The 60,198-nt window shown below is 43.0% G+C and overlaps 2 protein-coding genes across 3 annotated transcripts; one reads left to right on the top strand and one right to left on the bottom strand.

The window, feature by feature from the left end:
- Positions 1-7,198: 7,198 nt before the first annotated feature.
- On the bottom strand, positions 7,199-41,056 carry LOC106538476 (C-Jun-amino-terminal kinase-interacting protein 4). Of its 2 annotated transcripts, XM_087713919.1 has the most exons (28): positions 40,329-41,056; positions 37,399-37,519; positions 35,954-36,024; positions 35,762-35,850; positions 33,329-33,407; positions 33,083-33,194; positions 31,835-31,855; positions 30,553-30,637; positions 28,559-28,665; positions 28,336-28,387; positions 28,012-28,164; positions 26,204-26,252; positions 25,781-25,911; positions 22,798-22,851; positions 21,913-22,062; positions 20,854-20,971; positions 18,885-18,968; positions 17,702-17,755; positions 16,618-16,780; positions 14,690-14,840; positions 13,647-13,727; positions 13,459-13,526; positions 12,852-13,000; positions 12,303-12,474; positions 11,063-11,173; positions 10,857-10,976; positions 8,350-8,466; positions 7,199-7,917 (listed from the first exon to the last, which is right to left on the bottom strand). In XM_087713919.1, exons 1-28 carry the CDS (start codon positions 40,626-40,628, stop codon positions 7,817-7,819), a joined length of 3,063 nt encoding a protein of 1,020 aa, XP_087570045.1. In that variant the 5' UTR covers positions 40,629-41,056; the 3' UTR covers positions 7,199-7,816. The 2 variants fall into 2 exon arrangements, with proteins under 2 accessions (XP_087570045.1, XP_087570046.1); XM_087713920.1 differs by lacking the exon at positions 31,835-31,855 and having other exon boundaries at positions 40,329-41,054.
- A 6,975-nt stretch (positions 41,057-48,031) lies between these two features.
- On the top strand, positions 48,032-56,401 carry TMEM238 (transmembrane protein 238). The gene is made up of 2 exons (XM_087713918.1): positions 48,032-48,612; positions 55,801-56,401. The coding sequence occupies exon 1, from the start codon at positions 48,254-48,256 to the stop codon at positions 48,608-48,610; it is 357 nt and encodes a 118-aa protein (XP_087570044.1). The 5' UTR covers positions 48,032-48,253; the 3' UTR covers positions 48,611-48,612; positions 55,801-56,401.
- Positions 56,402-60,198: the final 3,797 nt, after the last annotated feature.

Genomic DNA, 60,198 nt, shown 5'->3' with positions numbered 1-60,198 from the left:
ACAAAACCCAAAAAATCTAAAACTATCCTTTGCATCGTTTTTAGCAATGCATATTTAAGGAGAGGTTTTTCTTGGCATTTCAAAGCCCTCTAAAACAAACCAACAGCCTCAGAGGTTGGTTGCTCCCAGTTTGGCCCGGATCAGACGAACCGGTAGTAGTGGTGGCAAGAGACTCTGCCACCTGCCCAAATGCTTCTGTACAGAAGCGTCACATGCGTGTGTGAACGCACCTGAACCAGTATTTTAAAAATTGGCAACGCACTACTGAATAGCCCATAGGTTAGATCTGGCCAACCACCTAAAATTATCCCAAAAAGAAATACCATATCTTATTTCCTGCTTAATCAACATTAAGAAAACTAAGATCATAGCATCTGGCCCTCTAAATTCCTGGCAAGTAGATGGGGAAGAAATGGAGGTAGTGACAGATTTTATTTTCCTTGGCTCCAAGATCACCACAGATGGGGACTGCAGCCAAGAAATTAAAAGACACTTGTTCCTAGGGAGGAAAGCTATGGCAAATCTAGACAGCACACTAAAAAGCAGAGACATCACCCTGCCAACAAAAGTGTGTATAGTCAAGGCTATGGCTTTTCCAGTTGCAATGTATGGCTGTGAAAGTTGCACCATAAGAAAGGCTGAGCGCCAAAGAATTGAGAATGGTAGAGACAGGAAGGCCTGGAGGAACGTCGTCCATGGGGTCACGATGGGTTGGACACGACTTCATGACAACGACAATAATATCCTGCTTGCAGTGATTCTAAAAAAATAAAGTTTGCAATTCTGTCTTATACCTGATGTAGAACTGTTCCATTTTAATAAATTATTTGAATGATATGAGTCTACATTGTTTATAATACACCTTCAGTTACTGTGGTCTCTTCCTCCCTTGCTCCAGAAGCATTTCTTTCCCTTTACCACAAGGGGCGCTCCTGCATGCCCTCTTTTTCCTTTCAGTCTCACCACTCTTTTCCCCACTTAAGAAACAGGTCTCTATGGCTTGTCCCAATTGCCAGTATTTGCTCAAAAGTGAGTACGTCCTCACGTAACTACCACAACTGAGCCTGGAATTTCCATTGTAAGTCATTGTGGTCATTAAGTGGGTCACCACATGACCTGATTCAATTTTAAAACTGTTTTACAAGGGTTGTAAAGTGAATCACCATATAATTAAGTGAATGATGCATTTGTTAAGGAATCCATGTGGGCATTAAGGGAATCCATTCTTTTGAATGGGGGTTTTGTGCTGAAAACCAGCAACCAATATTGGAAAATGTAACTACCATAGTTGTAAAATGCAAGACAGTTAACAAATTCCCAAAGTGTAATCATGTGACTTGGGTGATGGTGGTGTGACAGTAGTAATTTCTAGGAGGGATTGTAATTGACTTTTGGGAGGATGGTCATAACTTTGAGTGGTCATTAAACAATCACTCATTCAGCAAGGATTTCCTCTTTGTGGAAGAAGGATGGTGACCTCTTGTCCTAGAAATTTAAATAGCGCTCAATTGAAATGTAAACAACAGAAGAGTCAAGTCTTCGCCAAATAAATTTCTTTTAATGCAGACACTATATACCCTAATAATAAGACCAGCAACTGCAAAATCAAGCACTTAAGCTCTCTATTTATAACAAATCCATGCTTGAAATCTGTATTTTTTTTTCTGCCCTTACATGATAAAAAAAAAAAAAAACCAAAACACTTTTCTTGGTTTTGGACAGGGTTTGGATGAGGGTCCTTTTCAGTGCTAAGTCAAGGTTATATGGTGCCCCCACGCTACATTGATGGTACCATCTTCTGCTGATGCAAATATGGCATTTTTAGAATGGTTTGGAAGGTCAGGTGACAAGAGCACCCCCAAACTTTGACACCCTAGACCAGCATTCCCCAATCATTCCGGCTTTGTGGACCAGTGTGTGTGTGTGGGGAAAGGTGACGGTTCTGTGTGAGTGGTGCATGCGTATGCATTATCACCCACCACTTGTGCAAATGGAGCTGTACACACGTGTGCTTGCCCGCTGCTTGTGCAAGTGGAATGCGCACATGTACTTGCCCACCACTGAACAGGCCACAGCCCGGTATTTGGCCATGGCCTGCGGGTTGGAGACCCCTGCCCTAGACCAGTGCTTGTTTAGCTTTAGTTTGTAGCTGGCCTCATCCCTGTCTGGCTTCAAGCTTCTTTGCTTCCAGCTTTGTGAACTTCAATCCTCATACAGTAGGTTTAAACAGACCTGATCATGAGAGATGTGCCAGGGGTTCACCACCAAAAGACTGACGAGATCGGCCTACCACGACCTTCTGGGCTGATGAGGGGCCACAGGAGAACATCTTCCCCTTTGGCATTTATTAGATCTTGCGAACTACTTGTGGAAGCAGAGGTAGAGGTGGGAAGACTTACAGTAGTCTGGGTGGCCATCTGCAGCGAAAGTTGTCTGTCCTCTCCGCCTGGGGAGAGTGGAAGCAGGAGAAGAAGCCAGGAAGCTGCATGTTCTCCTGGCTGGCAAACAGATCGACCATCGGAATTCCGAACCTCTGGGTCAGTTGGTGAAATAGGTCCAGATGCAGGCGCCACTCTGAATTGTCTATGGTGGTCCTGCTCAGCCAGTCCACTTGGGTGTTGTCCACTCCCGAGATGTGGTGCGCCCAAACTGACTGAAGATGTTGCTCCACCTACCTGCCCAAGGCCTCCGCCTCTACCATGAGGGAATGGGAGCACATTCCCCCATGACAATTGATATGGGCCTTGGTGACCACATTGTCCGTCATCAACAGGACGTAGTTCTGTTGAATGTCCTGGCTGAAATGCTGAAGGGCGAGTCTTGCTGCTCTCAGCTCCAGCCAGTTGATGTTGCGGGCTGATTCCTCACGAGACCACCTGCCCTGCCCTGCCCTGCGTGATCAGATTGTTGAGGTGAGTGCCCCAGCCGGACAGGCTCATGTCTGTAGTCACTACCAGTTGCTCCGGTTCCTTGAAAAAGAGGCCTCTTTCGATGGCCAGGGATAACCACCATTGCAGGGAGCACCTCACCTTCGGGAGGAGCTGAACTAATGCTGGGGAGCTGCTCCTGTTGGCTCTTTGGTGTGGTAACAAGAGCCACTGGAGTGCCCTTGCATGGAGTCTTGCCAAGGGAACCACGGATATGCAGGATATCACCTTGTCCAATAGTTGGGACAGACAAATGACTGGCACCTGCCATGCACCCTGCATCTTGAGAACAAGGGTCCTTAGGCTGTCTAACCTTTCGTGTGATAGATGAACCTTGCAAGCTAGGGTGTCTATCTCTGCCCCTAGGTGTAGATGCCTGGTGGTCAGCTCCAAAGGGCTCTTCTCCAGGTTTACGGAGAACCTGTGTGCCTGGAGGTTTCTCATGATGGCATGGAGGTCGTGGACCGCCTGTTCTCTGGATGACGATTGAACTAAAATGTCATCGAGGTAACAGACTAGTCTTACTGGCCTTCTCCTGAGGTCTGCTGCCACTACTGAAAGAATTTTGGTGAAGGCCCTGGGTGCTGACGACAGGCCGAAGGGTATGGCCCTGTACTGGTAATGTTGGCCTGCATAAAAGAACCTCAGGAACCTTCGATAATGAGGCCGAATTGGTATGTGTAGATATGCCTCCTTTAGATCTATCGATGTGAGTAGATCCCCGTCTTATCCCTGCAAGGATGGTTTACAGGGACTGCATTTTGAACCTCCTGTACGTTACATGGTAATTGAGGTTCTTCAGCTCTAATATTGCTCGCTACCACCTCGAGCTCTTCAGCACCAGGAGTAGGATGGAGTAAAATCCCCTCTGCTCCTGATCCTCTGGCACCAGCTCTATGACATTGATGTCCAGGAGATGCTGAATCTCCTTTTTCATGAGCTCCCTCTTGGTTGGGCAAGAGGAAGTGGGGCAGTGAATGAAGTTCCTTGGGGGAAGGGAAATGAACTTGAGGGCGAGGCCCTGCCTCACTATCTGTAGGATCCAAGAGTCTGACGTGGTGAGTTCCCATTGGTCAGCGAACTGCTGGAGTCACCCCCGATGGGAGACAGACCGTGCTGGTCACTTGATCTTCCGGAAAGGTCTCTGCGAGGCTCCTCCACAGTTAGACCTATGGTACGGGTACTGTTGTCTGCCTCCATCTTGAAAGGACTTCCTGCCCTGACACCTATCAGAAGGCTGGGAAGATGGCCTGTGGAATGCTGAGGCGTTGAAAGAGGAGTCAGATGCCTGAAATGACTGCCTCCTAAAATAAGGGTGGGACTTCCTTTCTGCTTTTTGCAATGGTGGGAAGAACCTTCTTATCTTTGAATTCAACCAAAACCGAATCTAAGGTTTCCCCAAACAGTTTGTCACCCTTAAAGGGGGCAGTGGCCAGCTTCCACTTTGACTTCATATCCACTTGCCAATGGCAGAGCCAAAGAAGGTGTCTAGATGTTACGTTAGACACCAGAGCCCTGGTAGCAAATTTACCCACATTTAATGAAGCATCAGCGGAATACTGGGACGCTACAATAATCTTGTTTACATCCTGATGTAGACATGAGTCCTCTGCAGGTAATTTAGCCAGCAGATCTTTCAGCCAAGGATGGAAGCCCCATTAAAAAAGGAGGCAGAAGTAGAGGCCTTAATGGCCCAAGCTGCTGCTTAGTGAGTTTTGTGGCAAGCCTTTTTCACTTTTCTATCCACTGACTTGAGGTCCTCCATGAGGTTAGCCGGAAGAACCGAAGTAGATATCAAGGAGGCCTCAGGAGGATCAACTGAGGGCATTTTAAGCACATTTTCCAAAGACTCCTCCACTGAATAAAGTTTCTTGTCCCATCTACTGGGAGCAACCAAGGAGCCTGGCTGGGCTCGTTGATATTGCACCACATCCAAAAATAGTTCAGGCACAGGAACCAGATCCTGAGCTGGAGCCTGCTTCTTGAACATGCTGTCCCTGGTATTAGGAGTGTCCACTCCAGGGACACCCTGACCAGTCTGAGGGGACAGGCCAAGTTGTGTGATGGCTTTTGCCTTATGCAATATGGACTTGAAGGTGGTGAGTTTGAATGAACCCGAGAAGGCAAGGATGTCGGGGGGGGGGGAGATTTTCATCCTGACAATTCTTGATCATCATGGTTCTGCTCATCCCCAATGAAAACTTCGCTGATGACAGAGGATTCAAAGGATGGATGCTTCACCCTGCGCGTGGAGGCCCCTGGTTCTTTCTTGCACCTTTCCAATTGGCTAGTCCTGCGCTGAAGGCCTTCAGATATGCCCTATGAAATTGTACATGCAATCACCTCCTGCATAGCAGAAGAAAGTACTAGCCCCCCCTCCTCCCTGGAGTGATGTCTATCCTGAAGAGGGGGGGAAGAAGGTTCTGGACCAGAAAGCCTGGGGGGGAGAATCAGGACAGAAGCCAGAGTCAGACTGGCAAGAACGGCCTGGGGAGCCGGGCCCCATCACTGAGTTATCAGAGGACAAGTCTAGGTCCCTGCCCTCCTCTTCTAACACCTGCAGGAGCTCAGATGGAATAATAGGGGGGGGGGGAGAATCCTCCTCCTGGAGCCCCGCAGATCTGCCTTTGCGTGGGGGCAAAGGAGGATGCTTCCATTGAGGCCTTGCTCTTGCCAGCCATCCTGCTCCTTCCCTTGGCCTTGCCCCTGGTGTTGGCCCCAGGTGGGCCCAAGCTACCGTGTCCTGAAGGCCCTGGCAGATCTGATGGGATGGTAGGTATTCCTGCAGGTTCTGCCAGTTGGAGCCTTTCAGCAGTCAAAATAGGAGGAAAGAGACATTATCGCTGGGGAAAACAGTCCAAGCACGCCTATAGAGCCCAGCTGTGTGGTCTCTGAGCCTCTGTAGCCACGTGGTTTCGTTTCCAACACTTCAGGAAGCTGAAGCTGCGCAGCAGATGCGGTGAAGGGGTGGAGGATCCGGAGAATGACCACATGGTGGCCAAAACAATGCGGCCGCCCGAATCAGCCTTAAGGGCTTTGGATGGTAGCAGCGCTGCCGGCGACAACGGCCACACACCACCTGGTGACAATCCTCCTGGAGCCGAGCTGGTCAGACTGACGGCGCCCAAAAAGCGTGCCAAGCGGAGGCTTGTAGGGTGCTGCGAGCCGAAAGAGTGTATGTGTGTGTGATTCAAGATGGCAGCTGCCTCAGCAATCGCCGCAAAAAAAACCTCTCCTGAGCCGGCACTTTAAATCCAAGCCCAGGGAAGCGGTTCCAGGCGCTTTTGCCCCCAAAGCGGGTCAATCAAGTGCCCAGCCTCCAGTCCTAGCGACACGGAAGGCCAGCACTCCCCACCCCAGCTCGCTCCCCACTCTCTCACCTTGGAGTTAATTGCAGAAAAAGAAACAAAGAAATCACTCCAACAATCCTCAAAAGAAAAAAAGGAACACATGAAAAAAAAAAACCAAAATAGGAAAAACTTGTGTATAATTTGGAGACTCCAAGCCGAGTTAATTAAAGCAAACAGCTGGAGCATAGTAAAATTAGTCCTGACTGGGCCAGACTGAGTTAAAAATCTGGCCTTAAGGAGGATCAGGAGGCGTGGCCAAAGAATTTGAACTCAGTCCTTGGGTAACCAGACTAATTTAACCCATGCTTGGACTCTCCAAGCAGCGCACAGGAAAAAAATGGACTTCCTTGTTTTTATTTGAAGACGTGAAGCTGAAGAAGCTTCTTGGATGAGAAGTGAAACCTCTTCAAAGAGAAACAAGGGAGTCCAGTTGCCTCTTGAAAAAGCACCTTTCGGACAAGCCTCCTGCTGTCTTTTGTGAGGAATTTTATCTTCTGCCATGGGTAAAGCCTCTAAATGCAATCCCTAAGCAAGGAGAGGATCAGAACAGTAGTAGCACCATAATACCAGCCACAGCAGGAATAAGAATAACAATAGCTTTATTGTGAAACCAACCCACAAAGAGAGATGCTCCTTTAAAGACTCAATTCCTGGAGAGTTAAATAAGCCCTGAGAAATTAAACAGTGTGTGTGTCTGTCTGTCTGTCCATCTGTCTATTTCTCTCTGTGTGTGTATCTGTCTGTTTTGAAGCAAATGCATTTTTCCAGAGTTCTGGCCAGGATTTGGTTAACTCCAAGGGGCAAAGGGGGAGGAGAAGGACCAATCCCTGTAGTAATCCCAGAGCAAGGACAAGGAAGCTTCCTCTTGATGTCTCTTTGAGTAATACAGCAGCTTATATCAACAGGTTTCACCAGTTCTAGTCCTGAAGATCCACATTTACTAAAGTAGAAAAGCATTGGTTTCAATCACAGTCAAGTCGGGGAGGCGGAAAGGAAGGAGAGGATCTTAACTTTAACCAATGCGGGTGCTGCTTGTCTTCCAGATTTATTTCCCAGTTTTTGGCAGTTTAGACTCCCAATTGTTTGGAAGCTCTGCCTTCAAACCCCATCAGTACTAGACAATTTGTGGCTATCAACTTCCAAGCACCTGGCCAGCAAGAGGTACCCTGTTATTCTTTGTAAACAGAGGGTGTCGTGAGCAATAAAAGCAGGATTTGAAGGGGTTCAGTCTATAATGCAAGCTGCCTATCCTCCTGTATGAAAGAATGGAAAGAATGATATAAAGTGAAGGGAGGATCCAAGGATGCACCAGATGTTCTCTTCACCAAGCCCGTTCAACAAACAGATTCCAGAGTTCCAGTGGCTTTTCCCCATCACCAGTCTCAAAAGGTAAAAAAGTTTTGATCTCAATTCTGCGAAACCACCTGAGTGAGGGAAGAGAGCAGGAAACATCAAGGGGAAGACAATGCCACTATCTGGCAGCTGTGTCATTCCCTCCCAGGCAGAAACATTGTGTCCCAAGTGTCCACAATTGTGACCTCAGTCCTGCACCTGCCAGACAATGAGATGGCTCCTCTCGGCTCGACGGAGGCGTGGGTTCGGGTGTAGTAGGTCACCGTAGTGCTTATCAGAGTTGTCTCCTAGACATGGAGGAAAACAGTGGCCACATGAAAAGACATCGGGTCTACTGCAAGCATACCAAAGGACTATCAACAAACCACCAAAAACACTCCCACTAACACCGACAGGGAAAACCACTAATATATAAACAGAAAGCAAATCCCACTTCCTTCTAGAGCTGATGATGTTACTTAGTTGGATAATGAAACATCTGTAAGAAAACCACCCTCAGAGAGCACCAAAGATCCCTTATTTCAACCCTGAGCTACAAATATTCTCTTATGTTGGTATCAAGGAGGATTTTTCTTTATAAAGAAATCCCAATCCTGTTTTCCCCCAAGATGTGTTAATTTTTGGATTACAGCACCCCACCATCTCTTGCCATTGGCCAAGGGACCGGAACTGAAACTGACTCAGCCCTGGACCACAGTAGTTTCTCCATCCTTGCTTACCTATCCGGAGATTAATATACCCTTCCCCTCCACTTAGCACCAAGCTGCAAGGTTTGCTTGGTTTCTCTTGACTGTGCGAATCCTTGAGGTTTTCTTCAGCAGATGGAGCCACATATCCTAGAAGAATGAAAAGCAGTCAGAGCTATTTGAATCCTAAAGGCACCAAAACTGAAATGATAATAATGATTTCCAAACCCATCCTGGATAGAAATAGCATCCTTTCAGGGCACGGCTAAGGGAGGACACCTTTATCCCTCAGTCACATGTGGTGCTTAGAATAAATCTCATCAACAAACATTTTGATTAGCCTCAATTTGAAATCAATTTTTTTGAGAGATCAATTCAGCACCCCAAAAGGCACAAAATTCTGCCCCATAGTACAGGTAGTCCTTAACATACAACAGTTCATTTAGTGACCCTTCAAAGTTGAAAAAAGTGACTTATGACTGCTTTTCACCCTTATAATCATTGGGCTCAATTGTAGTCTTAAGTCAAGGACTACCTACAGCTACAAGTAGAAGAAGAGGAGATTCGAAAAGAATGGCTTCTGATCTTGTTATTGCTGTTTTGGTCATATATAAGAGCAAAGTTATAATAAATGATAACAGCCACAAGGTTACTTTAAGCACAGAGATGAAAGGATTCACATATACAGTATCTATAATGGAAGAATAGATGGTGAAATTAATGGAGTTGGCGGAGAGGGAAAAATTGACTGGGCTGATTAAAGAAAATACTTCATTCTGGTTTCATTTCTGTTTGGAAAACACTCTTGGATATTTTGCTTGAAACTGAAAGAAACAGAATTTTAACTTTGGGATGTGATGACGAGGACCTGTTTACAACTAGGGAAGTACAGTGCGCTATGGTTTACCCTACTTCAAAAGGTCATTGTATTTCATATTTGTATCTACAAAAGAAAGTCAGAAGTTATGTTTTTCTATAACTTTCTATAGAAAGGCTTTCTATTCTGTCCCCACTTTTGTGTGTATTGCCAAAATTGCTTTCTCACTATCTTTCCCTCTTCCTTTTAAATTATTTTTTCTATGTCTTTTTGTAGTTTATAACTTTTTAAAATTTACCTTAAGTTCTAGGTATTCCTGCTAGATTAGTCCAGTGTTTTTCAATCTTTAAGATGTATGGAGTTCAACTCCCAGAAAATGCTGGCTGGAGAATTCTGGAAATTGAAGTTTATCTTAAATTCTCTAACAGTGACAAACATTGGATTGGACTCATCCACATATGCCCTCTCTTTCCTATTCTCCTTTCTCTTCCAGTCATTTTTACTATTTATCTGATGTTTTCTCTGTTTATATGATCTATGGTACCTGCATCTTTCTTTTATTAAAAATGTCTTCTTGCTGTATGATAGGATAGATGGTCTTTTGGTCTATGACCCAATAAATAAATAACACACCCACTTAACTTGTATTTTAGAGCTCTGGCTAACTTGGGTTTTTTAATGTATTTTAATGAGTTGCATTTTAGGCAATGAGAGGAACTAAAACTTAAACAGAAAATGAACTGCTTCATTCTACTTCTTCTAATTGTTATTTAGTTTAGGTGTTTTATTGATTTTTTAGCTCTTTTAGTGTGTTTTTTTAACTTGTATTGTGAATAACCCTGGAATAAAAGCTAATGAAGGTAGTATATCAAAACTGTTTGGTAAATAAGGCCATTAAACATTATTAGCCAGAAAAAATACAGTATTAGCTTGCACTTTTATAGGGCCACAGGGGAGGGCAACCTTCTCTGCAACCAATGTGGAAATCCACGCTATTCACCATGAGGCAGGTTAGATTTCTTCCAAACAGAAGGCAAAGAAAAGATTAATTTGCCTATAAATTAAATAATATGGACTTTCTAGTTGCCTCTGCCAATCTGGCCATGTGTTATATCTGTGGTCACAGATGTGCCCAAAATAAACAAATCAAGTACCCAGTCCATTAAAAAAAAAGCAAATTGTTAGAAGCTACTGTTTAGAATCCTATCTTTTGCTGCCCCACCCATGAGTCAGAATTGGAGAAAATCAGGATGTAACCCTTACTCAATGGCAGAATCCACACCCTTCGCTAACAGTGATTAAAGACCCACAACCTGCTGCCCAGCAAAACAAGACATCATATCAGCCAACCACTGTAGTTCCATTCCGTTCATTTAAAACATAGTTACTATTTTAAAGGTTCCACTCTATCTGGGGGTAAAGGGATATATATATCTATTTTGTTGATTTAAACTTTAATATACATGAATCCGATCTCACTGAATTTAGCATTTTCTGCCTCCACTTGGTTTCAACTTCCAAAAATTCCCAGCCAAGATGCTGACATGAATGCTTTGTTTATCACAGCCCCCACTTCCTTCCTCCACCTCTGTTGTTTTTCCCATGCCGGGAAAAATCTGTAAACATCTCAGGGAAGAAACTTGTCATATTCTGCCAAACTGTCATGCACAAGGCTCTTCCTGAAAAATCAAGAAACGGGTTTCCGACATTTCTTGCAAACTACCTGGGACAGAGACAAAGAAACGGACAGCATCACGGTGCCCATGGTAGCTGATCTGGGCTTGCTCCATAGCACACAAAGGGATACCAGCAGAGGGAGAAGTCTTCACGCTTTCAGAAAATTCTGCAGAGAAACCGGAAAAGCCACCTCAGAACTAAACAGTGCAGCTATGCATTTTCCCACAATCAGAAGGAGACTTGTTTGCTTACCAGAGACAAAAGGCACAGAGATAATGGTGCCACCGGATGTGCCAACCCATAGCCGCTTTCCAAAAGCACTGAGAGCTGAGATGTTCAAGGCTAAGCTAACACTGCTGGGCCCTGGAAGAGAAAGAGAGGAAGGAAAAGCAAGGATGAGCTTGTATATACTTCATAGACTAACACTGATGATGTTACTTAGTTTGGGTAATGAAACAATTGCAAGAAAGCAACCAAGTTCAGAGAACATCAAGGACCCCTCAGAGGTGTTGAGGCACATCCCATCATGACTGGGAATTCTGAAGGTTGTGCACTCCGACCTGAGCACCAAGCAGGAGAAGGCCATCCAAGCTTCCTTCTTTTTCTTTTTCTCTTTTTTTTGTTTGTTTCTTTTCTTTCTTCCCTTTCTTCCTTGTCTGACTTCCTTCCCTTCCTTCCTCCCTCCCTCCCTCCTCCTCCATCTTGTCCATCATCTAGAGTTAAATGCCATCTGATTTCCAATGGGCATCTCAAACCAGAACCCCTGTCTAGATCCACACGTGATTTATGACAAGAATGGACATAGGCATTAGGGACCCTGTGCCTCTCCAAGTATTGCAAAACAGCCCCAGTCAACATGGGCCACAGGAAGGAGTGCTGGGGGCTGTCCTTTTGTGATATTTGAAGGACCTAATGCTGGTTCTACCTACAACAGACGATCTGGGAAATGGAGTCCACAATAGCTAAGGAGCTTTCTATAAAAATTTCTGATCCTGCAATAACCCCTCCAGTTCCTCATATTCTTCCAGAAACCAGAGCACTTGCAGATCATGTCCTGCCTGACTTACTCCTCCCCACCCTTTGCCAAAGCGTTTCTCAACCAGAATTTAAGAGGTGTAGACTTCAACTCCCAGAATTCATGGCTGGCTGCGGAATTTTGGGAGTTACAGTCCACCTGTCTTAAAGTTCCCAAGGTTGAGAAACACTGTTCTGCAATGTCCAAGATCCTGCCTTTGGGTGCCCTCTGGTTCCTGACCCAGTTAGGCAGAAAAGATCAAGTCCACCTGAAGTTTCAATTAAACTGATTTATTGCTAATCATGCCTATACACAGGAGTCTTCTCAACAATTAGCACCTGCTTGGAGTTCGATATGGGTTAATAGACATCATGGGAGTGGGACTTAGTTCACTTGTGGCTACACAGGGATTCTAGGCTGATCGCTCTTTTAACTCCACTTCCAGGTTCTGCCACTCCTTCTCCTACAGCCACTCACCAAATGTGCGACTAATGAAGGGCTCCAGTTCCACTTCCTGCAATGGCTGCCCTGTCTCCGCATGGAGAAGACGCAGAGTGGTCTCCAGGCGGACTGAGATCCAGATGCCACCACCAGCTGCTGCCATGTGCCGGACATGGCTTTCAGGGTGCGAAGTCACTTCAAAGTATCGCTGGAAGGAAAACATATTGGTGGCAGGGAGGGAGATTCAAATGACAGGCATGCCAATTTTCTCTGGCGTGGGTGCAGGAAGTCTATGGCCTGTTGGTTGGGCAAGGACTCTTGTATACTGGTAGTCCTCGACTTACAACCAGCCATTTAGTGACCATTCAAAGTTACAAAGGCACTGAAAAAAGTGACTTGTGACTGTTTTTCACATTTATGACCGTTGCAACTTCCCCATGATCACATGATCAAAATTCTACTAAGAACATAGATGCAGAGGATTCCAGTGACTTGAATCTCTTCCAGCCCCATCTGAGTTTTCCACTGGACAACCTCTTGGCTTCCACAGCTTCTAGTAAGGGCCTCCTGTCTCAATAGGCTCACCTGAATGCGAGCGGTCCGAGGATCCAGCACATAGATTCGGTTACCATAGCCACACCACAGCCAATTAAACACAGGGATGATGCAACGAATGGAGCGCCGTGGCCGTCCCAATTGAACCAGGCGTGGGGAGCGCAGTTCCCAGTTGCGATCTAAGAAAATACAAGTTATTATACTTTAAGCTGCCCAGAGTCACCTTGGGCAGCATATCAGTTGAATAAATAAATAAATAAGTGTCAATGACCCACATAAACTGGGCAAAATCTAGGAAGCAAGATCTACAGAGACTTCAGTAAGGTATATTTCATGCAAGTCTTTGGGTAACTACAGAATCTTGGAAACATCAAGAATTTCCAGCCCTCATTTGCAATGAGTTTCTTAAGACAAAATCTCTTGGAAATGCTTCTTCCCATATTTCTTGCTAGCTGGGCTTCACTGCTATTTGTAAGACAGGCCGTCAATGGATTCACGTTCTGTCTCTTGATTATTTATGATTATTCACCCTTGTGTTACTTTCCTAGCCTCTAGGCATTCTCTCTCATCAAGAAATTAAGGAGGTCTCAACCCTAGGAGAGATGGAGAGGGAAGGAATCCAAGCAGCAGGACCTACCTGCATTCCGATGGAATATAGCCAGAGATCCATCAGCAAGGGCAGCTACAACGCGGCCTTGGGTATGCCTGGAGAAGACAGGGTAGAATAATACACAGGCATGTATTACTAGCACTAGAATGGGAAGACGGGCAGTTTCCACCGAGGATACACAGTTTTCAGCCATTGGGCAAGAGCTGCATACTCACACAATACAATGGACAGCCTCCTTCAAACATATTTTGCCTTGGCAATGTCGCCAGTCAGTCGCAGTGGAATGAATATAGATACTGTAAAACAAAGAGATAGCAGAAATAAGAGAAATATCCAACAGAATTATTAGACCCCTCCACCCAACCCTGCCACTAGCACAATGCCAGTTTCAGCTGGGACGCCTAGCTTCCCATTCATTAAAAGTAAAGTATTCTCCTGTCCAGTTGTGTTGCATTCTAGGTGTGCAGAATGCTGAGATGCATGGAATACTCTTACCTTCCCACTGAAATGGTACCTATTTATCTACTCACATTTGCAAGCTTTCGAACTGCTAGGAGGGCAGGAGCCAGGGCTCACCCCGTCTCACAATGCTGGGGTCTTGAGCATGGGCTGTCAGCCTTCCAGCTGACCAGCTTGGTATCTTTAACCAGTGAGCCATCACATACATAGCTATTCATTAACTCTTCATAATTGGGAGACAGCATTAAAATCTCTGCTATCACAGTTCCATTACTGTATTGGGTATATTCATTGTGCAGGCGGTTCTTGATGGATGACCATTCATTTACTGGTTATTTGAAGTTACAGTGGCACTGAAAACTTACAACTAGTCCTCACACCTATGATTGGTGAGCTTCTTGAAGGATTTTTGACTAACAAAGTCAATGAAGGAAGCCAGGTTCACATAATGACATGATTTATTTAATGGCCATGGTGACTTGCTTAATGACTGCAGTAAAAAGGTTTGTAATATTGAGCGTGACTCACTTAACAACCACATCACTTAGTGATTGAGGTTCCAGTCCCAATTATGGTCATAAATCAAGGACCAGCTGTAAAAGCAGGTGAGCTTTATCTTCTCCCCAGAATGACAGTTCCCTCCTCAGGATAGCAGGTAGAATTACAGAGTAACAGTAGCAACAAGAAGAAATAGGTAGGAGGAGAGGAGGACAGGAAGAGCCAGACGCTGCCTGAAGCAACATAGGCAAGAATGGCATATCAGACACCTTCATTTCTTCCCCACTTTGACTTCCATTACCAGCCTTCCTGGGTTCCAATCCAGACAGTGGGTCCTGTTCCAACTGCCTCCATTTCCCTTGTTTCTTCATCACTGTCAGTTCGGGGTGCCAAAGGGTCTTCGAGGATCTCTGGCTTTACCACTGGCTTTTCATCAACAGGTGCTGTCAGGCCTACAGAAGAAGAGGGAAAGCAACATTAAGGAAAGGAATGCTTATCTATCAGGAACCCACAACACATTGGAATCTTGTTTTGAAATCTCACAACTAGTCTGAGGCTTTTTCAAAGCAACTAGACCAGTGTTTCCTAATTTCAGCAACTTTTAAGATGGGTGGACTTCATCTCCCAGGCCATTCTCTTTTTCAGGGACATGTATAAAATAGAATAACAGAGTTGGGAGGGACCTTGGAGGTCTTCTAGGCCAACCCCCTGCTTAGGCAGAAACTTTATATCATTTAAGACAAATGCCGTCCAATCTCTTCTTAAAAACTTCCGGTATTGGAGCACTTACAACTTCTAGAGACAAGCTGTTCCACTAATTAACCATTCTAACTGTCAGGATATTTCTTCTTAGTTCTAGACTGTTTCTCTTCTTGATCAGTTTCCACCCATTGCTTCTTGTTCTGTCTTTAGGTGCTTTGGAGAATAGCTTGATTCCCTCTTCTTTGTGGCAAACTCTGAAATATTGGAACCCTGCTATCATGTCACCCCAGTACTTCTTTTTATTAAACCAGCATGCCCAATTCCAGCAACTGTTCTTTATATGGTTTAGGCATGAAGACATGTCTAAGTTTGAGAATAAACATAAATAAAAGTCCACAAAGCACTAAATAATGAAAGAATGAATCTAGAAAAATCTCATTGGAAGAAAGTGTTAGACTCTTTTGATATAGAGCCTGTCTTACATCAACTACATGGAGCTAAGTGGTGCCCATATGGATTAAAAGCAATTCTTTGGCTTTTCAGACTCCCTGGCTGAGATAGTTTTCTTCCAAAATAGGTTATGTTGAGATTTGAAACTCAAAGCTACTTTAAATTCATACGTCTAAGTCAAACAACCAACACAAATAAGTCCCTCCAATTATTTAAGTGGCGGTGGCACAGTAATGAGTGCAGTACTGCAGGCTACTTCTGCTGACTGCCAGCAGTTTGGCAGTTCGAATCTCAGCAGGCTCATGGTTCTCACCTTCCGTCCTTCCAAGATTGGTAAAATGAGGACCCAAATTGTTGGGGCAATATACTGACTGTAAACCATTTAGTGATGGCTGTAAAGCACTATGGTGCAGTATATAAGTCTAAGGGCTATTACTATTGTGCCAAGTAAAAGAACTGAAAGTTGCATGTAAATTATGCCCATTCTTACTTTGGCTGAATTTGCATAACAGGTTCAACCAGATCACCTCAAGTCCAGCTGACCCATTTGTACAATACACAAAGTTTAGTTGGCCATGGCTTACAATGTTTCAAAACCCATCCCCTTTGGTGAGTTTATAATTCAATTAATTATAACACTGCAGAGAACGCGCTTGCAATTAACTCAAATAATTGTGAAAATGAACCTGGAGAGACCCTTTCTATGAAGATTGATCCCCACTCAAGATATGCATATAACTCAGATCAAACTGTAGCCCCTAAAAAACTCCAGTTGGGTAGAATCAATATCTGAGTTGGAAATGGCAAGCAAAAGGATGTTAATAGACTGGTATCCATTATGCCTCTTAAATTCCCCAACATCCCCAGCAATGTTTCCATTGTCTTAATCCCCAAACTCTCCATCAAAAAATGGCTGAACGTTTTGACCCTAGTTAATACCCAAGTTCTCCTGAGCTCACAGGAAGTGTCTCACTCTGGGTATTTGGACCACAGAATCCCGTACTCTCCTCCTTGCTCCTTCTGACAGTTTCTCAAATCCCACCTCCCAATTGTCCACCTGTCCTTTGTCTCACTGACCAGGCACACAAGCCATGGAGAGGACATGAATTCCAGGCAGCACGAAGTGTTCCAGGAGCTGGTTAGTATTGGGGGCATTGAAGAGAGTCACTTCACTAGCGGAGTGGGTCCCAGCAGCCACCCATAGCTGAGAGCTGCCGGAAGAACTGCAATGGGGGTTACCCTGAAAGGAAATGAAGAGAAGGGTCAGGAAAAGGCAGGCACTCATCTTCCCATCTTCGATCCAACTGAAGATCCTAATCTGAAAATCTTAGGTAAACTGATGGGAAATCTTACACAAATGGTTTTTTCTAACTATCCAGTCCTCATCTGAGTCTTCTGTGCTACAACATGTGCTTGCTCAGGTAAACACAATAAATATCAGATGAGAATGTAACTTTTCAAGGTCTGAAGTGTCCAATAGCAAGGGTTTGCAGGTAGTCCTCAACTTACAACCTTTCTTTTAGTGACCACAACGGCACTGAAAAAAAGTGACTTATGACCCTTGCAGCGTCTCCATTGGCACATGGTCAAAATTCAAATCCTTGGCAATTGACTCATATTTATGACAGTTTGTGTCCCAGGGTCATGTGATTGGCTTTTGCAACCTTCTGACAAGCAAAATTAATGGGGAAGCCAGATTCACTTTATAACTGTGCTACTAACTAAACAACTGCATGTGATTTACTTAACAATTGTGGTAGGAAAAGTCATAAAAACTCATTTAACAACCATCTTGCTTAGCAACAGAAATGTTAGGCTCAATTGTGGTTGTAAATTGAGGACTACCCGTGTATCATCTAATAACAAAGTTGTAGAAGGGAAAAGGAAGGGGGGAAAAAGCCACTCCCCAACTTGGCACCATTCCAGATTATATTAGAAGAACACCTCTTATCATTGCCATAATTCTCAGACACCGTATTAGTTAGGGAATTCTGGGAGTCGTGATTCCAACACACCCAGGCAATACAGGGAAGGTTGTACTTAAGGTTCAACCCGTAACTCCCAAACAGAAGGTCAGAATAACGAAATCCCAAGCATGAAAGGAGCTGAGTTATGCAAACATGCAAGGGAGCAAGTTGTCAGGACAGAAATCAATGCTTACAATCTGTGATGTTTCTCGATGCTCCAGCCCAACAGATGCTGCGGCACACCAGAGCTGCAATAAGAGACAAGCATCATCTTGACATTCATTCACAAAATGTGTGTGTGTGTGTGTGTGTGTGTACACGTACATATTCACACACGCACACAAATATATATGTGTGTGTGTGTGTATGTTTTATTTGTAATTTTTCTTTAACATCCATACATATTTTGAAGTGTATTAACTGGGTCAATGTATTTTTTACACAATGCTAGCAATAATAATACAATTAGGTATACATAATCCTAGTCTTCCAATTTCTAACCTTAACCTGCATATTGTACTTAAAAGCTTCAATAACATTTCTTCATGCAGTATGTTTGTTATTCCCTTTAAATCAATAGTCTTTTAATATTTTAGAAATTACTCAATATTCCATCAAATCCAATATCCCAATTGTTTAAAAACGCCAATAAGACCAATCATTAGCCAAATTTAATAAATTCTAGGATTATGTCTCCAATTCCCTAAAATTAGCAAACTTGATAAGGGGATGCGGGATACGTTTAAGAATCACACAATTCGCTTAAAGCCACGGTAAAATGGTTATAAAATTGGACGCAATTATCTTAACAACTTCCTTGCTTAGTGACAAAATTCTGCTCCCAACTATGCTCGTAAGTCAATTACTGTATTAATTCTTTCCATAACTAAATCAACCAGTAAAAACTTAACTTAGTTTTTTTTATACACTTAAAAAATTAATAAAAGAAATGTTTTTAAAAAGATGCTTGGAACAGGAATTCACAAAGCAGATCATCCAAGAGAGGCACCAGAGGGGACTGTTTGGAATCCCTGGTCCACTTCACCTCTTTCTCTACTCCACCATGACTGGGGTTGCAATCGTCCGGAATCAGCTGTGTCTGCCTCATCCAAACTAATTACAGCACAGACACATCACAGATTGATCTGCCCCTAATTTCTCTGCAATCATCTCTGCTCTGGCTTCCCTAGTTTTACTCCTACAACCTTTACCACAAAGGTCTTTTGTTTGCAAGCTACCGCAATGACTCATACCAGTTCTATTAAGATTTACTTGAGTTTCCATTCCTTTTCAATTTGGGAAAATAGAAAGAACCAAAAAAAAAAAAAAAATTCAGCCCACAACTGTTCATGAGTTGGAGGCAGCTTGCTTCCTCACCTTGGTACTGGGGTCCTTCTGTTCCAGCATTCTCAGCTGCACAAGTACAGGTACATCGGTAGTTCCTGCAGGTGAGTCAGGGCCCTGCAGCAAAATATTAACCCCATTTTAACAGGCAGAAACTCAAGTCTGAAACATAAATAGGTTCCATCTGGGGGTAGAACTTTTACTGGATAAGAAAAAGTTTAAAAGTTAAGATACCACTGCACTCCCCCAGTCCCTCAATTACAGATCGTCTTCCACTTATGACTGGTTGCTTAGTGATGGTTCGAAGTTACGACTGACCTGAAAAAGGGGATCAGGAGTCGGATCTGAAGTTCCAACAGTTGCCCCGCCCTGTGGTCATGTGACTGCACTTTGGGCACTAAGCAACATGGCTATTCGCAGTGCCCCGTGGTCATGTGATTGTGTTTTATGACTTTTTGACCAAAACCGGCCCTTCAGTTTTTGGCAAAACGGCACCATAGTGAACAATGAGCTCACTTAACAACTGCAGAGCTCTCTCAACAACTGCAAATTTGCTTAATAACCAGGGTGATTTGCTTAACAACCACCGCAAAAAAAGATTATAAAATTGTTACAGCTCCATTATAGCCGTAACTGAAGGACTATGTATAACTTAAAGGACCAAATGCCACAACTTTGTTTTCCACTTGGATATCCCTCCATTGCCCATGTCAGGAGTGATGAAACACATAGAGGCAGTCCTCGATGCACACCATTCATTTAGTGACTGTTTGAAGTTAGGATGGCACTGATAAAAGTGACTTACGACCATTTTCCACATTTATGACCATTGAAGCATCCCCATGGTCACGTGATCAAAGTGACAACTAACATGCATTTATGATGGTTGCACCTTTTGTGACCTTCTGACAAGCAAAGTCAATGGGGAAGTCAGATTCACTTAACAACCGTGTTACTAACTTAACAACAGCAATTGTGATCCACTTAACACAGCAAAAAAGGTCTTAAAATGGGACAAAATTCTCTTAACAACTGTCTTGTTTAACAATGGACATTTTGAGCTCAGTTGTGGTCGTAAATTGAGGACTATCTGTACGTACTCTTCTCCCAAGCCTTTGGTGAGGGTGACAGCAGCTCTCTTTCATTTGGGTAGTTTGGGTTTTTTGTTCCCATTTTATGCTGTCATTTTCACTATTTTTAATTCTTCAGTTTTATCATTTGTTGTTTTCTTTTTTTTAAAAAACCTGAAAATTATAACCCCTCAGAGTTGCTGCATGGTGGGCTGCATATACATTTAAATCATAAATAGACAACTTGTGGTCTGTTGGGCCATCCTTTCAGAGATATTTCCTTTATCCAGATTCCTGAATATCTTTTAACAGTGACAGAACTTCTAATGTGCTGCCTACACTCAGATATGTATGTGCCTTGAAAAATAGCCCGTGATAAACAATATAACAGTATCAAACATCAGCAGAAGAAATGTTTTATGATATTTTGTATTATGTCATAAAGAGTTTTATGACAATGTTTATGACATAAAATGTTTTATAAAATTTGCCAAATTTCATTCAACAGGAGTCCTAGGTCCCAAATTTCGAGCACATTCTGTACGTTATCCAATATGAGGTACCTTTGTTCAAAAACTGCTTCTTTATGATGGACCGTTTTGCCTAGTTAAAGGTTATGGGAACAAGAAATTTAGTACAGTATTACATAGATCAGTGTTTCTCAACCTTGGCAACTTGAAGATGTCTGGACTTCAACTCCCAGAATTCCCCAGCCAGCATTCGCTGGCTGGGGAATTCTGGGAGTTGAAGTCCGGACATCTTCAAGTTGCCAAGGTTGAGAAACACTGACATAGATAGATGATAACAATAATAACTTGTGTTTTTAAGATTTAAGATCAAATTAAAACCTAATTAATTCAAGAGAACTGGTATCTATCTCAACATGGGACTCACCTCAAAGCATGCTCGGTACACATACTAAAAATCCTCACCTGAAATGAAGCTGGCTGGCTCCACCCATGGATCTGTGCCCGTCCATGTTCCTGCCAGATGTGTGAGCGGATCTCACCATACAGCTCTCGCCGCTTCTGCTGTGGGGAGCCATCAGCCCTGTGTTAAATGGACGAATAATCCAATCCATTACAAAACAGATAAGCCTGTAGTATTCTAGTAGAAGGTGCGTGCCTGCATAAAGACTCAAATCATCACTCCCAGTTAGAGTGGAAAAAATATTTTTAGATTAAAGGAGAGGGGAAAATACAGGCAGTCCTTGACTTATGACCATAATTGAGCCCAAAATCTTTGTTGCTAAGTGAAACATTCATTGTGAATTTTGCCCCATTTACAATATGTTGTGCCACAGTTGTTAAGTGAATCATTATAGTTGTCAAGTTAGTATCATAGTTGTTAAGTGAATCTGGCTTCCCCATTGATTTTGTTTGTCAGGAGGTCACAAAATGTGATCACTAGATCCTAGAACACTGCAACCATCAAAAAAAAAAATGCCAGTTGCCAAGCATCCTAATTTTGATCACGTGACTATAGGGATACTGCAAGGGTCTTAAATGTGAAAAATGGTCGTCACTTTTTTTCAGTGCTGTTGTAGCTTTGAATTGCCACTAAACTCACTATTATAGCAATAGCAGTTAGACTTATATACCGCTTCATAGGGCTTTCAGCCCTCTCTAAGCGGTTTACAGAGTCAGCATATCGCCCCCACAATCTGGGTCCTCATTTTACCCACCTCGGAAGGATGGAAGGCTGAGTCAACCCTGAGCCGGTGAGATTTGAACCGCTGAACTGCAGATAGCAGTCAGCTGAAGTGGCCTGCAGTATTGCACTCTACCCGCTGCGCCACCTCGGCTCTATTATAAGCCAAGGACTACTTGTACTCCAAAGGAAAAATACCTAACTTGCTGGGACTCCAGAAAAGCTGCAAACAAAATTGAGCAGAGCAGGTAAAAACACATCCAAACACACTTGTATTGTATTTCCCAAGAATTCCTGGTAGGAAAAATTAAGAATTTGGGTTTCTAGTCTTATAAACTTACTCAGAGGGTGAGATTGCTCGTGGCATGAATCTCAATGTGTTTCGTCCTGAATCTCTATGGTTGTTACGGCTAAGCCGGGATTTCCCTGGTGGTAGAGGAGAGGCCACAGCGCTCTCAGGAGCATCTGATGGGTTGAACAGGCGATCAAAACTGCCAGGATGGAGGGAAACCAATATGATTAGAGGAAAGAGAAGGGCAAGGGGTCCATCCTAAAAAAAGAAGCAAAAAAAAATATGAAAGCTGGTCGTAATAGTTTCCTGCACGAAGAGCAGCTCCGACATTATGGAACAACCTCCCCGTGGAGATCCGTACCCTCACCACAGTCCAGGCCTTCCGCACAGCCCTTAAGAACTGGCTATCCCGTCAGGCCTGGGGATAGGATTACTCTAACCCCGCCCGAATGTTGAGTGAATGTTGTGTTTTTACGATCAATTTTCTTTTAATCACGATTCTTTTCTTTTTAAGTCTTGTCTTGCACTCCCTTCCCTTCATTGTTGTAAGCCGCCCTGAGTCCCCTCAGGGAAAAGGGCGGCATATAAATTTCCAATAAATAAATAAATAAATAAATAAATAAATAAATACCTCAGTGACCTGAACGAACGAACAAACAGAAGCACAGAAACCATTTCCATGCAAAGTTTAGTTCCCTTTTCTATTCCTAGCAATGATAGCAGCTGGGGCTGCCCAGCTAGAAATCTTTATTTGCAGCTTCTGAAATATTACTTGTCCTCCCACGTAATTTGAGTCAATGCTTGCACCCAGAAGACCGAGAAATTGTCTTTGCTTTAAAAGAAAAAGAAAAGATGAAGCCCAGGCTGCTAAGCCGTGTTACCCAGTGCTGGACACTCGAAAACAGCTAGATTTCACTACAGCAGTAGAACCTACATTTTCCAAAATGACGATTTCTTCATTTGAATCGCTTGTTCATCCCGGGAAGCCCTAAGAAAAAAAACAAATAATTATTGAGGGGCGTCTGCCTCTGTGTACTGACGGTATTCATTCTCTCCCTCTGAAGAACCACTAGAAAAAAGGGAGAAAGTAACCATTTCATGCTCAGCCTAATTCTATTCTAATTGCTGCTTAAAACATAGAATGGCAGTTAGGAGTGATACTAATTGCAGACTAGAGCAGGGGTCTCCAACCTTGGCAACTTTAAGGCTTGTCGACTTCAATTCCCAGAATTCTGGGAATTCTAAAGTTGCCAAGATTGGAGACCCCTGGACTAAAGATATGATGATTCAGAAAAGTGCCTGGGAAAACCTGGTAGAACAGCCTCCCTCCTTTCTCTCGTGCCTTGATTAGTGACTTAAAAAAATACATCTGGAAAAATCTCTTCTGTTAGAATAACTTGTCATTTATTTATATTCATTTATTTAGATCACAGCCGTCCATCTTTTGAGTGATGGAAGACCATTCTCTATTTCAGTTTGCATGTCAGACCTCACCAAAAGATGATTATGACCCAATTCTGAAGTCCCAATGCCCTCCTTCCTGTTGCCTCATGACTAAATTTGGGGCACTTGGCAACCATCCTGCATTTATGGCCGTTTGTAGCATCTCACGGTCATGCAACTGATTTACGATGTTTTTGCCCAAAACTGGTCTTTATTTCCTGCTTCAGCAAAAATGTTAGTTTGCTTAATGATTGCGGCATTTGCTTTATATCTGCTGCATTCTCTTAACGACCGCTACAAAAAAAGGTTATAATCCAGTCACATGCTAATCTGCTTTATGACTGTCATGACAGAAGACCATAATGGGCAAGTTCCATTATGGTTGTAAATCAAGGACTACCTGTATATAGAAATTGTAGTGCTCAAACATGAGAAAGAATAGAGAAGCTTGTATGAATCTGAACAAATTTTACTTGCCAAAATCAGAAATCTATTAGAAAGATAAAAATGAAATTTCAGATTCAGCAAGAACAAAAATTGTATTAGTTCAAAAATGAAACTGAAGATTCAATGTCTACAGACAAAATTTCTATGCAATGATTGTTACTGTTTTTTCCCATGTTTTCCTCAGCTCTTTTAAGCTGTGAACAAACAGAAGCGTTTAAGGCCAAATATATAATTTTGTCATCTGTCTTCAGCTTTACTTTCAGCCAACTTGCCAAACTGACAAAAAATAATTAATTAATTTGCTGCAGATGTAATCAGGTGAAAAATAAAGCTTTTAAAGTAAATTGGGTTAGCAGATGTAATGACTACCTACATTACACTTTTACGTTTCATAAATGTCCTCCAAATTTTACAACTAAAGTGTACTCTTAAAACAAAACTTAATACAACTTCTGTCCTTTAGGCAGCAAAGTGAACTCAGATTGGGAAAGTGGGCTATAAAAATAAAATTGAAACGTATTTCAATTTTAAAGAAAGAAAAACATGGAAGGAAAAAGTTCCAGTTACTGTTGATTAATTAGTAACAGGACTTGGAGAAAGAACACTCAATGTGACCAGGGAAGTTGCTAAGACTGGAATATAAGCATCGCCAATTTGTAATTCCCAAAGTAACTCATTTCCTTAGCTGTAGCAGCTTAATCAGCCATGGAAAAGTGACTTCCTCTTGTCCTCTTCTCCCATCTTGGTTCCTGGGGTGCTGTTCAATGGTGGGATTCAAAAATTTTTACTACCAGTTCTGTGGGTGTGGTGTGACTTGGTGGGCATGGCAGGGGAAGGATACTGTAAAATCCCCATTTCCTCCCAATCAGAGGGGTCTCGGGAGGCAGAGAATAGATGGGGGCGGCGCCAGTCAGAGGTAGTGTTTACTGGTTCTGTGAACTACTCAAAATTTCTGCTACCAGTTCTCCAGAACTGGTCAGAACCTGCTGAATACCACCTCTGATGCGGTTTATAGCAAGCAAGAACAAAATCCTCAGACCAGAAGCGAGGGATGAAAAATTCCCCACTCACCTCTGAATCATACCCAAAGAGTTTGACTAGGAAGCAAGCCAAGTGTTTTAGAAAGAGCCATGGATAGGTTAAGACAAGTTTTAAATCAAACGGAGGATTATTTCCCAAATTCCTCTGGAAGGGTTGGCAAAGACCATGACAGCAGGATACAGATAGTCCTCAACTTTCAACCATTCATTTAGTGACTGTTTGAAATTACAAAAGCACTGAAAAAAATGACGTATGACCATTTTTCACACTCATACTTGTAGCATCTCCATGGTCATGTAATCAAAATTTGGACACTTGATAGCTGGAATGTATTTATGATGGTTGCAGTGTCCCAGAGTCTCCTTTTGTGACCTTCTGACAAGCAAGATTCTCTTAATAACCATGATACTAACTTAATTGCCGTGATTCACTTAACTGTGGCAAAAGGAGTCACAAAATGGGGCAAAACTCAACAATTATCTTGGTTACCAACAGAAATGTAAAGCTCAATTGTGGTTATAAGTCGAGGACTATGTGTAGTCACAGATCTGGGTACCTGAGAGACCGCCTCCTGCTGATTACCTCCCATAGACCGATTAAATCACACAGGTTAGGCCTTCTCCGGATTCCATCTGCCAGCCAGTGTCGGCTGGCGACTCCCCGGGGGAGAGCCTTCTCTGTTGCAGCTCCAGCCCTCTGGAACAATCTCCCCGTGGAGATTCGGACCCTCACTACACTCCCGGCCTTCCGCAAAGCCGTTAAGTCCTGGCTGCTCCAGCAGGCCGGGGGTCTTTCAAAATATCCAGCCCCTCGGAAATTGTGTCTGTTGTACATTTTAATATGTTGTCTTGTATATTATCCCCCTCCCTTGTTTTATTGTAAGCCGCCCGGAGTCGTTCGGGAGTGGGCGGCATACAAGCTCAATAAATGAAATGAAATGAAATCTCTCTCTCCCTCTCTCTCTCTCAATCTTGAATATGGCCCACCTCAGAAGCTCAGTCCGTCGAACTGCTTCCTGTAGCTCCATCAGCCTCTCTTTATACAAATTACGCTCCATCACGACGCGTGCCATCTCCGCGCGGGTGAACCTCTGAGTTCGGGGTAGCCCACCTTCAGCCTGTGGAGGAAACGGCAAGCCTTGATTCAATAGCTCAGGTATTCATTGCCATTCAAAGTTCTGGATCCTCTTTTACCAGAAGCCCAGGCTTCCCAGCTTAGTATTCTCTAGATGTAGAGGTCCCCAGACTTTACCAGACAGACTGCTGGTTCCCAGACTTTACCAGACAGATACATTTGGATGGAAACACACAACACAACTGGAGGGCACTGGGTTGGTGTACACTCTTGCCTCTGTATCCCAGAGACTACAACATCCCTGCCAGGTATGGATGAGGATCCTGAGTGGTTACCTCTCCTTCCTCACTGGAACGCCTTGATTCCTTAAATTCCTGCCGGATCCTGAAATCCAAAGTTTGCAAGAGAAATATGAACACATGTGTTAGGAATATAAACTAACGGTTGGGTTGGCAATATATAAATCATGTAACAATGCTATACCTGTTTCTTTAAATCATACTGTAAAATGTGATTGGTTACTGTTTCCTCCATCGGCCATAAGAGGGAGCCAGAATGACTGTTAGCTCTCTGTTTGTTAGATGCTGGGCTGACCTGATCTGAGTGCCGTGAGCTATTGTAAGTTTTGCAACTGTTAGCAAACTTTGAGTACTGAACTGATTATATGATACTGGACTCTGTTATTTGGATTATCCCTTAACCGAGAGACATTGATGACTGTCTGTCTTATCCGTGTATGACTTGGACTGTTTGATGGACTCTGATACCTCTATTTCCACGAAAGTAAAAGCCTATTTAAACTGCAGTGTCTCTGTATGCTGGTTTCTGTGTTCTTCTACGCTATTCTCACAACGCTTCGCTGAACTTACTCGCTCTCCCAACGGGGAGCTTATCTAACAATGTGTTTTGTTTTTTAAATCCATAGATGTTTAATATCCTAGAACTGAATCTGAAATCACATAACCAATTCAGTGCCCTCATATGCATGCATTAATTTCTAATGAAGACATACTCGATGGTTAAAAAAAAGAATGAAAAGGCAGCCAACATAAAATTTGAAATGCACACAATAGTCTATTCAAGTGTTTTCCAAATTTGACAACTCTAAGATATGTGGACTTTAATTCCCAGAATTTTCAGAGTTGAAGTCTATACATCTTAAAAATGCCAAGGATGAAAAGTTTGGCAAAGCACTGGTCTGTATTTATTTTTACTACAGAAATCTCCCCAGCAATGACAATTGTACTTTCTCCCATCTCAACATATTTTAATTCCATATCTTAACATAATTATTTTGAAATAACATACAATACCCATTTTATTTTCTTCTCAATCTTAAAACGTGTTTTAGCCATCAGTTCTAAAATAAAAGGGAATGTCCTTTCTAGAATGACGTTCTAGACCCCTGATGGTGAACCTATGGCATGCGTGCCACCTGTGGCACACAGTGTCTTCTCTGCGGGCATGCCAGCCGTCACCCCAGCCCAGCTCCACCACACGTGTCGCATCTCCCACCAGCTAACTGGTCTCCAGGTCTCTGCCGCACATGCACGGGGTGCATTTGGGGGTCGTACATGTGCGGGGGTGGGGCACATGCATGGGTGTGTGTGCTCGCATTGCATTTTGGGAGTGCACTTACTTTGGGCACTTGGCACCAAAAAGATTCGCCATCACTGTTCTAGACAATATCTATTTTGACAACCAATGCACCATTTAAACAGTGATAAAAAAATATGCTAGTCCTAATGTGCATGTAGCTCTAAGCCCCAAGTGCACCAGGCAAACAGCTGGTTCTAGTGTATTCCTTTGATGTGTATTCATCAGTGTGTGAGTGCTTACTCTCCTATAATCCCTTCCTCTTCAATCCCTCTGGTCTGCAATTGGGGATGGGGGAAGAACAAAATTGATCAGAGGACAGAATAACAAGTAATGACTGTAGTGGTACTCAAATAACTGAGCAATGCTGTGAAGATCATACATGTGTGCCTTGGTTATAAAATTATTTTTTCAGCACCCTCGTAATTTTGACTAGCTGCATGAGGCAGCCAGTAAGGGAGTTCTAGCTATACTTCGTTTTACCAAATCCATTTTTCCTTTGTAGACAAAGAGGTGGAATAAATATGGGAGAGTGGCCAAAATTTACCGAAGAATTTCCAACTCAGCTTCTTTCAGCTGCATTTGGCTGCTACGCAGTTCAATCAATGATCTCTCATTCTCCATCCGTAAAGATTCACGCTCTTCGCTGAGCTCCTCCACACGGTTAATAAGGTGGCGGCGGGCTGTATCCAGAGCGATTCTGGAGGTGGGATGGCCAAGGACATAAACATTTTAAAGCCAGCTTCAAAATCCAGAATGACATGACTCTAAAGCCAACTAAAACATAAATAGTTTTACGGATAGTGGGTTCGAGTCTATGTTTAACAAGGTTTCTGGCTTTATTAATTTGAGATGGCAAACTTGGTCTTACCGTGCTTCTTGAAGCTGAGCGTTTTCTGCTATCAAGGTTTCTAAGGCATCCCCTACAAAAACAGTAGGCATGGACATCAATTGACATCAGTTGATATGCATGCAAATCAGAATGTCCCACTGCAAGAAAGCTACAGGGGTTTTTTGGGAATGACAATCAAGCTAGGAATCCTGAATTCTAAATCCCAGTGGGAGGAAAAAGCAGAAAGAAACATTATATTTACCCTGCAAATCAGCACCATCATCCATATCAGTGAGGAGGTCTGGGCTGAGGCCTGAAACTTCAGCGAAAAGGGAGACCATGTTGCGCTCGAGGGTGGTATTCAAGGGGCTGAGAGACAGACAGACAGACAAATAGACAAGAGTCCCCACCCACCTCCATCCTGCCAATAAGACACAGCCGCGTTTGACACTACACTAAATAGAAATCAGTGAAGGGGCAAGGGATGATGTTTATGTTAAGGGAAGGTCCCTGGAGAAGAATTTGGACTCAGTTGCCATCAGTTCTCTGTCTATCCCATGCATGAGGTAGGGATAACCTTGAGGAACAGAAGGAAGAGCCACAATCAAAACAAAGATCAGATAAAAATGGAATCTAGAAGCAAAACTATAACCTGAGAAAGCATCTCAGGTAAAAAAAAACCTCCTTAGTTCTCACAAAAATAAAAAGAGGTGATGGGGAGAAGCACATTGAGACTTGCAAGGATGTTATCAATCCTCCAAAGATGATCAAATTTGGAAACCAAAGACACACAATACCACTTTTAATAAGGTTACAGTAACAGAGCCCTGCAAGTCTCAAAAACACACACGCTCACACCTTATCTTCATGAGAACTAGGGAGGGTCATGTCTGAGATGCTTTCTTAAATTATATTTCTGTCCCAGTCTCAAATTTATTTTATCCGGCCGTCATTTTGATGTAAAAATTCCTCCTGCTCCTCAACGTTGTACCTTTTTCCCATTACATCAGTGTTTCTCAACCTTGGTGACTTTAAGTCCCGTGGACTTCAACTCCCAGAATTCCCCAGCCGGAAGTTGAAGTCCACAGGACTTAAAGTCACCAAGGTTGAGAAACACTGCATTACATCCAAGATTGCAATGGTTTCAAAACAGCAGCTGCAGAAGACATGTGTGAAAGGAGAAAAGCTACCTTTCTGGCCATCAAACTCAATGGTACATGATCCTCCAAAACAGAAATTGGGATGCCTAGAAGAGCTAACTGTCCATTGAACAATAGCATCAGAAGGATGAAGTGATCGGAAAGGGAAGATAATTGATGATATTAAGATCATGCTGAGATAAAGATGGCAGGAAAGAAAGACCTAGGTCCGAGTTGGCGAACATATGACACGCATGCCATAGATAGCACACGGAGCCATTTGTCAGGGCAAGCGAGGCATTGCCCCAGCAGCTGGTCAGCATGCATGCGCGCACTGGCCAGCTGACTTCAGCCTCTTTTTGAGGCCATTTCCCCCCCCCCCCGACTCCAGAGGCTTTATAGGAGCCTGGGGAGGGCGAAAACAGCCTCAGCTCCCCCCTGGAGGCTTCAGGAGATTCCCTGAAGCCTCCAGAGTGCAAAAAAAATGGCCTTATGGGCAAACCAGAAGTTCAGGAATGGACTTCCGGTTTGCTCATAGGGCAGGTTTTAGCCCTCCAGAGCCTTCAGGGACCTTCAGGAGGCTTCCCTGAAAGTTGTGGAGGACAAAAAACGGCCATACAGACAAACTCTGAAGGTCCCTCAAGGCTCCAGATGGCTAAAACTGCCCCTACGAGCAGATTCTGTTCCTGAACTTCCGGTTTTCCCATAGGGCCAGTTTTTTGTGCTCCGGAGGCTTCAGGGAAGCTCCTGAAGCCTCCGAAGAGCGTCCAGGGTTGGGGGAAGGTTGTTTTCGCCCTCCCAAGGCTTCTATAAAGTCTCTGGAGCCTGGAGAGAGCGAAAAAAGCATGCAAAAAATGAGGGGAAGCACTGGTCATGCACGCATGCATGCTGGGGATCACACATTGCATTATGGGTGCGGCATGCTCGCGTGCAACCATCCTGCACTCCCCCCCTCCCCTTTGGCACGTGAGCCAAAAAAGGTTCGCCATCACTGATCTAGGTGGTTTTTTTTAAAAATTCCACTGGAGAAGTATCCCTAGTCTGGTGTATATTAATTATAGTGGTCCAATTTGTGCTTTCGACTTATAAGTGTAATTAATGAATACATTTTCCTTACCTGTTTTGCATTTGGGGGTCAGATTTGAGTTCTGGAGTAGAGCTTAAAAGTTCATCCAAATCAAAGCCAGGTTGACTAGGAGAAGCTGATGAGAAAAGAAAGGAAAAATCACAAATATATTATTATTCTTGATTCTTATTATCTCCCCTTGCCCAGATTTTTAGGACAGAGTCCAAATCTTGGCAACTTTAAGATGTGTGGACTTCAACTCCCAGAATTCCCCACCGAGAATGAATTCCTAGATTTACTTTTAAGTAAGGATCTGTACAGGTAATCCTCAACCTATAATCTTTCGTTTAGTGACTGTTCGAAATTACCGTGGCACTGAAAAAGTGACTTATGAGACTTTTCACATTTATGACTATTGAAGCATCCCCATGGTCACATGATTAAAATTCAGATGCTTGGTAACTGGTGCACATTTATGACAGTTGCAGTATCTTGGGATCAGGTGACCGTCTGACAAGCAAAGTCAATGGGAAAGCCAGATTCACTTTACAACTGTGTTACTAACTTAACAACTGCAGTGATTCACTTAACAAGTGTGGCAAGAAAGGTCGTAAAATAGGGCAAAACAGTCTTAACAACTGTCTCGCTTAGCTATGGATATTTTGGGCTCAACTATTATGGTAAGTTAAGAACTACCTGTAAAAATATTCCATCCAACCCTCTTGCTTTCATTTGTATGAGCCTTTAGCCAGAGAGAGAGAGAGAGAGAGAGAGATTTGGCAGGCATCCCACAATGGCTTCTAACCTAAACTTACACAGCCCATTCTATCACTTCAGAACTCTATTATCCACACTGCAAGCAATTCAAATCTGGCATGTGTGACTTCCAATAGCAATAGCACTGAGACTTATATATTGCTTCACATTGCTTTACGGCCCTCTCTAAGTGGTTTAGAGTCAGCATATTGCCCCCAACCATCTGGATCCTCATTTTATCGACCTCAGAAGGATGGAAGGCTGAGTCAACCTTGAGCTGCTCAGAACTGAACTCCTGAGCAATGAGATAGCCTGCAGTACTGCATTCTAACCACTGCACCACCACAGCTCTTCGTTAAAGTCAGTGGAGCATAGAGAAAGCCGTAACTTCAGTTTTTGGCTGTTGTCAGAGCACAGGTGGAGAAGGACCTCTCTCAAGGCCCACTGAGAGATACAGTCAAGCAAGTAAGAGCACAGTGTTATAGATTGGGGATCAGCAACTTAAACTCAAAGAGGCACATCTAGCTTGTGACTATTATCTGCAGCCTTTGGCAATCAGTTAGTTCAGAAAATTTACCTGCCCCTTCCTTGCAGTTTGCTATTTGAGGGAAGGAGAAAAGAGAATACCAGAAAGAGAAAGCAGTGGGGGGAGGGAGGGAGGGAGAGAGGAAGAAGAGGGTCAGAAAAAGAAAAAAAGTGATATTGGTATTTATTTATTCATTCATCATCTTGCCTTTTATTGTTTTTATAAATAACTCAGGGCGCTGAACATACCTAATTTTTCTTTCTCCTCCTATCCCCCCCCCCAAAAAAACCCAGCAAGATGCATTGGACTGAGAGAGAGAGAGACTGGTCCAGCCAGCTTTCATTTTAAAGTAGGACTAGAACTCACCGTCTCCTGGTTTCTAGCCTGGTGCCTAGATCAAATTGGCTCTTGGTGTTAAGGCTGACACAGAGTTTCAGACCTCGTTATTGTCTGAGCCTCCAGCACACAATTCCTGAGCTAAAGTAATACCATCAGGAAAAAAATGTTGGCCCCAGTATCCCTAGAAGGTTCCACCACAAAAACGCGTTCGACTAAAGCGTGTTCGACGAAACGGCGTAGCTGACATCATCAACAGGGCGACAACAGCGCGGAGACAGCACACTGTAAACGCTAAACCTAAAATTAACCCCTAAACCTAAATCTAACCCTCCTAAACCTAAACCTAATCCTAATCCTAAACCTAACCCTAAACCTAACCCTTAACCTAACCCTAAACCTAACCCTTAACCTAACCCTAAACCTAATCCTAACCCTTAACCTAACCCTAAACCTAACCCTAACCTTTAACCTAACCCTAAACCTAACCCTAACTCTTAACCTAACCCTAAACCTAACCCTAAAGCTAACCCTAAAGCTAACCCTTACCTTAAGTTGAATCGGCTTGCTTTCAAAGCGCTATTTAAAGCGCCCTTCTTTCTCCGCGCTCACTGTTGTTGCCCTGTTGATGACATCAGCGACGCGGTTTAATTGGGCGCAGCTTAGTCGAGCACGGTTTTGTCGTGCCACGTCCCTAGAAATCCACAAATCCATGATGTAGGATTAAAAGCATTTAGGCAAGAAACTAGAAAACCATGAATTTTTAGTCCTGCCTTAGGGACAAAATCCCAGTGAGTGACTTTGGGCTAGTTACTTTCTCTCAACCTTAGGAAGAAGAAAGTAGTGAACAAGCGCTCATGAAAAAATATTGCCAAGAAAGCCACAGGGACCTGTCTTAATCTACTCTAGTTTGGGATTAAAACTGATCCTACCAAAGAGAGAAAGAGAAAATCTCCTTCATACCATCCTTTCCTGGCTGAATGTCCATTTCCTGTGCCAAGGGAAACACATTTCTTTCTGCAACCTTCTGGGGCGTTTTCTCTGAATGAGAAAGTTCGTTCATTTCTCCATGTTCCTAAAAAGATCCAGCAGATTGAGAGCAAAAACAGAATTTGTTTTATGGCTTCCCTTAATACCCTTGCTTCTCACTGGTCTTCTCAGCCATCACTGTGGCCATCAGAGTTTAACCCCTCACCGGAATCCACCTACCATTGAGGACTTAGGAGGCTTCAAGTCTGAGGGACTTGATAGAAACTGTGGAGGTACACGAACTGGTGGAGGCTTCGGCCTGTTCGTTGAGGGAGAAAGAAGAAAAAGATCTTGATTTTCTCATGTCTGTCTTGGTCTGTTTAAATGTCTTGGAAAGTTTCGATCAGCCAGTGCCATTTCTTATACTTTTCACTTTACTTAAAAGCAGTAGGTTTTTTTTAATGGGGTGGAGTTGTGGGCGACTGAATAGAGCTGAGCATTTACTGGCTGGATGCTTTTCCTGACATCTAGGCAGCAGATATTTTCTCTCTGCACGCTCGAAAGCAGGTAGTTAAACTACTCTAATTATATGCAATTAAAATAGGCACACATTATTCCTTGCCTCCTCCCCCCCCAAAAAACCATTTTTAAAGGGGCACTAATATATGTCCATGAAGAGTCTCAATTACCCAGGTCATGGTTGTCCCAAAGGTGTTTTTTACAAAAGGCAACTGGACTTGGGGTTTTTTTTTCCTCCTTTGAAAATTTCCTGTTTCTCATCCAAGAAGCTTCTTCAGTTCTGACTTGTGGGGAATGGAAGGATTTGAATTCTTTGCAGTCATCTGCAAAGTGCTAACGACCAAGATGCCTGCAAAAATATAAATCCATCCATTCCCCAACAGTCAGTTAGAATTGAAGAAGCTTCTTGGAAGAGACGCAAAATGTTTTCTAAGGAAAAATAAGAAAGTCCAGTTGCCTTTTGGAAAAAACACCTTTGGGGTACCAATATAATACACTGAATAAAAACAGAAAGATGAATAGTTTATTGCTGTTGTTAATGGCCTGGGAGACTTATTTGTTATCCTTTTAAAAGGCAAGAGACGGGAAACTAGCCAGATTTGAATGAAATACAGTAAACCTGTCACCAAATAGGGCTTTCTCTGCAGTGCTCTGCATGATTTCTGAAGGTAGTTAAAGGACTCAGTGGCAATCTATCTCTACCCAGTCTTTTGGGAACAACTAATTGTCATAGCTGTGGAGGAGGTAAATGTCAGTGCGCGCGCGCGCGCGCGCACACACACACACACACACACACACACACACACACACAGAGCTAACTAATCTTGAATATGTGCAAACTGTTGCCTATGTGCTACAGGCCACAGTTCAAAGCTGCCTTTATTTCAATATGCTAATGTGGGACAACCACAGAGATCTTTCCTTCCATTGCAACAGTGATGGATTGGCTCCTGTGGTATGAGGATAACTGGGACACCCTTCAACTCCCCATCTTCTCAGAATTAGCAATAGCAATAGCAGTTAGACTTCATAGGGCTTTCAACCCTCTCTAAGCGGTTTACAGAGTCAGCATATTGCCCCCAACAATCCGGGTCCTCATTTTACCAACCTCGGAAGGATGGACGGCTGAGTCAACCCTGAGCCGGTGAGATTTGAACAGCCGAATTGCTGAACTGCAGTCAGCTGAAGTAGTCTGTAGTGCTGCATTTAACCACTGTGCCACCTCGGCTCTTCACCCAGTCATTGTGGAATTTCAAATTATTGGTTTATATTTTAATTTGTTACAGGTAGTTCTCAACTTACAACCATAACAAAGCCTACCGATTTCGGTCATAAGCCGTGATGGTCATCATGTGACGGACCCGATTTTATGAACATTGTTCACTTAGGGGGATATTTTTGCTGGAAACCAAAAGAAGGGTTCTGGCAAAAGCATTGTAAAAGCCATGTGACCATGTGATGCTGCAAACAGCCGTAAATGCGGGCCAGTTGCCGAGCACCAAAATGTGCTGAGGGAAGATGAGGTGGACTGCAGTAATAGGAACTCTGGAATTGGGTCGTAAATATCTTGGGGAGGGTGTCTGTCACAATTTTGAATGGTTGCTAAGTGAGTGGTTGTAAGTTGAGGAGTAGGAAATCATTACTCAGTAACACACGGTAAAGTCACACTTGTTGAAATGAGCCAGGATCATGGACCAAAATTTTGTTCTTTGACAATAAGAGAGACTCTACTCTTATCTAGAAGAGATTCTCTAGAAGATCCCAAATTTTCCCTTTCAGCAAAGGGTGGGGGGATCTAAAGCAAAAGGAAGTGGCTTTGGAGAAGGAGGGTGGGCATAGACACTGTCCTTGTTGATATCTTCTTAAGGAAATGATATCTTTTCCTGAGCTGCACTTATCTTAGGAAAACACATGTTTGAATTAAGTACAACAAGCTTTTTTGAAATGAGCCCTATCAGTGCTTTCAGACCTCAAAAAAATTTTTCCCCGGGAGTGCACAGCCACAATTCAACAAAAGATGCCATAGCCTCTTAAAGGGTACTGACCTTACCTCACAACTTCTCCAGGCATCTTTTCTGCTTTGGTCCTAAAATCCTGCATGCGCACACGCAGGCACACACACACACACACACTTCTCCCTCCCTCATTCCAAACCTTTTATCTTCTGTGGATGAAGTATTAGTTTGTCCTGGACCAGCTGATGCTGCTTTTTGTGATTTCAGTTCTTTGTAACTTTGTACCATCTGAAGGAAATAGAAGAGGAAGTGCAACAGTGGTTTGGCTTGGAAAGAGAAAGGGAAGTGAGGTGAGAAAGGCCACTGAAACACTACGATTGTTCAAAAGTACCTTTGTGTGGCTCTGACTGAGAATCGAAATCTCCTTGAGCAGTGAAGATTTTTGTTCCTCCAAGCCAGCCACTGTGAAGGAAGAGAATGGTGGGTTTTTTTTTCTCAGTAACAAGACCTTAAACCAACCTTAGCTTGGCTGTTTTCAAACATAATGCTAAGGTATTTCCCTTGTATTTTATTTGCACAGCTCAAGTGGGAAGCAGAGCAGAAAGGATCCATTTCCTGGAAGATTAACTCTGATGATCCAGTTCCAATAATCAGAAGTCTCCTGTGTGAAAATACCCTAATGTTGTAGATTCATGCAGAGAATGTTGAGGCTGTAATCCTACATCCATTTGGGAATCAATCTCATTTGAATGCAGAAAAGTCTATTTCAAAGAAGGAATTTATAGGATGGACTTATACAAATCTTTTCATTTTGTAAAGCAACAGAGACTTTTGCTTAGCAATGCTTTATGCTAAGTATACAGCACTTTTTTTTCCCAAGGAAGAATAATTCTTCCAAAATCATGGATGTTTTTATCTGTTCTATATTCTACGTAATCTGACAAGTATTGCTTGAGTGCAGTTGGATAGAAATATGAAAAATAAAATTGGGAACCGAAAAAATAAAACTAACTATAATTAAAATTAGCATAAAAAAATAACCATCTGCATGTTCTAGAACTGATTTTTGGGGGAAAAAGCAATGTTAATAGAATATTCTCTTTTTTATGGCAATTCTTAAAAAGGCTATTTTGAGCAATGTGTGAAAAATACATAGATACAGTTAGGGACCATATATAATCCTGTTAAACAAAACCTTCACACAAAGAGAGGCAGTGAAGCAGTGAGTTAACATTTTGCCAAACAGCATTATTAAACTGTTTCCATAATAGAATATTTTATTAGATGTAAACTGAACAAATTATCAGGCTTATCTGCTAAACAGAAGCTAAAATCCAGCAAAACAGCATCATTTGAAATATTGTGATGGGCAATCAAATTCTCTTCATTGATCCAGCAGTTAAACCCTGTTCAGTTCAATGGCCTTCAACTCTCATCCCCAAAACTGCATAGTAGTTTAATCTATATTTCCTAATGATTTTGATGTACCTTGAAAAAAATATTTATGCAACTTCTACTGACTCTTTTGTCTTACACCCAATCTTGGCTAACGAGATAGACCAGTCTAGCTAGAGTTGTCAAAATTGGAGATGTGCAAGGGCACAGAATGGGGCATGCCTATTATGGGATGGGCATAGGAGGGACCGTATGTTCCTACAAGCAAAGATGAGAGAAAAGATACTAACCGGACGCCTGCTACTTGAATTTATTTTATCCATATTATGGCTAATCTACACCCTCAAGAGTCAAGGGAGGCTCATTACAGGTTGAGAGAGAATATGGAATGGTGGTACCTTGGCATCATACACAGATATTTGGCAAAATAACTATTCTTACCCTGATCTGCATAGCTTCGTGCTTTGCTGTCCAAGATTCGGCTCTGGCTCTCTAACTGGCTCACAGCTGTTGAATGCACTTTACGTTCCTGATCTATCACGTCCTCCAGTTCCATGAATCGCTAGGAAAGAGAATGCAAGAATCAACCCCTCTTCTTGTTACGGATCTAGTTGATCTCTTTACTGTCTTCCAAGTTTTCTCCATCCCAAAGTGTTTCCTTCAGGCCGATTTCTTCTCTGCCCAAAACCTTTACTACTCCAGTTCAAATGCCCATCCGCCATATCCAGTGTGAAATTATTGCCATTTATGCGTTAAGATTTATCTATCAGCATAAGGTTATTTCGTTGATCTAGGAACATTCTTTTCCTAATCAAGACAAACTTGAGCAGTTGTTGTTTTAGCAAAGTAGGGGCCCAACGTTACTTTAAAATTGTGAGCAGCACATAAAGAGAATGAATAAATTGCTGCTGAACACAAAACTCAATAATAGTAGCCTCCTCTTTATGTTCCTAGTAACTGGATTACTGTAAGGCACTCTACATGGGGCTGCCCCTGAAGAGTGTTCGAAGACTGCAGCTGGTCCAGAATGCAGCCGCGTGAGCGATAATGGGTATACCTTGATACACCCATGTTACACCTTTCCTCTGCGAGCTGCACTGGCTCCCCATTGGTCTCCGGACTCACTTCAAGGTGCTAGTCGTTACTTTTAAAGCCCTAAATGGTATTGGGCCTGGCTACCTGAGAGACCACCTCCTGCCATTCACCTCCCAATGACCAATAAGATTGCACAGGTTGGGCCTCCTCTGGGTGCCGTTGACCGGACAATGCCGGCTGGCGGCTCCCCGAGGGAGGGCCTTCTCTGTAGCTGCACCGGCCTTGTGGAACGAACTTCCCGCAGAGATCTGGATCCTTACCACTCTCCCGGCCTTCCGTAAAGCTTAGATTAGATTTATTACATTTATATGCCGCCCTTTTTCCCGAAGGGGACTCAGCAACCAAGACCTGGCTGTTCCAGCAGGCCTGGGGCTGTTGATTAATATCCAGCCCCACTTGATTGAATGGATGGTAGATTAATTTTAATAATTGTATTTTTTAATTTTTTATATGTTTTTACTTTTGTTGTGAGCCGCCCAGAGTCCCAAGGTAGTGGGCGGCATACAAATCTTATTAAAGTAAAGTAAATGTATTGCCTCTGGTATTGGATTTAATAGAAAATAGTCCACCACCACCATCACCCCTCTCCCCCCCCCTCTCTCTCTCTCACACACACATACACACACACACAAACACCTACCTATGGATTTTGGCTCCTGGTGACTTATATGGATGCATACACACAATTTTCTTGGTATGATATGAAGGTAGCATTTTGGCTTCCCAATACAGCTTGAACATTAGTAATTGAGTAACTTTATCCTTCATGAAGCCACAAAATTCACTATCACATTTTGTTTATCTACACTTTTTTTAAAACCTTTTACCATTAGGCTCTATTGGCTCATCCTAGGTCTACTGAGAATTGAGAAAATCCTTATCTCCCTTTTCAACACAGAACCTTATATTATACACTTCATTTTCTCCATATTTGCCTCTTTTTTTGCCTAAACTAAAAAAAAAACTCATCATTTTAATATTTTAAATTAAAAGACCTTTATGACTTGTGGTCTTCAACTCCCAGAATTCCTGAGCCAGCATGGATGGCTCAGGAATTCTGGGAGATGAAGTCCACGTGCCTTAAAAGGGCCATTGTTCTCCACCCACTTTAGAAGTAACTTGAGGCAATAGAATAGCACTTAAACTTATATATCACTTTACAGTGCTTTAGAGCCCTCTCTAAGTGGTTTGTTTACAGAGCCGTCTTCCGCCCTACATTAAAGCAGCAGTTGAGTTGTGAATTCAGAATTTTTACTCTGATACATATCACAGGTCATTAGCTCATATTGAACCCCGTGAAGTATCTTAATGAAAACTCAAAAAAAGGACGAAAGACAAAATATACACATTTTAAATCAGGAATCTGGAGAAAGTTTTTATGAATTGCAAGGGATCAACTGGTTCTGGATGGAATAAGGGTTGAAATGACAATGCTGTGGAAACATTAAAATGCTTCTAGAAAAACGTGGAGCATTGACAAATCGGGAGAATGAAAAATGTCAGAAAAATTATGACTATGATATAGGGACAGGATCTAAGTGATAACCGGAAAGAGGTCTTATTGGGTGTGAGACTTTATCCAGGAGTAGAGTCTGACTCAGTGGTATCTCTAGAGCACACTGCTCTTTGACCTGAACTATCAACCGTTATACGGGAATATCAGCAAACGTGGCATTTCACTCATATGATGAAAAATGCCAGTATAAAACCTTCCAAGAGTCTATTTATGTCTATATTATCTTCTTTAACCACTTATTGTACTGACAATCTCTCTCACACCAGGACGGATTACTTGGCTCAGTAGGTTTGTTGTTGTTGTTGTTGTTGTTGTTTTGGTCAAAAATTGCTGGGTATTAACAGAAGTGGACTTCAGCTTTCCTATTTAACAGGTGGCAGCATTAGCCACAAATAGTCACACTGTCTGTCTGTCTTCAGAGCAGGATACATCTTGATTTGTGCTATGATTACACAAGCCTTCCTGAGAAAGCTTCATAGACCAGACAAGAAGATGAGAAAATTAAAAGTTTTTCGCGTTGTGGCTTGTCGGGCAGGAGAGCGCCCCTCCCGACTGCTAAGGAGGAGAAGGAGGAGGCAATCATCCTGCCCGACAGCTCCGGCTGGCACCAGTTGGCATCTAAGCTCTCTGATCAGGAATTGCAGGACCGCCCCCCCCTCTCTCTTTCTCTCCTTTGCCGTCGCCAGTTGAGACTTAAACCAAGGTCTGAAGATAGTTAAAGTTAGTCGACGCCGCCGACTGAGAGGAAGACGATACCCACCTCGTCTGCCCGCTTGCGCCCTGCCCGTTCGCGCTCGTATTGCTCCAAGAGCCGAAGTCGGTCATCGCGCAGCCGCTCCAGAGCCTGGTCGCGGTCTTTCACCTGCCCGCAAGCCGCCTGCAGGGCCTCCAGGACGGAAACCACCTGCGGCAGCAGCCCAGAGACAGCGGTAGGGCCATGGGCGCCCACCAGCCGCTCCAGTTCCCCGTACAAACCCCCGGCCATCACGGACACCAGCTCCTCGTAAGGCGCCGGGGTGGCATCCCCGTCTTCCCCGAAGGTCTCCTCGAGGTCACCCATGGCGAAATGCTCTAACCACTGCACTATCCAGTCTGGCACTGGGGACACAGGAGGTGCCTGGGCTCCTTGACTCTCCTGCTCCGATTTCCCGGATTCCTCTAAATTAGGGGAAGCCCCTTCAATCTCCTGCCTACCTCCCCCCCCAAAAAAGCAGGCTACTTATACGATTGTTCCCCCGCTTTCTCCCCCGAGGAAGCAAGGGGTCGTAGCCTAGGACTCGATTCCCAGTTTCCCTCCAGATCCAAGATACTATCCCCCTTGCTATAGGCAACTCTATATTCTGCCCCCTAGATCCATTCCCTTTCACTCCCTGGCTTCCACTTTCCGGAGCTCTCACCACTAGGCAAAACTGTCTCTGGGGATCCAGAGGGTCTTTCCCTCTCCTCCTGTCCAATCCCCCTTCTGGCTCTTCCCCCGCCCCCCCGCCGGCCCCTGGCCTGAACTTCTGATTCGCTTCCCTCCAGCGGCGGTCCCTGCGATCCAAAACTTCAAGTCACTTTCCAAGAAGAAAAGAGGGGCGGGCCCAGAAGCTCACAAGTCTACCAGTAGCGGGCGAGGAAAGCCCTAAGGCTGGCCAATGGCGCGCCCGCCTGCGGCCTGGTGGCCAATAGGACGCACGGAGGTGGGAGTGCTCCGGAGAAGGGCCGGCAAAAGGGGAAGATAGTATGTGTGAAGGTTCTGGCATCATATGATTCTTGGTCATGTGACCTGGAAAATCTGTCTGGGTGGAGAAGGGTGGAGAATTGCCGTGTGAGTCCCTGTTGACATGGGACGTGGGGTGGGGGGAGAATGGGGGTTTCAGGTGTGGGCACCGTCTTGGATAATATTAATACTGGGTTTTCCCAGTGGTGAATAATACGAGCTTGGTTTGAAACTCCCTGTTGCTTTACAAGTAGATTACCCTACTATTTAAAGATTTGGCTGCGTTGCTTTTGAGCCGCCCATTTTCCCAGCACGTGCATAAGTCTGTAGACTAGAGCAGAGTTTCCCAACTCTGGCAATTTTAAGCTGAGTTGGACTTCCAACTCCCAGGATTCCGCAGCTGGGGAATTCTCGGAGTTGAAATCCACCCACTTTAAAATTGTCCAAGTAGCGGAACACTGGTCTAAAGGTTTTCTTGGGTTGATTGCACAATATACGTTTTCATTTTTATATAGAAGATGTTAAATTTGTTTTGTTTTGCTTTGAGACGGACAGTCTTTTAGAATGCAATTTTATGTACATTACCCAACAATAAATTCCACTAAATCTATGAAAATTACTTTATTAGTACATATAGAACTGTACCTAGCTTCATTAAACAGGTACTCTTATATTTAAATTTCCTTATGCTTTTAGTTTTTGGTGGTTCTATACTCTGCTACATCCACGTTTGATAGCAGCTAAGGGTAAGAAGCAGAGTGTTCTTGGTGATAGAACTGAGGTTCTGCTGTCTTTTGCACAATATCATGCAGAATATTGTTAACATTGTAAAATACTTAACTTTCTGTATCTTTTAGTATTGTCTCTGTGATGCTCTTTGTATGGCTGCTTAATTATAGAGCAATTATTGTTTTTTATTTTGTCTTGTTGCATTTTTAGAAATATTGCATGCCATTTTGATAAAAAACAGAATAAAGGACATAAAATGATAGGTAGGTGGGTGGGTGGGTGGATGGATGGATGGATGGATGTATAGATAGATATAAAGTAGAGATAATTTAGACATGTTTTAACACATCTAATTGGGTTTGGATGTTGTCAGTTAAAGACATACAACCTAAAGTTATACAGGATCTTATCATAAATAAAGAAAATCTTAGCATCTTTACTCAGAAATCATTTCCATAGCCATCTTTGGTAAAAAGGAATAACTACTATTAAATAATTTTCTTTCTGGCAGTAGCAAAGTAATCATCTTATACCAGCTTTCCCTAATCTGTCTGTTCACAGATGTGTTAAGACTACAAATTCCAAGGAATGAGAATTTGAAGTGTTGTACTCTGTGCACATCTGGTGGCTATGAGGTCAGAGTAGGTGATCATATATCGTATGTAGTGATAAACTGGAATGTCTCGAGTTGCCTCTTTCTGAAATCTTCTAATCTTCACTCTGGATCCATTTTATGCCCAAGATTAGAATTTGGTTGTAGTTTCCATTTCTACCACTGAATTTCCCAAGTGATGCCTTACCTCTGGTGTGTGAAAGAAATAAGACTTCCATACCCTGCTGCCTTTCTGTAAATAGATGACAAGAATGAAATAATTATTCTAGCACTATGTCCTAAAGATAATATTAAAGACACCGTGTCCTAAAGATAATATTAAAGATATTGGCCTGCCTACCTTTTGAGAGATTGAATAATGTCACAAGAGATAAAGAAAAACCAAAATACAGTCTTGCAGGACCTACAATATATTGTTGTCCAGTGTATAATAAAATAGTGCTCCCCAACCTTTGTGGCTGGGCAGCCTGGCTGGGGGTGGGGGAGAGGGGAACTGAACCGCAAGAGTGGTGGGCTGGGGTACACACACATGTACACATAGCTCGATTAGTTGAGCTGTGCTACAAATGCGTCCTGCCTGCCTGCCACTCCTGTGAGTCAAGCTGCATTCATGTGTGCCTGCCACTCGTTTGCACAGCCCAATTGCAAATAGGCCACGGCTCAGTAGTGGGACGTGGCCCAAGGGTTGGGGACCTCTGCAATAGAAAACAGCCAGATCCTTGCTAAAATATAAAAGCCAAAAGACTGCAAGTTGGCTTTGATGTGCTAATTTTTCCTTAGGCTCAATAGATTTGAAAAAAAATGTACATACATCGTCATACATCATACATCATCTACATAAAAAAACCCTCCCTTTTTATGACCCTGTAATCCACGGCTGTCAAACTTGCGGCATCGCATTGCCATCATGTGACATTTCACAACCTTTTTCCTCTTTGCAGAGCTAGGGTGGGCATGGCCTGTGCGTGACGCATCCAGCCCACAGACTGCCAGTTTGACCGACCTATTATAAATCCCGTAATTCAGGGCAAATGGATGGAGCTGAGCATTTACTGACTGGATGCCCTTCCTGACACCACACGAAGTTTGCAGCAGATTTTTTTTCTTTGCATCCTATGAGAGAAACATCTGCCCCGCTATCTAGGATTGAACTCAATCTTCTGAGTGGGAGAAGCATCTTCATCACTAGGCCACCACACCATTCACAATATATCATACACATAAAAAACAGAAATATGTGCCCTCACTGAGCTTGTGCAGAGATATAAATAATTTTTGAATTAAGCACAAAGATCAAAAAATTAAAATTCACACCGCTTCTGCCTAAAAGCTTTATCTGCTTTGTAGAGATAATGTAAATCCCAAAGGAAAATCCTCTTTCTCTCTCCTCCCCCCCACCCTTTGCAGGCAAGGATCTGAAGGCAATTCCAGACATTTATCTGAGATTTGGAAGATAATTCACCCCTGTGAAAAATGTCACTTTTTTTTTCAGTGCTGATGTAACTTTGAATGGTCACTAAATGAACTGTTGTAAGTTGAGGACCACCTGTATTTTTCCCAACTCAGACATAGCAGCTTCTTCCTCGATTTTCTAAGAACTCTCCTGACATTTTCCTTTGCTATATAGGGTAAATGGCATGCTCCCTCCAGTGCTAATTTTGCTCCAGGAAAATTTATATATTCCCAGTCTGGATTGCCAGGAGTCTATATGTGAAGGAAGGCTGGCATCTCAACTATATGTTTAGAAATTATTTTGAGAAAATAAATGACTGTCAATGAAATATTTTAAAAACAAAAATCTTTGTTATGTGTGTATAGTGTAGAGTGATTCCTTCCACATCTTTTCCCTCTTCCTCAGACCTTTCTTTTTCTGTTAGGCCCACTTATCTCTTAAAAGGACCAACTCGACAGATAAGGTTTGCGGAAATTTTAGCTCTTTGAAAGAATATTTGATTAAAGTCTGAGAGAAAAGGATGAGAACTTTCATGTTGCACAAGCACTTTCATTAGGCAGGGATGAAAAAAAAAGCAGCTAATTCCAGCCCAATATATATATATATATATATATTTAAAAGGAACGTCAGTGTTTATTTAAAATGCAAATAGTTTTATTTCCTGTAGGGGCATAACCAAAAAGCTTTTTCTACTTCACAAAGCTGTATAGATCAAAGCATATCATTCTGGACTAGGTTGCCTAATGCTTGTTTAAGGGGACCTCTGAATCTCAGCTCTTTCATCAACTGCTGACTACAAAGGTTGAGCTCAGAGATTCCCAAAAGTAGCAGTATTGCTATTATCCCAAGTGCAACTCCCAAATACCCTTGGCAAATTAGGAATAAAGAAAATTGTGATGGCCGGATCTTGGTGTGAAGTCAAACATCGGTATCACATCTCGCTGGATCTTTGCACTATCAGCATTGGGCAGCTTCTTCAGATGATCCTTTGATCATAAGTAACTCTGTTCTTCAATCTCATATGATCTCTCGATGGATCAAATATTTAATTTTATGCTTAAAACTTGAATAGCCTCCTTTCATTCAATTTCCAAACAGTTGGAAATGAAAAATTAGTTCAACTAGATAAGCAAAGTTGAGAGTTGACCACTATTTAGAGCAGGAATAAGATGTCCAGGAAGGGTGGCTCAGTGGCTAAGACGCCGAGTTTGTCGATCAAAAAGGTCAGCATGTTGGCGGTTTGAGTTCCTAGTGCCGCGTAACCGAGTGAGCTCCCGTTACTAGTCCCAACGTCTTCCGACCTAGCAGTTTGAAAGTAAAAATGCAAGTAGAAAAATAAAAACCACTTTTGGTGGGAAGGTAGCAATGTTCCGTGTGCCTTCAGCATTTAGTCATGCCAGCCACATGACTACAGAGACGTCTTCAGACAGCGCTGGCTCTTCGACTTTGAAACAGAGATGAGTACTGCCCCCTAGAGTCAGGAATGACTAACACAAATGTGTGAGGGGAACCATTACCTTTAAGATGTCAGACACCTCCAAATGTTTTGGAATCCCATCAGCTTCATTCAAGAAAGCCATAGGCAAAGAATTGTGGGAAATGAAATCTAAAATACCCGGCAAACTCCAGATTATCTCCTATTGATTTAGATGCAACATATGATGAGGGATAATGGGATAATGCCTTACTTCTAGCGCAAAGTCTATCCTGGCTATATTGCTCAGAGAAAGGAGTGGAGAGTTCCTTTTCATTGTCTTGCCTTATATCCTCTTGCCTGATGAAGGATTTGGGGGCTTAAAGGTTACGCACCCTCCTTTGTTATTTTGATTGCGTAATAAAACTATCAACTATGGAGTTTGAATTTCCCATGAATCAATCAGACAACACAAGTTCTTTTATTCCCATATCCAAATTGTTGGCTTTTTTCCGTCATTGATTTTGAATAGGGCAGGATCATTAGTAAAAACAGAGGTTTATGATCTATCAATGACTAACCAGTTTATTACTCCATAAGGTTTCATGGATCAGAGTCCATCCCATGGTTTTTTTTACAATGCAGTTCAAATTGCTTAGCATGTTACATATTGGTAACTCCCATTTACTTCTGAATTTTCCATTTAGGATTTTACAATGAATCTTTTTAGTCACCCAGAGAAAGCAAAACAGCATAATTTCCAGGGTGGAAAGGTGATTCTCTTTTCCTATTGCAAGTGATAGTAAAGAAAGGTAAAGACATTTCCAGGTTATTAGCTGACTAGAGGGTACAGTTCGGCTCATGCTTCAGAATATGTAGTCCATGAAAATGGCCAATTCCCACCACAGCAAGTTTTGAGGGGTCCTTGGTGCTTTCTGCTCACTAACGCTGTTGCCTAGTTTGGGTAATGAAACGTCTGCAAGAAAACAACCAAGCTCAGAGGGTATAAAGGACCCCTCATTTCAACCCTGAGCTACAAATATTCTCCCCTATTAGTACAGCAAGTTTCGTAATGTATTAACTGAATGAATGGGAGGCCAAAGAAATAGACACTACAGGTTGAATCACATTTATTTAGAAGTGTTTTAGAAGTGGAGAATTTCGTTTTTAGTCAATAAATTTTGAATGTATTGAATCTGTAAGGGACTGGAGGATAAATATATATAAAGAATGGCTCCTGGAATTGGTTAGGTCTAGTTTAGTGAAGGACTAGTGGAGACATGATAGCAGTGTTCCAATATCTGAGGGGTTTCCACGAAGAAGAGGGGTTCAGGCTATTCTCCAAAGCGCCTGAGGGCAGGACAAGAAGCAATGGGTGGAAACTAATCAAGGAGAGAAGCAACTTAGAACTGAGGAGAAATTTCCTGACAGTTAGAACAATTAACCAGTGGAACAGAAGTTGCCTCCAGAAGTTGTGAATGCTCCAAGCACTGGATGATTTTAAGAAGAGATCGAACAACAAACAATCTGAAATGGTATAGGGTTTCATGCCTGAGCAAGGGGTTGGACAAGAAGACCTCCAAGGTCCCTTCCAACTTTGTTACTCTATATCAGGGTTGTCAAACTCGATTTCACTGAGGGCCACAGCAGGGTTGCGTTTTACCCTGGGTGTCACTCATTGGTGGCCCAAGCACTCTGCCAGCGAAAATGGGTTCCCGAGCTCCATTATGGCTGCGACGGCCTCCTGCAACCCTCTGCCAGCAAAAATGGAGCTTTGGAGGGCTGCACACAGTCCTCCTGAGCTCCGTTTTCTCTGGCAGAGGCGCTGTGGGCCAGTCCTTTGCTGTTTCCAGAGCGGCCCCGGGGGCCAGATCTAAGCACCCTGCAGACCAGATCTGGCCCTCAGGCCTCGAGTTTGACACCCCTGCTCTTAATATTCTATGAACTAAGCCTAATAATGATAACTTTGCAAAAGTGGACTTCAACATGCACTGCTGCACCTCATCTGGCTCTTCACTGACTCCTAACCTTCTCAAATTATCTTCCTCTTTCCTTATACTTGGTTTGGCTGTCAGGTGAGTGCGTGCACAGATCCACAGGAAGCAGGCCTGAAAATCTTCAGTGGGTGAGATTCCTTTTATGGACAGCTCAGTGTATTGAGAAGGGGTGAAAACCGAGCATCCGAAGAGAGTGTCGCTAGGAAAGGTGGAGGGTGGGGGATTTTAGAAAAGAAAATAAATAGCCGGAGGCTTCCTGCTTTCTGCAAGGAAGTTATTTGAACCAAAGATAGTGATTATCCAGGACTCTCCCAACTGTGTGAGAAGGCAGATTTGGAGGTGGGTGGGAGGGGGACGGGGGCTTAGGACCTAGGAACCAGGCCTTTTGAGTTCCTTGGGGGAAATTTGAAGGAAGATGGTGAGCAAATGGGAGCTTAACCAGATTTCTTAGCTCTGAGGGTAGAGGAGGGTTAATGAAACTATTGGTCCCTCCCTTTCTGAAACTGGTTGGGCCACTTTCTAGATGCTGGGCACTCCTTCTTTCCACTCCCAGCCTGAGTAGTTTGCCTTTCCCGCTGTTCTTTTTCTGCCTCCTCTACTTCCTTTCTTTCAGCTGGGTTTGGTTGTAAATCTGCATTACTGGCTTATGAAGGACCATCCTTTGCAGTTGCCAATTGCCATTGCAACGTGTTCTTTGGGAGCCTCATCCCCCCCCCCTTCAGAAGGGCTCCCCAACTCCTTTCAAGTAAGTACACCCCACTCAGCAGCTCCAGTCTCATGGTCTCCTCGGGATTGAGCCGTTGCCGGCTGGCCCTGGCATTTGCAGTGTTTATGGACGCTGCGGGCACGGGGGCACTGCTGACTGGCATCTTTGCTAGACTGAGGCTGCGAGGCCGAGACTTTGGGGATCTATTCATCTACTCGGGCGCGGTGCTGGTGTTCCTGAGCCTCTTAGGTTGGATTACGTGGTACACGGGCAATATTGAGATAGCCCCTGAAGAGCTGGCAAGGGATTATCACGCCAAGAAAGGCAAGCTGGCACGGCTGGCTAGGAAGATCTCACGGACCTGGTCGCGACGCCAAGGCGGTGGGTTGGCCATGAGGACCATTCCAAGCAGCCGAGAGGCAGCTTAGAGGTAACATATGCTCTCTTTTCCTTACAGATCACATCAGGTTTTCATAGTAGACCAACCAATTCCTCTCTAAACGTATGTTTCAGGTGCATCTGAACACCTGGCTTTTACTCCTTTTTTTTTTTTCAAAAATTCTGTGCTGATTTCTGCACAGCAACTTCCATATGAAACCGTCTTATAGCATGGTGCCTTGGGTTAATGTATAGTTCATTAGGAATCTTTTTAATTTTTTAAAATTCAAGTTTATTGGAAGATAAAATACAAGTAGAAACAAAAACTCAGAAGATTAAAAAGAGCCGCAGAAAGAAGTGAAAAAGGAAGAAAAAAGTAGCATCTTTTCAGTGCAATGGAATAAAAAAAAAAAGTTACAGTCCCAACCTTTTGCCATTTCTGTAACAACAAGGTAATTTTAATTTGTCAAAATCTAAAATTAGACTTTCATTTTTTTTTCAGCTTCAAATACAAAATCCAGTAATTGCTTCCAAATGGAAACAAAATTAGATAAATTCTCTTTAATTAGAACAGTCTGTGTCAATTCTACTTTCTTTACCATCCCTTGTTCTATTGTGGAGTTGTTTGCAAATTGAAGGTCATGATTAGCCCAGCTCCCATTCCTGTAATATAAACAGGTGCAGCTTTTGTAATTAGACTAATTTTCTTCTGGGCATTATTTTTATCTAGTTTATCATGTATATTAAGCAGCATTAAAAAGAATTACCTCAACTGATTTTGTACAATGCATAAATAAGGATTGCAATTTACCTTAGTGATTGTAAATGTAAATTTACAAGTAGCCCTCGACTTACAACAACTTCTTTAGTGACTCTTCAGAGTTACAACAGCACTGAAAAAAATGTGAGTTATAGCCATATTTCACAGGACCATTGCAGCTTCCCCAAGGTCAGTGATCAGAATTCAGATCCTTGGCAACTAACTCACATCACGGGGTCAAGTGATCGCCTTTTGCAACCTTCTGACAAGCAAAGTCAATGGGGAAGACTGATTCGCTTAATATTCATAGCACTAACTTAACAACTGCAGTGATTTACTCAACAACTTCAGCAAGAAATGTTGTAAAATGGGACAAAATTCACTTAATAAATGTCTTGCTTAACAAGAGAAATTTGTGATCAAAAGTTAAAGTACCTGTAGTAGGGTGTCATACACAATTTTCTCTCCTTGCATGATTTGCTGTTGTTCTCCATCACCTTCACAACATCTACTCTATCACAGATTTCCAATTCATGCCAGCATTGCTATGAAAGAGCTGGTTTCCATTAATATAAATAAAACTGGACTGTGGATCTGACTGTATGAAATTTGTTTCTTTGTCTTTCCCTGTACTTCTATAATTTCCATATTCTTTCACTCTACCATGGTATTATCCTAGTTCTCATTCATATATTATGCGGATATATGGATATATATTATGTGGAAGACATTCTCCTTGTCCTTATCCTGCAGATAATGGTAACTACAGCCCAATACATCTACAAGCCATCATGCCTGGGAAAGGTTGGGTTTATAGAGACTGGGGAGGACCTCTGCCTTCAACATCTACTGCATATGAAAGGTCAATGAAAATAATACCATCTCAAGTTGAGCTTGATTATGGTTGACTTCAAAGATGTGGCTAGGAGCTGTGGTGGCATGGTGGTTAGAATGCTGTACGGCAGGCTACTTCTGTTGCCTGCCCTGCAATTTGGCAATTCGAATCCCACCAGGCTCAAGGTTGACTCAGCCTTCCATCCTTCCGAGGTGGGTAAAATGAGGACCCAGATTGTTGGGGGCAATTCACTGATTCTGTTAACTGCTTAGAGAGGGTTGTAAAAGCATTGTGAAGCAGTGTATAAGTGCTATTGCTATTCCATTGGGTTGATTGTGCAGACTGGATTATAGTCTTGGGTTGTCATCCAGATGCTAGCCAGATCTGAACCAGCTTATCTTTTCCAAGGTCATCCAGGATCAACTAGATGACAACCAAATATATGACAATAAACATATAATTGGAAAGAATCTATCCAGCTTTCAGTCAGTACAATTCTTCTCAATGTGCTAATTAAGGTTGGCTTCCTGTTTTTCATGCAAAGGTAGTTTTTCAATGAACACAACACAGCAATGAATATTGGCACAGCAATCTCTGCCAATGAGTGTATGCCAAGAACAAATATCTTGTTGACTTTTCTCCAACCTGCTGTTATGAAGAACTGGGTAGTGCCCACTGGTGTGATACCGTACTGGAAAAGGAAAAGGGCATCGATTGAATAACGGATTTAAATAAGCAAACATTTGCACAATTCATCATATGTCAAAAAACAAACTTAAAAACAATGTCTATATAACTTGAGTTCACACAACACGTGATGTTGGTTTGCTAACCAAAGGGTATTAAATTATTATGTGATTTGGTTGATTTTGGTGAAAGGGTGTAGAATCTCCTGCTTGGGTGGGAGGTTTGACAAGATGACCTAAAAGGTCCCTTCCAATTTTGTTATTCAATTATTTTGCTGGAATATTTTATATAAATATAGCCCCTAATAGAATGCATCATATAACTGACTTAGTTTGTTGAAAGATAGCTACTCTCGCATATTTTTAATGTTGTTGTTCATTATATACTAGACTTAGACAGGTATTAATCAAGCCAACAGAGGATTATGCTTTCTGAAGAAAACTCATGGCCAGTTTTTTTCAGCTATTATGTAATAGTAAGACATACCATATCAGGACAACAATAATCGAGATGATCTCTAGGTGGCAGCAAAGAGCAACCGTTTTCTCTATTTCTCTGCTCATCTATTGGTCATCTGGAATTTTTATAACCCGGATATGGTACTATAGATTTTTTTTCATTTAGCAACCACAATTGGAACTGGCAAATTGGTCATTAAGCGAAGTGGTGACTAAGTGAAATGCAACTATGCTTAATGGCTTTATTTCAGCTTTCCTTTGCTTTAGAGACACGTGAAGGTTGTAAATGTGAGTACAGGTAGTCCTCTACTTACGACCACAGCTGAGCCCAAAATTTCAGTTGTTAAGTGAGACATTTGTTAAGTGAGTTTTGCCCCATTTTATGACTTTTCTTGACTCACTTGTTAAGTGAACCACTGCAGTTGATAAGTTAGTAATCTGGTTGTTAATCTGGCTTCCCCGTTGAGTTTGCTTGTCAGAAGGTTGCAAAAGGTGATCACATGACCTTGGGACATAGCAATGGTCATAAATGTGAAAAGTTGCCAAGCACCTGAATTTTGATGACACAATCATGCGGCTACTGCAACGGTCGTAACTGAAAAATGGTCATGTCATTTTTTTCAGTGCCATTGTAACTTTAAACGGTCACTAAATGAACTGTTACAAGTCAAGGACTACCTGCACTTGTCATAAAATTACTTTTTCACCTTCTTGGTAGCTGCGAATGGACAATAATTGAGGCAGTACTACGTAAGGATTACTTGTAATCTTTTACCTGTAAAAATAAAATGAAATAAATAAAATAAAATAGAATAAAATACTAACTCTAAATTCAAAATGAAATAAAATACTAACCAATTGGCAATGGCTACCAACTGACTGAATAGATGAATCTCATATCAACAAGATCGTAATGTGTGTTTATGTGGGTGTTTGTGAATGGGGTGTTGATATTTACATATACATATACTATAGATACATATCCATATAGATTATATAGGTAAAGGTAAAGGTGTTCCTCACACATATGCACTAAGTCATTCCTGACTCTAGAGGGCGGTGCTCGTCTCCGTTTCAAAGCTGAAGAGCCAGTGCTCTCTGAGCTTGGTTGTTTACTTGCAGACATTTCATTACCCAACTAGGTAACATCATCATGAAGTGTAGTGGTGGGTTCAATTTTTTTTAGAACCTCTTCTGTAGGTGTGATCTGCTTTGTGGGAGTGGCTTGCCATGTGACTGGGTAGGAGTGGCTTGCCAGCCATGTGATTGGGTGGGCGTGGCCAACTTGTAAAATGTGGTGAAACACACTTAACAACGCACTTGCTTAGTAACCAAAATGTTGGCTCAGAAACTCTGGCATTTGAAGCATGCAAGTCTTAAAGCTGTCAAGTTACAAGACCCTTGCACCCCTAACCCTTTAGAAAAAAACTCCCCAAGGGGGTTCAAACCTGACAGCTTTAAGACTTGTGGATTTCAACTCCCAGAATTCCTCCTCCAGTCATGTTGGCTCAGCAACTCTGGCATTGAAGTGTGCAAGTCTTAAAGCTGTCAAGTTACAAGACCCTTGCACCCCTAACCCTTTAGAAAAGCCTCAGAGTGTTCAAACTTGACAGCTTTAAGACTTGTGGACTTCAACTCCCAGAATTCCTCCTCTCGCTCTTCGTCTTGATGATGTGTAAACAGGCGAGGGGAGGGAGCTGAAACCAGTTCTAAACGGTACTGTAGATTTGTGGAACCTCTTCTATAGAAGAGGTTAGAACTGGCAGGAACCCACCCCTGATGAAGGCTAATGAAACGTCTGAAAGAAAACAACCAAGCTCAGAGAACACTAAAGACCCCACAGTTCGACTCTGAGCTACCAATATTCTCGAGGTCATGTGATCTCCTTTTGTGACCTTCCTGACAAGCAATGTCAGTGGGGGAAGCCAGATTCAATTAACCACTGTGTCATTACTTCTCTTTGACCTCATATACACATAACATAAACTCTGTGGAATGTACTGTATCTACCATGTCCTCGTTCTTTTTATGGGCAATCCATGGTAAAAAGCAGGTGGGGAGGAAATGAAGGCATAGAAAGTAAGAGCTGTTCTCACAGTGGAAGTGAGAATAAAACCGTGGACTTCCTGTTCCATAGTTCATATGCTAGAGGTTCAACTGGCCACAGCTGCAGTAAACAATCCACCTCATTTTAAGATGCAAGGGAGGCCAATATCTTTCATCCTTGCAAATGCAGTTCAAATCACATACTATACAGGTAGTCTTTGACTTACCACCACAATTGAACCCCAAATTTAAATGTTGCTAAGTGAGATGGTTGTTAGGTGAGTTTTGCCCCGTTTAACAACCTTTCTTGCCATCATTGTTAAGTGAATCATTGCAGTTGTTAAGGTAGTGACACAGTGGTTAATTGAATCTGGCTTCCCCCACTGACGTTGCTTGTCAGGAAGGTCACAAAAGGAGATCACATGACCTCGGGAGATTGCGACCATCATAAATATGAGTCAGTTGCCATGTGTCTGAATTTTGATCATGCGACCATGAGGATGCTGCAGTGGTCCTAAGTTGAAAAAAACTAGTCATATGTCCCTTTTTTCAGTGCTGTTGTGATCCAACTGGTCAGTAAATGAGCTGTTGTAAGTTGAGGACTACCTGTCATCGAGAAAGCGGGGAACAATTGTGGATGAACTTCTTCATGGCTTCTTAAACCAAGTCAGTTCTTTGCCTTCCCTTGAAACAATGGACCTATCTCAGACTCTCAGATTTTATTTTATTTTCTAGGCGTCCTCCTGGACTGGAGAAATTATATCAGAGGGGGCATTCAGCCGGTTTGGATTGGTTCGGCCAAACCGGTAGCACCAAACTGGGTGGCCGCCCACCCTCCCTGGCTCCAAAACTTTCTATGTAGCTTTGTTTTTGACATTGCATGCATGCATGCAAAGCACATGCATGGAAGGCTGCATGCATGTGCGGAAGGTGTGTGCACAATGCGAGCATGCATACATGCAATCACAGTTGTGAACTGGTGGTAAACCTAAGTGAATCCCACTGCTGTCCTATATGATTAAGCAGTCTCTTTCCTGCAATGGCCTAGAAGCTGCTTTTAGAGCTCAGTCCTCCCTGTTATTACTTCCCCCGCTGACCGCTTTTGTTTACCTTTTAGCACCCTCATTAAACTTTTAACGCCACATATGTGGAGACAGGCCACAGATATCATTTTTCATGTGTGGGTGAAACTGGAGACCTCCTCCTGTTGCTCTGCCTTGAACGGCCTGTGCTTGCAAACACAGCCTCCTTTGCTACAGGGGTCCACAACCCCACAACTGGGCCACGGCCTATTCGAAATGGAACCGGGCAAGCAGCTGGGCAGCGCATGTGCAGCTTGACTTGTGCGAGCCGTGGGCTGGTTCCCTTCTTCCCAACACTGTTGGGCCGCCTTGCCGAAAAGATTGGGACCACTGATCTACATCATCAGTTGAATACAGTACAACCATTAGCTAGTCTATTACACATTAGACTTTAACAGTTTGGGAAGGCCAACCTTAAAGAGTTTTCCCTGCCTGGCCAAATGACCTCCCCAGAGGCTACTAAAGACCTTTTATTGTAAATTCTGGTGACTGTGTGCATTCTCTCTCCCTCCCTCTCTCTCCCTCCCTCCCTTCCCCTCCCTCCCCCTGCCCTCCCTCTCCTCCCTCCCCCCTCACCCCCTCCCTCTCCTATTCCTTCACCCCTCTCCCTCCCCTCTCCCTCCTTCTCCCCCTTCCCCCTCTCCCCACTCGCTCCCCATCTCCCTCCCTCCCTTCCTCTCTCCCTATCTCTCCCCCTCCCTCTCCCTCTCCTCTTCCTTCCGTCCCCCCTCTCTCTCACACACACTACTGGATGTCGGGCACTTGGCAACCAGCCTTCATTCATGGCCAGTTGTAGTGTTCCCTGGTCACAAAAGACTGTGTTTTGTCTCCTGTGTTTTGCTGGTTTGGCATTTATTTACGATTTCTAACGAAAATGGTGATTGCAAAAAGCAGGCTTACTTAACAATAGCTGTGTTCACCTAACAGCCACGGTGTTCACTCAAAAAGGTAAAAAGGGGGGGGGGGAAGGTGCAAAAAAATTAGTCACAGTCACATGGCGACCTACTTAACGACTGCCACAACTGACAAATGTAATTCTGGGCTTAATTACAGTTGTTAGTTGAGGAGTATCGGTAATTTCTAACATTTCCAGCATTTCCGGAACAAAATCATTTATCTAGACATAACGATATGTTATATGACCTGAATTCTGGGTCTTTTCCATTCTTTCCACGAGAAACTGCAGTGAGAATCTTCTGAGGAAAATTTACCCCTTAAATAGATCATCTCTTTCCTCCTGATCTGTCTTAAGCTGCAGGGATTGAAAATTATTGACTCTTTCCTCTCTTATCCCAGCCTACTCATTATTCCCTTTAGTATGGTAGATGAATATTTGTAACGAGCTTGTGATTTTGTGTGCTCTTACCTGCAGGATGGATTGAGCTGGACAACATTCTTCTAAAACTGGACCTCACTGACAAAAGCATGTGACTCTTCATTCAATACCCTGGAACTCCTGCCCATATTCACATAGTATCTTGTGATATTATTGCTGTACAGTACTGGATGAATTTTGCTTTTTTTTCTGTTTCTAAATGTATAAACATATATAGAGAGAGTGTATATATTTTTTTTCAGAAGCAGGTGTGGTATTATTATAACTTTTCCTTTTCCTAGTGTAGGAAGTTAAAACCCATCCCTCTGCTAGAAAACTGAAATATCCTGGGAAATGTTAAGAAGGCAGAATATTATATTTTTCTGGATGTGAAAAGGGAGAAACATGTTTTTAAAGGCAGGGTAGCTCCCTGCAGCTTCCTGCCCTCCCCCTTTTGTCAGTGAGCCATTGGCAACTTGGAACTCAAAACACAGCCTAGAGCAGTGATGGCAAACCTTTTTTGGCTCACGCGCCATAAGTGGGGGGAGCGCAGGGGGGGTCGTGTGCGGGTGTGCCGCACCCATAATGCAATGCGTGACACACACACCCCAGTGTGCATGCGTGCACTACAGGCGCTCCCCCCCATTTTTTGCATGCTTTTTTTTGCCCTCCCCAGGCTCCAGAGGCTTTATAGGAGCCTGGGGAGGGCGAAAACAGCCCCCCGCCCCCCGGAAGCCCTCTGGAGGCTTCAGGGACCTTCAGGTGGCTTCCCTGAAGCCTCCAAAGCAGTCAAAATGACCCTCCGAGCAAACCGGAAGTCTGTTCCCGAACTTCCGGTTTGCCTGTAGGGATGTTTTTTTGCACTCCGGAGGCTTCAGGGAAGCTCATGAAGCCTCCAGAGGGCCTCCGGGGGGGGGGAGGCTCTTTTCGCCCTCCCCAGGCTTCTATAAAGCCCCAGGAGCCTGGGGAGGGCGAAAAATGGCTTTAAAAAAGGGTGAACTCAGCTGGCCAATGGGCGCATGTGCGCTGGCCAGTTGACAGGGCAGCGCCTCATGTTCCCTGACAAATGGCTCCACGTGCCACCTGTGGCATGCGTGCCATAGCTTCGCCATCACTGGCCTAGAGAGTTTCCGCTGCATGGCACCATGGGAGTCTGACAACCAATCAGAATACATTTCTTACTCAGGAACAAGAAACAGAGAGAGAGGGCCGAACAGAGTATAAAAACCCAGCAAGCCCCTTCTTCTCTCTTTTCTTCTTTACCCAATATCTTGAAGCATGTGATCACCTTTTCTGTTCAGGGCTGAAGCCATGTGGTCCTGTCCACCATTAAACTTTCCAAGCAGCCTCCATGTTTCCAGTGTCTTTTTCCCCACTTGGATCTGAACCCAGAAGAACATTTATTCCAACAATTTAGCACCCAAAGATGGAACTCCAAGCTAACCTAACTAATGGATATGGCCCATGTAAGCCTCCCTTGCCGGCACAGACCCCATTGAGTCTGCGGGTGGATTTTTCCTGGACCTTAACCATTTGGAGCTAGATTTTAAAGGGGTTTTGAGTTTGAGCTCAAAGGCTCCTTGGAAAGAAGGTGAATACCTCTAAATTTTAATTCTCTAAAATTTAATTTTAAAGCATGGCAAAGTGTGGGAAATGTGTTTATACCTGCATGTGTGTGAGTGATGGGATCCTTCTCCCAATCACAGCTGGATCTTGCTTCCTCTGTATGTTTTACCAAGAGAGCCTGGAAAGTATCAGGTCAGGCACAGGACCTTCTGTTAGGAAAAGGAGAGAGTGTGTGAAAATGGATGGCAAAGTGAATGAAAATTTGTTGTTGTTTTTGTTTTTGCCCTGTGAAAGCAAAAAAGCAAAGGCTTCTTATGCATGAAAAAGTGTAGGACGTACTGACACTAAACTGCAGAGGGCCAGAGGTCCTCCCAGATTACCTTTTTGATCCAAAAACCCAGGTGATTCCCTGGAGAGAAGGGGCTGAATAATTCACGAGGGAATCAAAGTATCTTCCCAGAATATTTTTTCCCCTGAAACTTATGGCGGCTAAGCCAAAGTGAGTCTTACATTTAAAGAGTCATGGGAAGCGTTAGCTCGCAGTGGCTGGAAGCATCCTCGGAGATTTTCTTGAAGCCTGGGATGCCAGGCATATGCCTATTTTGATTGGCATGAGTAAAAAGAGAGCAAGGAAACTGTGTGCCAAATGGATTTTGCTGAGGGATGACACAGAAAAACTAATTTGGCTAAATAAAGGTACTTAAAAGAAAAGAGAAAATGTTGGGGTTTTTTTTTCTTGTCTGTTTGTCTCTTTCTCTGTCTTCTATGCAACCACGTGGTTTGTTTGTTAAGATCTGTGCCTTCCCTAATTTAACTGAGATTTGTGCTGGGAATGACTAAGGTGTGTAAACCTGAGAGTTGTGAGTTTTTCCCCCTCTCGTTTTCTCTTTGTCCTTGTGTATGTATGTCTTGTGCGTTCTCGAGGTAACTGTAATGTCTCCAATTAAAAAAATGAGACTTTGCTGTGTGTTTGTTTGGCCAACAAAAACAGAGTAAAGAGAAGTATTCTTTTTACTTCCGTCTCTGTACCTTAAAGTACCAACCCAAAGTTATGAGGGAAAGTTTTAAGTTCATTTACAGAAAAAAATATCAGTCTTGTACTTATTGTATGTGTTTAAAATGATTTCATCTGTTCATCCCTTTCCTGAAGCATGTGAATCCAGCCCCATTTCTCATCTGTGATATCCCCATATTGTTACTAGTTTATCTGTTTAGTAACTGCAATAACTGATGTATTGTTGTTTTTTCAAACTCTGCTTGCAAGCTATCTACCCCCACCTCTAATCCTCCAACAATGCCTTTTCTGTGGGGGAAGGAACCCTGTTCTCATGTCTTTCAGCCCTGCACAGATGAGCAGAGCACATGGATTCAGGTGCTGCCTCCAGAGGAAACACCATCCATTTGAGCCAGGAATTGTGGAGCAGACCTTCCCAAGCCTGATAGACCACCCTTACCGCCAAGCCAAGCCTAATGCCATCCAGCAGACATGAAAGAAAGGACCCTTAGATGGACAAGTAAAGACTGAAAAACTCTTTCCAGTCCCTGGAAGACAGCTGTAAAGATTATGGGGGGAGGGTGGAAATTGATTGTAAAGTTTTCTTTCTTTGCTTCATTCACAGAAATTCTTTGTAAGGTTTTCTTTCTTGTCTCATTTATATTGTAATCAGTTTAATGTACTCATATAAGAATTGTATTTGAGGCTAGCACAGCAAGTTCTGGGCACTTTAGATTTCTGTCTGGTGGGAGGGAAATTTGTCCAAAATGTCTGTATTTTCTGTATTGTAGAAGCAGCTACACACACACACACACACACACACACACACACACACACACACACACAGAGAGAGAGAGAGAGAGAGAGAGAGAGAGAGAGAGAGAGAGAGAGAGAGAGAGAGAGAGAGAGAGACCCGATTCAGAATCAGATTGATTTTTATTCCTTTCACCTATCTCCACAGAGCTTCTCCTAGGTTAATTTCTGCTCTGTGGCACCAAAGCCCTAGCAATCATATCTCCCTTTTAATCCCATGGGGGAGGGGAAATTCTCCCTTTTAATCCAATGGGGGAGGGAAAATTCCCCCACTTGAAGACCTAGCAGAAATGATCTCCAAAACCCAACCCTGACTGTGACTCACAAATGATGCTGCCCAGTTGTCCAATAAAGCAGGATATCTTGCACTGGTGGTCTCATGAGTAGGAATTCCAGGGCTCATTGTGTGTAATTTTAAAAATACTAAATAGCCTGGATTGCACACTGGCTAAACTCAGTTTGGCCTCACTAAAATAACAGCTAGGGCAGGTTCAACCACCATCCGTTGGAAATGTGCATCCTGTAGTTATTTAAAAGGCAAATCCATGGCTGTGAAGAATTTTGGGACTTTTGCTTGCTTGTAACCTGTCTAGAAGTTCATAGAAAGTGATATCAAACATCTGAAATTAATTGGCATAGCAAATTGGATACTGTAAATTTCTTTCCAGAACTTTTGCCCTGGCTGTTAGACCTTCATGGTTGAAAGCTATCTGGGAGCCACTGAAGGATTTTTTCCCCTGCTTCCTCTCTCAATGCCTCTCCCTTTGCATCAGAAAAAAAATTAATCTCCCTGACCTGATCAATTTTAATCTTTGCTAAGAACATGTGTGTCCCATTCGCATGTTAAAAAAACTTAGGGATTGTAGGAAATTAAAACCCATCCCTCTGCTAGAAAACGGAAATATCCTGGGAAATATTAAGAAGACAGAATATTATATTTTCCTAGATGTGAAAAGGGAGAAACATGTTTTTAAAGATGGAATAGCTCCCTGAAGCTTCCTGCCCTCCCCCTTTGTCAATGAGTCATTAAAGCCTGAGATAGTCTACGTTACATAATAAAGGTGGGATTAGCCTTCTACAAA

This window comes from Thamnophis sirtalis, unplaced genomic scaffold (assembly GCF_051295495.1).
Source record: "Thamnophis sirtalis isolate CommonGarterSnake01/CBP01778 unplaced genomic scaffold, rThaSir2_p1.2 scaffold_4, whole genome shotgun sequence".
NCBI classification, from domain to species: Eukaryota; Metazoa; Chordata; class Lepidosauria; order Squamata; family Natricidae; genus Thamnophis; species Thamnophis sirtalis.
Note: the sequence above shows the minus strand (reverse complement) of the source record. Positions and strands in the feature narration are given on the sequence as shown.

What these genes read in the sequence shown, in the direction of transcription:
- LOC106538476 (XM_087713919.1), bottom strand. Translation starts at nt 40,628, where the DNA reads ATGGGTGACCTCGAGGAGACCTTCGGGGAAGACGGGGATGCCACCCCG. An exon ending in GCCAGCCAGCTTCATTTCAG is followed by an intron (nt 18,969 to 20,853) that starts GTGAGGATTTTT and finishes ATTTTGCTGCAG; the next exon opens with GGCCCTGACTCACCTGCAGG. An exon ending in GAGGCTGTCCATTGTATTGT is followed by an intron (nt 13,527 to 13,646) that starts GTGAGTATGCAG and finishes TGTCTTCTCCAG; the next exon opens with GCATACCCAAGGCCGCGTTG.
- TMEM238 (XM_087713918.1), top strand. Translation starts at nt 48,254, where the DNA reads ATGGTCTCCTCGGGATTGAGCCGTTGCCGGCTGGCCCTGGCATTTGCA.